Source organism: Aulostomus chinensis, chromosome 1 (genome assembly GCF_037954235.1).
Source record: "Aulostomus chinensis isolate RoL2024-O1b breed Wild chromosome 1, RoL_Achi_v1.0, whole genome shotgun sequence".
NCBI classification, from domain to species: Eukaryota; Metazoa; Chordata; class Actinopteri; order Syngnathiformes; family Aulostomidae; genus Aulostomus; species Aulostomus chinensis.
This window is the reverse complement of record NC_141320.1, coordinates 56,030,171-56,102,259: the sequence shown is the minus strand read 5'-3', so window position 1 is coordinate 56,102,259 and position 72,089 is coordinate 56,030,171. Positions and strand designations below refer to the sequence as shown.

Genomic DNA, 72,089 nt, shown 5'->3' with positions numbered 1-72,089 from the left:
TCTGTAAAAAGTTGGACCCAGCAGAGCTGCTAGATTAGGAGTTGATGGAGTTGTTGCAGATACCAGGGTCCAAAGTCCAGCTTGAACCTGGTTTGTACCAGTTCTTTGTCAAGCTAGCAGCCATTCTTTTCACTGCCAAGCTAAAGTGACTTCTGTCAACAAAGGTCAACATACAAAAGGATATTTCTACTGGCAGTTCAAGATTTTGATCAAACTCCTTTTTCAGAGCTGGAACCTTCCTCTTGCGTCAGCTTCCTGTTCCCATCTATATGTTAACGGTCAGTTTTGACCCACGTCTTCAATCAGCTGTCAAATAAACTAAAACAATTTTCTATCCTCCAAGTTGTTTCCATCTCTTGGTGACCTTGTTAGGCTTCCTTATCCATGGAAATATTGATTGATTGATTGATTGATTGTGTGTGTTTAGATGCATGTGTGACACTTCTGTGTGTTCTCTGCAGAAATGTTTCCTGCAGTTGAAGCACAATCCATTTGTCCTGCTGTCCTGACTGCTTGGGCAGTCCTGACCCTCTTTCTTTTGGAATCAGGTCCTGAGTGGGGTTGTGGCTGTGGCTGTTCTGGTTGGTGTTGAGGCAGGGCTGCTGAGGAGGATGCTGTTGCACTCTTGGTGGATGTGGGTCCACAACACAAATGCATTCTATGCAGACACATCAAGGATGGTCTTTGTTTGTTGTGTTGTTGTGCAGGTCGATGGGAGAACGAGGCTGATGGGAGTCCCTGAAGCTCCCATGACTGGGAGAGGAGCTGCTGGCAGTGTTGCTGACAGTGCACTTCTGACTTCAGGTTTGGCTCTGATTGTTGCTTTTTCATCTTATTTTGATAACTGGTCCAGACAGACCCTCACTATTTGATCATTCATTGAAAAACATTTGTTGGTTTTATTTTGTTGAACTAGAGGTTCCTGACAAAGTCAAAAATCCTTGATACAATAAACAAATTGATGTGGTTCTTTGATGCATTTAGAACCTCCAACAGGTCACACAGGAGGAAGGTTAAATCCTGTGACCATCTTCATAACAGCTGCTGACCTTGTTTTAACTATTTGATGGTGCTAAATATTGCCAGCTTGCTAACATGAACTAGCTAATGTTGCTAGCTAGCTAATATTATTTTCTAACTTCAGGCCTAAATTTGGGATTGACTGTTAAAATTGTTCACCTCACCTTTGTAACACCAGGTTTTGTCTTGATGATGTCATTGTAACTGCCTTTCTGATTCTAAAATATAAATGCATCCAAGAATAAAAATGTAAAACTGCCCCTCCATGGAAACATCAAATTTAATATATTGACTTTAATGTCTGTCTTTGATCTCTAAACTCTGACTCTCCTGTCATTGGTGCTGACTGAATTCTACCACCTGACAGACTGGGAAGGCTCATATTAGTGATGGGATCCAGAGAGGAATGAAGGTCTTTTTTCAAAGTAACTTGTTATTTTGTTCTTGGTTGTCATGGTGACTCGTGGTATCAGGGCTACATTGATGATGTCATTTTGTCGTGGTTGTGCACGTGTGCCACTCAAAGTGAACACACTCACAGCTGATTGGACCAACTCAGATCAGCTGTTCTGAACCTGATACTCAGAGTTTCCATCTCAGTGTCAACTCAGGAGTGACTGAGGAGAAGAGTTTCAGAACAGCCACAGTTGGGGGACTTCCATCCAGCAGCCATTTTCTATCCCTGTAAGGGAGTGAAGGGATCTGGAGCTGCTGGGTTCAAGTGGATCCAGAACACAAGATGGAGGTCAGTCAGGACCCCAGAAGGAGACCAGCATCTGGAAGGTGGAGATGCTTTAATCTGACACCGTTGTGTCAACAGTTCTGAAATCTGAACAAAAGTGAACAGTAGTATTTCCACCTGCTACTCCTGCATGTATTCAAGTGAACAGGAACACAGATTCATGCTCAACTTCTCCTGTGTGTTCATCCACAGTCACTAAACAACAACAAACCAAACAAAGGGGTTTGCTAGCGTGGCTGCTGAGGTAGAAAGGCTCTGTACAAATTGAGTCCTTTTACCATTTCTTTCCTGCTTCTAGCAGCGCTGTCGTCACTTCCTGTGACTGTGGGAGGGAAGGAGTCCCCCTGTTACTTCCTCTTCAACATGCCTTTAGCAGACCAACTCGCCGACCAGCACAGTGAGGTAGTGTGGCCGGGTGGTCCAAGGGGCTGGATTAAGGCTCCAGTCTCTGTGGAGGCGTGGGTTCAAATCCCACCACTGCCATCATGTCCCAGGTCACTAGAGAGGTGTGGCAGGTCTCTCTGTGCTGGAGGTGTTGGCTGCTTTTATCACTCTGGGAAGAAAATGTCCTGAACTTGAGGTGTTCTCCTCATCTTGAACTCTCCAAAACAACAATGTGCAGTGACGCTGAGCTGCCTTCAAGCCAACAACATGGGCACAGTGTACCCAGAGCCACAGGCTCCTCCCAGTATATGCAGCACTGCCAGTGACCTCTGCTTCAGTGTAACGGTGACTCTCCAAACGGAACCTGATCCAGGACCAGCTCAGGAGGAGCCATGGAGCAGACAGGCTCTCTGATTTAATGCTGCTGGATATTGAGAGGAACATCCCACTTGACTCCAACAAGGCTGCTGATGTCTTCAAACCCAAGACCAGAAGAAGAACCCTCCTCTGAGTCCACAGACCTGAGCACCGCTGCTCTGACTACCACGTTACCTCCTGGTTATCAAGGTGAAGTCAATAAAATAAATAATAATAATAATAATAGAAATAAATAATACTAAATCAAGGCCTGTTTAATAAATGGTGGAGCAGAGTGGTGCAGAGGCTGTGTGCTGGGCCCAGAACCTAGAGGTTGATGGATCAAAATCATCCTCTGGTAAATGAAAGTCTTTTTTTTTTTTAAATGTGAATCTGTTAAAAGAGGTGGAAATCAGAATTCAAACCATTGTGAGAGTTAATAACATTCTACTTTTCCACTGAAGCAAAAGTAGACTTCAGAAGGTTTTAGTGATTCAACATAGCAGCTAAGTTTCCATTTCTATACTGATTGTCTGCAATGGTTCGTGGGGGTGGAGCCTATCACAGCTGACACCAGGTGATGAGCGGGGTTCACCCTTCATGGGTCGCCAGTCCATCCCAGGACCAACACACACAGACAGACAACCATTCACACTCACAGTCATTTAGAGTGTCCAGGTAACCACTACCCTCTTGATGTCTTTGGACTGTGGAAGGAAGCTGGAGAACCAGAGAGAACCCACACAGGAACAGGAGAACATGCAAACCCAGAACCTTCTTTCTGTGAGGCAACAGCACGAACCATCGCACCATTTTGTCCCCTGGAAATGCCACCAGAGTGTTTGTATTTTCTGTAAAATCAAGTACACATGAACACACTACACTAATCTCAGGGGTAGTGGCACACTGGATAATGTGTCTGACTACAAATCAGAAGCTTCTAGGCTCAACTCCTGGCCAGCTTCATTAAAACTTTACACTGAGAAGCTTTCATTTCCTCTCCTTCTTCCCAGGATGGTTCCACCTCAGTGGAAAGGTTAACAAAATCCTCATCAACTTCTCTGGTCCAATCATATTTATGGTGGCACACAGAGACCAGATCCAGAGTCAGAGCTGAGACTTCAGTCTGACCACCTTAAGATGGAGGAGAAGAAGCCCTGATTTCTGGGTCTCACAGTCTTTTTACTCTCTTGGCTCCACCCACACAGGGCAGGAGAACATCCTCATAGTGAGTCAGTGTTTTTCCATGTTTAACCCAATCAGCTCTAAGTGGTTAAGAACAGGTGAGTTAGTGTGTGTGGTTTGTTCTAATCTGATGTCCAAGCTGCAGGGAACAGCAAAGCCAAACAGTACAGAAGCCTTTCAGCATTCATGCAGACTGGAAAGAGGCTGAAATGCTCCCTGCTTCTGGAAGGAGCAGAGATGGAGCCAGAAAAAACACAGAATTTACCCAGACTCTGATTTGAACTAGCAAGAGACTCAAGCTGGTCATGAAGTATGATTGGCTGCCTCTTCGTGATGTCATTCACACACACCTGTATAATCATGTTGTGAGTTGAGGGGTGGAGATCGATGAGTCCTGGAGACGTTCAATAATGTCCACAACTTTGGCACCAGGAAGACAGCAGGTGATGGCACCTGGGAGTTCAACAGACCTGATGATTGAACCACCAATCACAAGGATTTCAGCCTCCATTGTAAACAGAGAGTTTAGATGAGAGAGAACCTGCTGTCAGCCTCACCAGTCAGGGCAGTGGCAGAGGCAGCAGAGTTGAATGAAGCAGGATCACCTGGCAGGTCTCAGCTGGAGGTGATGACATCACTGGCCTCAGTCCTCACCAGTGCTCTGCCTGGCAACAGGGACGATGGGGAGAAACCAGTAGAAGCACTCTGAGAGTTGGAGACAGCAGGAGGAGAGAGACCACGACAGAGTCACCCATGGGAAACGGTTGGATCCACTCAGGACAAACTGGACAGACACAGATCAAAGACAGAATTGATGATGATGTCATCACGAGGCTTTGATAGTGTATTTATTTGTACCTAGAATACTGTCTTTGATCTCAGGAGGACATGAAAGAAACACAATTGAGGAAAGTAGAGGAGAACATTCAGCTTCAGTCGAAACACTTGAACTGTTCAACAGGAGAATTTGTTTGAAAGTTTACAACACTGAGTGACAGGATTGAAGAGGGAAGTTTCTTTCAGTTTAATTCTAACTTAAAACTGGGGATGAACATTTTTAGTAGTTCATATTCTAACATACAGAGGAAGTCATGTCATTCCCTTTTTAAAAAAAGAAAAAACATGTGAAGCTCCTCCCCCCAGCTCCAGATGGACAGACAGTGTTTAATCAGGATGTGCCACCTGCCTGTAGCCACTGGGTCAGTTTACTCTTCGAGCAGAGCAAAGTAGACACATGAAGGTCGTCTGGAGAGAATTGCGGAAGAAAAATCCGTCTCCCCTTCTCCACAACAGATGAACACAGGAGAGGACGGACATCAAAGGGGCTGAGAGCAACACTGCTGGACTGTGAGGGGCGTCCAGCTGCAGCCAGGAGACAAACAGGGATGCTGCTTGAGGACATCATCCAGGAGGCTCTCCATGGTGTGGAGCTGGGATCTCAGACTGGAAGCTCTGGCTGCTGAGTTGTCCAACCACCCGTCACATCACCTCCTGAGCTCTTAGCCTCCTCTTGACCAGGTTCTGGATGCGGACTCAGCAGGAGACAGGAAAGTAATCAATGTTGAAGGAATTTCAAAGCGCCCATCAACCTGCAGGACAAACTCCTTCACTGTGTGGGAGGTTCAGAGTCCCTGGTTTGATTGCAGCTTTGACCTGAGCAGGTGTTCATCCACATCTCAGTAACAGGGGACACTTTATCACAGCAGTGGACAAACATCAGCATTCATCACCCAGCAGCTCCTCTGATCAACAGAACAAGTTCAAGTATTCTGAGAAGGAGGGCATGGATCCCTCTACCTCTCACATGCTAAGCTAGCACTCTACCATTGGAGCTAAGTCCCTGCTAATGAGCAGCAGATGATGGAGGTTGACCTTCATGCAGGGTTGGATGACCTTCACCAGTTGGAGCTTCTCTGGTTGACCAACATGTGGAATCTCTTTCAATACTCCAGTGGTGGTTTAAGTGGTGACAATATGGGTTAGTGACTGGGAGTGAGTGAGTGTGTGTGTGTGTGTGTGTGTGTGTGTGTGTGTGTGTGTGTGTGTGTGTGTGTGTGTGAGAGAGAGAGAGTGTGTGTGTGTGTGTGTGTGTGTGTGTGTGTGTGTGTGTGTGTGTGTGTGTGTGTGTGAGAGAGAGAGAGTGTGTGTGTGTGTGTGTTTGTTTGTGTGTTTATATGCAGATTTTTCCCTGGAACAACGGTTTTTATTTGAAGCAAGAGCCTCCAGATCAAAGTCAGAATTGATGATGATGTCATCAGGGCTTTTCTTGTTTATTTATTTGTACCTAGAATTCTGTCTTTGATCTCAGGAGGACATGAAAGGAACTCAACTTTAAAAAGTATATGAGAGCATTCAGCTTGGTTAGAAAACATTTTGACTGTTCAACAGTAGAATTTGTTAGAAACAGTTTACAACACTTTGAATTAAATTGAAGATAAAAAAAACCCTTCCACACTTAAATCCTGTCTCTAACTTCAAACTGGGGATGAACATTTTTATAATCAATCTGTGTCGATGTGTTGGCCCTGCCATGGACTGGTGACCTGTCCAGGATAAACCCCGCCCCTCACCTGAAGGCTGCTGGGATAGGCTCCACCCCCATGAACCATTGCAGATCATCAATAACCAAAGCTACTAAGGAGGATTACAGAGTTAAGGAGTCAGTGACTTAATAGAGTCTAACAAAGGGTTGAACCTGAATGAGACAGTCACCCTTCAGTCCTTTTCCCTGTTTGAGGACATCACCATTGTGTATACGGTTCCCCCTATTCCTTAAGATAGCCAACTGAATCCTTCGCTCTTTAGAGCCTTTTAGGAATGCAACTGCTCCAGCCACATCTGGCCCATCTTTATGTTTAGACTCTAAATGACGAGCCATTTTACGGTCAGGTTTTGAACAAAATGCACAATAAAATGTTTTATTGTACAATCTGCTGCCATCGTGTTTTTTTTAAGCATAGGGATGGTATCTCAGGTCCCAGGTGATTTTATGCATTCAGTGTGCTTGGGTGCTGTAAGGAAACTTCTGGACATTTGGCTGAGGGGGCCTCTCAAATTCCCTTTACCTGCCGGCCTTGTCAACCGGATGTCTGACTGTTTGACAGGTTTACGCAATCATACTCCTGTAGAATTTGCCAGGAAACCTGAACACTGAGGGAACTTGATAGGTGGAAAGCAACCGGATTTAGGATGTTTTTACTGAACATTGGGCCTGTCATTCTACCTTCATACCTGGACGCAAACATCTACAAAAATGTCATGCTGCTGTTTTCTGGCATTGCCATTGTAGTCAGCCAACACTCTCTTCATTGCACTGGCAGTATTCTGAGACATTGCAGCAGATGTTTGATACACTGGACCAGAGAGGAAGACCTGCTCAGCCTCCAGCATGGACCAATTCTGCAGCTCAGTGATGACCACTAGGGATTCAGCATTGAGTTCATTTTAAACTTTTTGGAGGAAACAACTGTAAATTAACCAGCAGTTACTGGTGATGCGCTTCACAGTTTCCAAGCTCAAACGGCCTCCTGCTTGTTGGACTCACAATTTCCAAAAAATGTAGACATCAAAAGTCAAATCATGTTTTTGTTTGGTTTTGTGTTGTTTTGTTTTTTACTGGAGGAAAAATTCAAATTGTGATGATGTGTCTGACTTAGAAATTGAACCCCCCAAAAACCAAAAAGTCTCCTTCTTCTTTGCCGTGATCTCTGAGCTGATCATGATTGCTCTCATCAAAAATCCTTGGCAGCCGACCAGTCACACACAGCCCCCCCCCCACACACACTGAGACATGCAGCAGCTCACAGTAACTGCCTCAGTCACACAGCTGATAGACTCCTTTCTATAACAAGATAAGCAGTAGAAAATAGATGGAAGTGATGATGAACTGATGAACAGGTGATTTGTCCAAAAGTCAACATCAGATTCATTTCCAATCTGTGGAAGCAGTTTCATCTTGAGGTTCCAGGTAAGAACAGCCAGCTGTGGGCTGACACACATCTCTTCAGGAGCACTTCTATGCTCCAAACTTGCCAGGTTGAATTGTGTCTGTATTCTGAGGGCAGCAGGAGGACGGAGGAGTGAGGACACACACATTTGGAACTGAGAGCAGCTGTGTGTGGGATTTCCCCTCCAAAGATAAAACCAGCTCCTTCATGCTGGCTATGAAGGCTCACAGTCACACTGACGCAGCTACAAATACTTTGATATGCAACAGACTGGTTTCTCTTCTGGTTGTTTGTTATCAACTGTTGTCACATTTATGGATCAATTTAGCTGATAAGATGAAGGCTCCAAAGGACCAGCTGGAGATGCCAGGGATTGAACCCGGGGCCTCATATATGCAAAGCATGCGCTCTACCACTGAGCTACATCCCCTCTGGTAGAGTCACTGTTTAACTGATGCAGCAAACACAAACACAGACACAACATTTTTATTCTTCATTTTAGGGATAAAAAGGAACTCAGCCTGTGATCTCAAAGGCTCTGTGATCTCAGGAGTTTCACTCTGATGTCAGCCCACACAGCCTTAGACCACAGAGGCAAGTCAGGCTCCAGGAAGCTGCAGCTGCTCCGTTCTCAGTCCAGTCCAGAGTGAAGGTTTCCCTCTCAGAATCTTTACAATCCAGCCCAGATCCTCACTGACTAGCAGGAGTCTTTGACCAGGAAATGAGAATTATATTGAACGTCTGCTCATCCTCAGAATGAAGTAAAAGTATTTGTGTTCCTAAAATAATGTCCAGATGCAAAGATCAATTATTAAAATTGATTGGCTCTAAACGGACCCATCATCACTATACAGTTGCAAACTGAGGACTGGAATATTTAGAAATCCACAGACGCTCATAACAACTGGTAGTACAAGTACACAGTAGAGACGACTGTAGGAAGTAGCAGTTGTGAGCCTTGAAGAAAATGCCCCCATCACATTGTCAGTGTTTCAGTGACTGGCATTGTGAAGAGACTGAGACAAAGTCACGTTATGAATGGAGGGCTGAGTTGGAGCAGAGGGGGGCAGGATCCTGGGGGTGGACTGTCTTTAGGAGGCTGAGGTGTCTGGTGGTCTTGGTGGACCCTCTGTATCTCAAGCTGAGACAACAGAGTCCTGTGTTCTTGAGTCATTGTCTATAGTCTCTGTTGTTGGAGAGCTCAGTGTGGTCCCTGATGGTCTAGTGGCTAGGATTCGGCGCTCTCACCGCCGCGGCCCGGGTTCGATTCCTGGTTAGGGAATGAGTTTCTCATTCAGGTTCAACCCTTTGTTAGACTCTATTAAGTCACTTACTCCTGCAAGGACAAACTCTGTAAAATATATCCATGGTGAGGCCTCCCTCAGGAACTAGAACACCAAAGATGAACTGCACTTCATCCGTGAAGCTCAGTTGTGTTGGTGTTCTATGAAGTACTGCCTTCAGAAAGGCACCAAGGATGTCCTGTTGGTCCTCACTGTCCAGGTAGACAGTCTCAGGAAGAGGATCACACATCTAAAATACAGTACAAATACATCCATCCATAGTCTTCCGCTTGTTCCTACACATTAAGGGTCACTGGGGGGTGGACCTATCCCAGCGTCAACGGGCGAGAGGCGGGGTTCACCCTGGACAGGTCGCCAGTCCATCGCAGGGCCAACACATAGAGACAGACAACCATTCACACTCACAGTCACACCTACTGTCAATTTAGAGTAGTCAAAGTACAAATACATATTTATTTTTAAGAATCAATGTATTACAAGTACTTTCAGGAAAAAACTAACCAAAATGTTCTTAAAAAAACAAAACAAAAATGTTCTTAGCAAAAACCTCTTCACCGTGTGTGTACCGCACATCTGTAAAGTGAGTGTGTGAGAGTGTGTGAGCGTAAGTGTGTAACAGTCAGTGAGCGTGACAAGAACTCCTGAAACGCTTCATCAAAGTGCTTTCAAATCTTGTTCAACTGCAACATTCATCCATTCAAACCTGACCTCATCGGTTTGGCATTGTGAAGTTTGTCACTTCAAATCTTCATTCAAGACAATTTCACCTTTAATGCGTGGACTTTGGGGGACAGTTGAAGTCCATCCAGATCCAAGAGAAGTTTTTGAAACACTTCAGAAGTGTAGCACAGTCATGGGGGACATGCAAGGTTGAGGGCACCCATCAGTCCCATTAGCAGTGTACGGACCTGGGCAGCATTCCTGCATGTAGGCAAAGTCAGAGTAGTCAAAATAGTACATCCAACTCTGTAGCGCCACCTAAGTAGAATACCAATGTTTGAGATCCTGCTTGTTCAGCATGAATGTTCCAGCAGTGGTCACCTACCTGTGTACTTTCCAACAGTCACCAGTCACTCTTGGTGCCACCCCTGCTTGCGCCAGTGTCTCCAACAGTGTCTCCAACAGTGTCTCAGCAGCGCCCGTGATCTTAGCAGGACTGATGAGCCTGTGGTTCAGGAACAGGTCCTTTCTAATTGTGCAGATGAGTTTTCTGTTCCAAAGCCTGGATCGTATGTTTTCATGATCTCTTTCAAAATAGTCATCAGGTATTTCCTCCCCACGTGTGGTTGCTCTCACATGAATGCTTCATCACCAGTCATCAGTCCACTGTGTGTTCATGGCAGCATTGAGCAGCAGTCAGACAACAGTTCTTAGACGCTCCATGAGTTTGGCTGAAAGTTCCCGATCCATGAACCCGTCTTCATGATCCAGGTATGGTCCTGCACACCCTGAAGCTTCCTCTGGTGGAGATTCCAGCTGCCTGGCCTCCATCTCTGAATACACTCGCTGGCCCTCAGCTTGTTTTGTTCCATACAGTCAAAAAGAAGCAGAAATAACATCACCATTAAACAGAGGTCAAACAGCCAGAGCAGCTCAAAGGCAGGGATGGGGTTCCTCACCCCTCCTCCCCTAAAACAAAAGGCACGTGGTCAATATGGGTGTTTGAAAGCAAAGGTCATGGGCTAGAAGTTTTAGTGGTTTACTCAATCAAATATTTATTTTTTAATGATATGATCATACAGAGAGGCTCACCGGACTTTTCCTCAACAAAAAAAGGTTTCAAATGTTGAAAAGCACACCAGTAATTTATCATTGCATCAGTTAAAGACAACAATACATAAAGAAATTGCTTACCGTTGCAATCGGCCATTTTCCAAAAAACAAAGACTTCTCTCCTGGTGAAAAGAAATGAAGAGTCGTACGGTCCTCTGAGGTCCTGTTGTGTCTTTTGGTCAGAGACAAACAAAGTGTGTGCCAAGTCGGCTGTGATGAATCTCCCAGTAAACCAGGGGTTGGGTTCCCCACACCTTCCTCCCCTCAAACAGAAGGCCAGACGTGTGACTTGGAACACCAAACAGGACCAATGGTCTGTTTGAGGCTTGAGGGAGGACATGTCTGTCTTCTTGCAGTAGTTACTTTCCCTGGTGAGTAGTTACTTTCAGAGTGGAGGAACTCAGGTACTATCTCAGTTACATTTTGGCAGAAGTAACTAGTAACTATAACTACCTACTTTTGCAAAGTCCCGTGCCAGACACTGAACATGAGACACTTGCGGTCTCTTGGTGTGACAATCAGCCGCTCTGTGACAGCAGTGGAGACACCAGCAGACAGGGCGGAACCAACTGGAGCAGAGGAGGAGGAAGTAGCCCCACTAGAGCCCTCCCTCCCTCTCAATCTTTCTCTCTCTCTCTCTCTCTCTCTTTTGTCTTTTCTTCTATTTATTTGCCTTCTGCTGTCTGTCCTTTCCTGCTCTCGTTTAAAAACCAGCCGCAGCAGACGTCCGTTCCCATGATGAAAATGATTGTAAAAGATAGATTTGTTTTCCTCTTTAAGTTTCGAAGCATTTTCAGATTCATGAAAAGATCATCAATCAGTGTCGTATTTCAGACAGACTTCTGGTCCGTGAGGACGAGGAATCCAGCACAGATCCACAGAACTCCAACTGCCATCTTTGATGATTCCGTCTCAGTCTGTAGGGTGGAGAGATCCTCCTGAGTCAACGAGCCCTTTTAGGATCCACCTCCATTTATGGATGGAATTTATACAGCATCCACTCACCAGTGGCGTCTGATATTCAACAATAAAGATTCCCAAGTCACCGTCCAACACTGGCTGGAGCAGCAGAGCTGGCAAAATGTCATCTTTTCTGTCATTGTTTCAAAATGTCCTCACTAAGATGGTTATTAATTCCTCATTCTCAGCTGCTGCAGCCTTTAAAGAAAACCTTTGACTGGTGGCTCTAACAAAGATCAGATGTTGTCTCCTCTAGAACATCAAAACGATAATAATAAAGATAAGAATAAAGATAATTTGGTGAATTTCAGTCTCCTACAAATGTGTGTGTGTGAATGTGGTTGTTGTGGCCGAGTGGTGAAGGCGATGGACTTGAAATCCATTGGGGTCTCCCTGCGTAGGTTGGAGTCCTGCCAACAATGTTCAACTGTTGATGGTCCATATCAGACCTCTTCCCCTACTTTGTGCTCCAGTTGTCTCCTCATCAGGCACCACAGGATCCAGGAGTCAAAGCAAATCATTAGTGACTTTAAAAATGGCCATCAAACACAAAATAAAGCTTGGAATAAGTTTCGAATTTAATTTTATGTTGACATGTTTCATCCATTTCACCACTGTCCTTCATCACAGCATTTAACATCAGGACTGCTCCCAGATCAGCTCCATGATCAGAGATCAAAGACTGAAGCAGGAGATCAAAGACTGAATTCAGAGATCAAACACAGAATTCAGAGATCAAACACAGAATTCAGAGTTCAAACACAGAATTCAGAGATCAAAGACATAACCTTGGAGGCTAAACCCCCCCAACAGTTTCCATTTCAGTCAAATCAGTTTTATTTTTTTAGCGCCAAATCACAACAAAAGTGATCACATGACACTCTACAAGTAGAGCAGGTCCAGCACCTCAGTCCTACCATCAGTTAACACCCAACAATTCTTCATCAGCAAGCACATCCTGCAACAGTAGTGACTAAAACCTTCTTTTTAACAGGCAGGAACATTGATCAGATCCAGGATCAGTGGGAACTGATGTCTGCTTTGACCCCCTGGTGAAAGAATATGTCCTGTCTTGTCTCCTGTCTTCCTCCATTATCCCCCCCCCAGGGGATATACAGAAGGGAAAAGAGGGAAGAGGTAAAGAAGGAGAGAAAGAGGAAGATAATGATAGACAGAGGAGGACATGAACAGGTGATGCTGAGGCTGGCAGCTGGAGCCTCTTCAGGTCTATAGCCTCCTCCAGCAGCAGCAGCAATCAGGGATCTGGGAGGTGGGGAAGCACAAAGGCTCCAGAGAAGAAGATGAGTTAGTAAAACGAATGAGTCTAGGAAGAAAGAGGAGGAGAGAGAGGCCAAGTGCATCATAGAACATCCCCCAGCAGTCCAAGCCTATAGCAGCATATGTAAGGGCCAGCCTACGCCAGCTCTGACAAGCTGAAGGCTTTGGTTCCAATTCTAGTTTTAGAAATTCTAGGGACCACAAGTGAACCTGCATCCTGGGAACGAAGGGTTCTAGCTGGGTAAGAGGAGAGTAGGAGTTCTGATATGAAGGAGCCTGATTGTTGAGGTCTTTGTATGGTCGAATAATTTTGCATTCTGTTCTGAATTTGACAGGGAGCAAAGAGAGAGAAGCTAATCCAGGAGAGACATGGTCTCTGTCATTACCATTACTTGTTGCACTTTGTAGTTTGGCCTTGGTGTCTCGCAGTCTCTCTGTGTTTCCACAGATCCACCAGAGCTCCAACCGCCACCTGCATCGCCCCCCCACCCCCCTTATTCCCTACTGTTACACCGGCCTGCGCTCCCCTCCCATGAACCAGTCTGCCATCCAGTCCCCCATCAAGCTGGCTTGCCCTCCCTGCCTCCCCTTCCATGAACCAGTCTGCCATCCAGTCCCCCATCAAGCTGGCTTGCTCTCCCTGCCTCCCCTACCAGAAGCTTCCTTCTTCAACTGTTATTAACATTTCCATGTTTCCCACATTCTGCATTGTAAACTGGTTTCTTGTCTGTAACAGCATCTACTGCACGTCTGTCCGTCCTGGGTGAGGGATCTTCCTCTGTTGCTCACCCTGAGGTTTCTCAGATTTTTCCCTGTTAAAAGGGTTTTCTAGGGAGTTTTTCCTCAGTCGATGTGAGGGTCTAAGGGCAGAGGATGTTGTTATGATGCCATGAAGCCCTTTGAGACAAACTGTTTGTGAAAACGGGCTCTACAAATAAAATTGCCTTGCCTTATTTTGAGGTTCGTAGCAACTCTTACTACATGACTGTCAGCATCACTTTGAGGTTAAGAGTTGCTACGAACCTAAAAATGATGCTAACAGTAATGCAGTGATAGTTGCTAATCAACTCAGTGATGCTTACAGTAATGTAGTCAGTGTTTCGAACAACCTCAAAGTGATGCTGAGAGTCATGAAGTAAGAGTTGCTACTAACCTCCAAATAATGCAACAGTAATGTAGTAAAAGTTGCTACGAACCTCCAAATAATGCGACAGTGATGTCGTATGAATTGCTAATGAACTCAAAACGATGCTAACAGTAATGTAGTGATAGTTGCTAATGAACTCAAAATGATGCTAACAGTAATGGAGTGAAAGTTTCGAATAATAATAATAATAATAATAATACATTTTATTTATAAGGCGCCTTTCAAGGCACTCAAGGTCGCCGTACAACAGTTTAAAATAGATAAATGAATAAAAAAAAAACATGCACGATTTAAAAGAACAACAACAGAAGTCCCTAGGAGAGCACAAGAGAGGGCATTCAGCCATATGCCTGTCTAAAAAGGTGAGTTTTAAGATGATTTTTGAAGGTGTCAATGGAGTCAATGTTTTTGATGTCAGGAGGGAGGGAGTTCCAGAGGCGAGGGGCAGAGCAACTGAAGGCTCTAGCCCCCATGGAGGTTAGACGGAAGAAGGGGACATTGAGGCTGATGGAGGAGGAAGACCTGAGAGACCGGGTGGGAATGTTGGTGTGGAGAAGGTCTGACAGGTATGAAGGCGCGAGGTTATGGATGGTTTTGAATGTATGGAGGAGGATCTTGTAGTCAATGCGGTGTTTTATGGGAAGCCAGTGGAGTTGATGTAGAACGGGGGTGATGTGACTGATGACAGGCGTTCTGGTGATGATTCGGGCAGCTGCGTTCTGGACCAATTGAAGCTGATGGAGGAGTTTGTGTGGGAGACCAAAAAGAAGTGAGTTACAATAATCCAGACGGGAGGTGATGAGAGAGTGGACCAGGATTGCAGCGCTGTTGGGAGTGAGAGATGGGGGGTGGGGGACAAATGGAGGTGGACAGCTGGACGTGGGAGGGGTCAGTTGCTGGTGGATGGTGGCTATTTTTGTATTGAAGAAAGACATCAAGGAGTTGCAGTGGTCGGTGGAGTAGAAGTGAGGGGGGAAGGAGTCAGGGGGGCGGAGTGAATTGTTGACCAGTGAAAACAAGGCCCTGGTGTTCCCCGCACCAGCAGTGACTTGTTGTGTGAAATATTGGGATTTGGCGGAGGAGAGTGCGTTTTTATACTGAAGAATGTGGTCATGGAACATCTGTTTGTGGATAGTGAGTCCAGTTTTTATAGAAAGCCGCTCCAGCTGACGTCCTTTGGCTTTCAGTTGACGTAGATGAGGAGAGAACCAGGGGGCGGAGTGGGGAAAGGAAACGGTCCGGATCTTGAGGGGGGCGAGTGTGTTGAGCAGAGTCGGTAGACCATCATTGAAAAGAGAAACCAGTTGATCCGGGGTGGATGGGGGGGTGATGATGGAGAAACTGTCAATGCCTGATTTGAAGTCTGCTATATTAATGTTTTTAATGTTACGGAAGGATATGATACGTGACTGTTTGGTTTTGGAAAGTGTCAGGCTCAGGTTGACTGAGATAAGCATGTGGTCAGACATGCTAGAGCCGAAGGCAACAACAGAGCAGTTGGAAGCAGTGACACCAGAGCAGCACACTAGATCTAAAATATGGCCTTTAGTAGGGGTGGGGAAATCAATGTATTGTTGAAGTCCAAAACTGTCCAGGCAAGAAGTGAAATCTTTAGTGAGAGGGTGATCTGTGTTGTCCATGTGAACATTGAAATCACCTCACAGAATTCTGTTGGGTGAGAGTGAACAGATTTGGGTGAGGAATGTAGTGAAGTCATCAATGAAGACCTTATTTGGTTTAGGTGGGCGGTAGATGTTCACAAGCACAGCGGGGGTGGGTCCATTCAGCTGTAGTGCCACAGACTCGAATGACTGAGAGACAGGCACTGAAACAGACGAGACTTTCCAAGTCTCGCGGTGTATTATCGCGAGACCTCCACCTCTGCCGGTGAGACGGAGTTGACAGGTGTAAACAAACCCATGAGGAGTAGACTTGCAATAGGTCTTGCAATAGTTGTCCCTTGCCAGTGAGGGAACGGATGTTGAATAATCCCAGTTTGACGTCGCAGAGCTGGTTGGAGAAGGCGACGTTAGCCGACCTGGCTAGGCTGGCTAACGCGCTGTGGTCCACCTTCCTACGGGTGTATCTCGGAGGATGGCGGCGGGTGGAGGACCAGATGGAGTTTATGGCGCTGGAGTCATCAACGCTGGCTCCGCGGTGGATGTACCTCCGGTGAGAACGGCGATAGATGTCCGGGAAGTGATGCAGTACAGGTGGAGGAGCAGTTCGGTGGTGTCGGAGTTGGAGGAGCTCCGCGCTCATGTATTGGATCAGGGTTGAAGCAGGGGATATCACGACGGACAGGACAGTCCACCAGAACACAAAGCTCATAGCCAGATTGTAGATCCACATGATGCACGGGCAGATGTCGACAACGTTCACCGAACCACAGTAGCAGAGACCAGGTGAGTGTCACACGTGGACATCCTAAACACGGTATTAACAAACCGATCGAATTGACAGTGGGCCCAGTGTAGAGACCAGCAGTACCGCGTTCGCCCAGATTATGCGATCTGCTACAAACAGTGTGGAAAATCATAACAAATATTAAGAAACAACAACCGGAGAGCAGCGGCAGCTAATCGCGCCAGCGTTCACTCTAACATCCGGGTCCATCCATCCGCCAATCTGCTTCTAGAAGATGGTGCTGACAATGAAACCATGCTCAGGTAGCAGGTTTAGATCTGATACAGGTGCTTCAAGAAGTCCTGAACCTCTGCTCTCAGAGGACAAACTGGTTTGAGGACTCACCTGGTGGTCCAGAGCTTGAGATGAAGCTGCAGCTGCTTCACTAGAGGAACACAGAACATGAAAAAGAAACCAGGATGAGCTTTGAGAAGTTGGTCACACGCAGCGAGGGAGGGGTCTTCCTGAGATGGGAGGAGCTGCTCATCCACCCAGATGGAGAAGCAGTTGATCCTGCTCTTCTGACGCCAGAAGGAAGAGAGTGAGGTGAGCTGACCCTGCTGTCATGGCAACGTGGAAACATTCCACTCCATCAGCGGTGCCTCCATCAGATGCACTCGTCTGTCGGAAGACAGAAGTGAAGACAAAATAATAGAATAAAACAATAAAGTCTACATGAATGGAGTGATGAAATGATCACATGACATCAGCTGAATGTATGATGTCATGCTGCGTCTGTGGTGAGGTCACTGCCAGGAGAGAGAACAAACGACTGATGAGATGGAGAAAACCGACACATGAAACAGGAAATGATGTCACTCACATCAGGCTTTGAGAAATCTGAGTAGTAGAAGTCAGTTTTCTATGGAACGTTTCCAGACAAGAAAAATATCCAACATTCATGGAATCATCTGCTGTTCTCCATTGGGTCACTAGGGGGCAGCACCTACCTGCAACTCCTGTGAGCCCTCAGTCTCACCTCATTTTCAGGCTCCAACTAAAATGAAGCTTCAACTCTTCTGAATCCTCTCCACCTGTCAGATCTGTTTGAAACTTCCAGGTTTGATCAACATCCCAGTCTGAACACATCTGCAGGTCAGCAGTGACCACAGCGCCACCTACTGGCAACAGGAAATGACAGATTTGACACTGAGATGTCCTCATTTAGCCTGTTCATGGTGTCCTGCTCAGATGTGGTCAGACCCACCCTGAGAGTTTGGGGAGAACCCTTGAAGCCTGGGACTTCAGGTCAAACGCTGAGACCACGGCATGATGGAGAGTTCTGATGATTCATCAGCACAATCAGACTCTGAGAACTCCTCCCTCCCTGGTTGATCTGAGTCAAAGTTCCCATGTCTGATCAACTTCCTGTCCTGATGACATCACTACTGCAGGTGAACAGTTAGCATTGCTCTGTTTGATGAAGCTGCGTTCAGGGAATGAGGAAGTTTCCCTTTGTGTCACTGCTTCTCTACTAATCTGATCTCTGATCAGTTCACCAAGAAGAGTCTGAGGTCAGGGGCTTGATGAGTAGAGCTGTTTAGTCAGGAGGAGGCTGCTCTGATTGGTTCCTGACACTGAAACAAGACCTTCATAGATTTATGATGACATCACCAATAGGAGCCTTCCCAGTCTGTCAGGGGGTAGAATTAAGTCAGCACCAATGACATCAGAGTCAGAGTTTAGACATCAGAGACAGACATCAAAGCCTCTCCTATAAAACAAGAAAATAGTGGAATATCTTGGAAACTCTACTGCAATTAATGGTGGGAATCTTTGGACACCTCACGATTCGATTATTAAAATTCAGGGGCTACGATTCAATCACAAAATGATTATTGATGCATCTTTAATTTGTTTATTCATGCACTTTTTCACATTTTTGCAACAAAAATTTTCAAAAAACAATATATTTGGAATAAAAACAAGAGTTGAACTCATTTCTATTGTATTTTATTTTGCTGTTGAAAAAAAACACATTGGTACCTTTTGGGAAGCCTGGAAATGAGAGGAAAACGTAGCTCATTCCCACCTCACCCGTCAAGAGGGTCCCCAGAGACGGAGAGGTGGAGAACTACAGTACTTCTTAACTTCTTCCTGAGCCCTGGCACAGGCAGACCTGCTGGGCTGTTGCACTTGAGCATTAGTAAAGTTCTGCCCCAGCAGGCTCTCCAGCCGAGATGACGACAAAGTCCTTCTTTTGGGAGCTCGGTGGTCCTCCTCCCTCACAGCAGGGTTTGTTCCTGGTCCTCTTGCTCATCTTGCTGTGGGTAACTACACAATGAGAGGAATTGTAGTTCTTTATGATCAGGCTGCACTGACAAGTGGTGAAAGACTCTGCAGCTGCTCCAGGATGCAGCTGCACACATATTGACAGGAAATAGGAAGAGAGACCATATCACCCAGTCTTAGCTTCGCTGCACCGGCTTCCAATAAAATCCATCTTTTCTAGCTCTTAAAGGAAAATTCAGGCACAAAATGAACCTTAGGTGTGTTCTTGTATCATTATTATTATTATTATTGTTATTATTATTGACAATTGCAGGGATTTGGTTATACAGCAAACTGGTTTTCGGTGCATACCGCTAATTATCTCCTAATGCAGGTTGTGGGGGCAGCAGATAAACAGACAAATTAACAATAACATACACTTAAAGCAGCATAAAGCCTCAGTGGTGATAAAGTAGAGCCTTGATGTGGAAACAAAATCACTGAGAACTTTAAGTGTACAGAACGTTTAATACAAGACAAGTCTATAAAAAACAGTTAAAAGGAGTGTGGATGGCTGTTTACACTTTAATTCAGCTGTAGAAGAAGAAGAAGAACTTCACTGTGAAAATTCATCCTGTATGTTACAGCCGGCCCTCCCGGACATCGGAAGTCCAACTAGTCCGTTGCATAGCAACCGTGTATTTGCTTCAGTGGTGCCCAGCAGCAGGCCTGAGCAGGACCACTCTGTCTGTGTAGGAGCAGGCATGGGCAGAATGGGCAAAGAAGTTTTTCCATTGTGTCGTCTCAAGTTTCCTGATCTGAGGAGCTGTAGCAACTAACTCAGCAAAATTAATGTCTCTAAAATGTGTGTTTTCATGTGTGTTCTCATAATTATTTGCTGTGTAAACACATTGTCTACACAGACCATAATCCACTCACTTTCCTTCAGGGTTCAGTGCCAGGGCGTGACAAATGGTTTCTCTCCAGTGTGCAATTTCATGTGTCTTTTCAGATTTCCTTTTTCTGAGAATCTTTTGTCACAAAATGAGCAGGGGAATGGTTTCTCTCCAGTGTGCAATCTCATGTGTTTTTTCAGACTTCCCTGAACAGGGAATCTTTTCCCACAAACTGAGCAGGGGAATGGTTTCTCCCCAATATGTGTTCTCAGGTGTCTTTTCAGACATCCCTTTTCTGAAAATTTTGTGCCACAAACTGAGCAGGGGAATGGTTTCTCTGCAGTATGTGTTCTCATGTGTCTTTTCAGACATCCCTTGTCTGAGAGTCCTTTGCCACAAACCGAGCAGGGGAATGGTTTCTCTCCAGTGTGCATTCTCATGTGTCTTTTCCGATGTCGCTTTTCTGAGAATCTTGTGCCACAAACTGAGCAGGGGAACGGTTTCTCCCCAGTGTGTGTTCTAATGTGTAGAACCAAACTCTTTCTGTAATTAAAACCTTTACTGCATGTTGAGCACCTAAAGGGACGCTCATCCTTACTGACTTCTGTCTGAGATTCAGAAGGACCAAAGTTCACGTTCCTGATGATTTCTGATTCTCTTTCAGTCTTGCTGGCTGGTTCTGGTTCTGGTCCTCCACTCTCTTCTCCATCAGCTTCTGTTTTCAGAGGATGAACTGGGCTGCTGCTCAGAGACTCTTCTTTCAAGTTCTCCTCAGTTAGACTCTGGTGAAGCTGTGGGAACTGAGGTTTCTCTTCGTCCCCTTCACTCTTCACAGGGACCAGAGTGAAGGGGAACGTGGTGATATCAGCCTCCTGCTGCCCTTGAAGCTGCCCTCCCTCCTCACTGGTCCAGAGCTCCTCCCACTCCTCTTTAATGTGGGGGGGCTCTGGGTCCTGCAGCTCAGGGGGAACCTCTTCTTTAATCACCAGCAGCTGCTCCACATCTGCAGGACACAAACAGCAACATCAGAAATCTCTTCATTTGACTCTGAAACAGTGGAGCAACAGACAGAAACAGAAATCAACTAAGATCTGTTATCACGTAACTTCAAACTGAACATACTTGAATGACTGCAGATGTGTATGATGGTGTCTCATTGACTAATAAAAGTAGGGCTGCATTTCAAAATAAGAGCATATTAATATAGCTGTGCATGTTCAAATCAAGTGCTCCATTTCAGAAAAATAACACAAAGGAGCCAAAGCTTGAGTTTCTCTTGTCCTGTCTCACATCTTGACTCAGTCTCAATCTCACAGAGAGGAAATCCCTCAACAGGTGAACCCTTGACTTCCTTCCCCTCTTGTGTTCTGCTCCTCCACTTCTTTGCTCACTGAGAGAATTGAGCTGACAGGATTTTAAACCTGGGCCTGAATGGAGTGGAGGGGCTCATTAGTGAGCCTGGAACGATCCTTAGTTTGATGAAGAGGAGGAGAAACCTGCCTGCAGTGGTTATGAGGAGCCAAACAGGACCAAACACAAAGATACTGGCTGACTCAACTGGACCGGAGACACTTGCTGGCTGGCATTGGCACGATTCTACACTGGATCATCACTTGATAGCCAACCTGGCGAGTCCAAACTCAAAGGAGCAGTTTTTTGAGGCGGTGGCATAAACAGACAGACATCGCCATCGGTCGATGCTGCTGGGAGCGACACAACACCGGTTCTCCTGGTCAGTGTGGGGGGACTCACCTGCTCTGTCCAGCCTGACTCGGGGCTTCAGCACGGCATCGAGCAGCAACCTCTGCCGGCGGTTCTCCCGCTCGTACTCCGCCACGGTTTCCTCCAGCAGAGCCACGATCTGCTCCGCGGCCGCCGCCAGCCGCTCGGTGAGCAGCGCTCTCAGCACCGGGACTCCAGCCGCTGAGTCTCCTTCTCCCAGCTGCAGCAGGAAGTCTTCAGCGGCGGCGAGGATCCGCTCCTGGACCGACACCCGCAGCAGCTGCGCGGCGCACATGTTGAGGTTCTACCGGCGCCACTCAGCCTTCCGGAGACAAAGACCGAGGCCTTCCGCTTCTTTTCTTCTTCTTCTTCTTCAAAACGAGCAGAGTCCAAGCTCTGTTCTCTGTGCCACTCCACACTCGCTAACGTTTCCTTAACTCGCTAACCTGGTAGCAGCGGTAGTGATGAGTCGAGTGATCCAGGACTTCGTTTTGAAAAACGCGTATTGATGACGTACTTAGTGACGTCCAAAGCCTCGCCGACCGGCAGTGACCACGTGACTGACTCAAGACCTGGTTTTCTGGCTTGGCGTGAGATTCCAAACCACTAAAGTCTTATTTATGCTTCTGCGTCGCGTCGACGCGTGGTGACGTCAACGACGAGGACTGTGATTGGTCCGCTCAAAACATCATTTCCGGTTCAGTCGCAGCACAACAACACCGCCATTTTCACAGTTTCTGTGGTGAAAGCTCCAAGAAAAAATGGACCAAGCCGAAGAAAGGAGTATTCTTGGCACTACAAAGACTGACAAATGGCCAACAATTGTTGTCTGTGACCGGAAGAAAACCAAGGAATCCGACAAGAGCCCCTTAAACAATACAAAGACAAAGCCACACCCCCTAGCGGCTTGGCGGTGAATAGCAGAGCAACGCGTTCCCTCGACGCAGAATAAACCAGGCTTTCCAGTCGCAGCTGTCTTACGCCCCCGTGCCAGATAAGGACCCCCATCGGGCTGTGCCACTCTGGAGGGAGCGCGTCTCACAGTCAGTCAGCGGAACCATGCGGATCCGGGCCGGAGCTGTGGGAAGGAGCGCCAATTGTATCGGGTTGTTGTTTTCTGGACTGCAGCAGAACAGGAGCAGCCGGGACTGGAATGTAGAAGTAGGTTATCTTGAAGTTGACTCAGTTATGGTGAACGATATTGTGGTTCAACACTTTCATGAGCTTTAAGGCAAACATATTTCATGAGGAAACAACGCCGGAACTGGACGGATTTCAGCGGCACACAACAACGTATCCGATACACCTCATTGGAAACCTGGTGGTCTCAGACTAAGAAACACCAGTCACCATGAAGAAAGGAACTTTTAGCTGAGCACTCATGTTCTTTTCTGCAGGTTGAATGTGGCATTTGTTGGACAGAAGCGTCTCACCTCAACAAAAGCACCTCTTCAGTGCTGAGGCATGATGGGGCCAGGCATGAGAATGAAGTCCCAGATCCACCAGGATGAACTCAGGTATACAGCCACTCTCCAACTGACTCACAGGTGCTTCATTGATCATTAATTCCTATTCATTTCTTCTCTACTTCATCTTTAACCATCCAGCTTCCAGGAAGCAGATGCTGGATGAGGCTCTGCTGAATTTCATCCTGAAGGACTGCCAGCCCCTCAGCACTGTTGAGAGGGAAGGGTTCAGGGAACTGGTTCAGGTCCTTGAGCCTCATATGTTTGCCAACCAGAAAGGTTTGTGTGGAAATGATCTAAAGCAGTAGTTGATATCTCCAGTTTATTTCATCATGAATTTCAATGTCTTGATTTACTCTGGGCGTCATTTTCAGACCATCAAACAAACGGTGGCCAAAAAGTACCAGGAGGAACGGGAAGGAGTGAAAAAGGAAGTCCAGCTGCCATGTGGACATCTGTGGACATGGAGGCTCCCTTGGCTCTGACCTGTCACTGCATTAGTGAGAATGAATGTGTTGGGAGAGCAAGACTTTCCACAAAGTCACCCTGCTGACAGTTTGGCCCCAGTCCAAAGAGGCATGATGGAGGACTGGGCCATCACCAACAAAGTCAAGTGTCTTGTGAGCGACGCAGCACCAAACATGACAGCATCCACTAGACAGCTCCAAATTCACCACTCAGTCTGCACTGCACATCGTCTGAATCTAGGAGTCAGAAAATCCTGTGATCAGATCCCCACTTCCATCATCAGACACAAAGCCAGGAACACTGTCACATCCTTCAGATCAGCACTACAGCCAAGGAGAAGCTGGCTCAGGTGCAGCAACAGATGGGAGGGCCAACCCTGAAACTCATCAGTGAGGTGCCAACACGCTGGAACAGCACACACAGCTGTCAGGGCTGCATGATGAGAGTGAACCAGTGTGGGAACCTCTGGCCTCTCTAAGACAGATTTGACTCCACTGACAGCTGAGGAGTTCACCACCATAGGAGAAGCACTTCTAGTAAACAGAGGTCATTCTAGTAGCCTGGTCCCTCTGTGGTTGAGCTATAATTGTAGGAAATATGGTCATTATTCAATGGTGACATCTCTCTGCTGAATAATGTAGAACTGAACGGATCCACTGGACCTTCTTTTTACAAACAGCAGCATGCAGCAGCTGTCCTGAGTGGAAAACTGCACATTTCTGTTGGTGAGAGTTCATCAAGTGATGGACTTTGTCTCTCAACAGAAGCTGTGTGGAAAAACCCTGCAGCTACGAGCGCTTCAGATTCTGAGAGTGATTCTTACGCCATTGGCTGGTTTAACCTGGCGTCTGACCGTGGAGGTGGCCGAGAGGAGCGTGACATGGCTGCACAGGTAAATCAACTAAAGCAGTGTTAGTCTTTGGCAGCAGGCCAGGCCGACAAATGCTAATGTCTCTGACTGACTGACTGATGAAGTTGGACCATTGGTCAGCAACAATGATGCATGACCCCAAATAGTGGCCTGGGTCTTGATAGGCTCACGTTAGTGTTAGCATCATTTTGAGTTCATGAGCAACTCTCCCTACATCACTGTAGCATTATTTTGAGGTTTTTAGCAACTCTCACTACATCACTGGAGCATCATTTTGATGTCATGAGCAACTCTGACTACATCACTGTAGCATCATTTTGATGTCATGAGCAACTCTGACTACATCACTGTCAGCATCATTTTGAGGTTTTTAGCAACTCTCACTACATCACTGGAGCATCATTTTGAAATTAGCATTAACTTTCATGACATCACTTTAGCATCATTTTGAGATTAGTAGCAACTCTCATGACATCACTTTTGCATCAGTTTGAGGTTTTAAGCAACCCTCTCTCCATCATTTTGCATCATTTTTAGGTTCGTAGCAACTCTCAATGCATTACTGTCAGCATCATTGTGAGGTTCGTAGCAACTCTCACTACATTTCTGTAGCTTCATTTCTTAGGTTAGCAGCAACTCTCACTACATTTCTGTAGCATAATTTCTTAGGTTAGTAGCAATTCTTACTACATCACTGTAGCATCATTTTGAGGTTCGTAGCAACTCTCACTACATTACTGTAGCATCATTTTGAGGTTTTTACCAACTCTCACTACATCACTGGAGCATCATTTATAGATTAGTAGCAACTCTCACTACATTACTGTAGCAACATTTTGAGGTTTTTACCAACTCTCACTACATCACTGGAGCATCATTTATAGATTAGTAGCAACTCTCACTACATTTCTGTAGCATCATTTCTCAGGTTAGTAGCAATTCTTAATACATCACTAGCATCATTTTGAGGTTTTTAGCAACTCCCACGACATCATTGTAGCATCATTTTGAGGTTTTTGGAAACTCTCATTACATTATTTTAGCATCATTTTTTGATTCGTAGCAACTCAAACTACATCAATATCAGCATCGTTTTGAGGTAAGCAGAAACTCTCACTACATCACTGTTGCATCATTTCTTAGGTTAGTAGCAATTCTTATTACATCACTTTAGCATTATTTTGAGGTGAGTAGCAACTCTCACTACATTGCTTACCATCACTTTTAGGTTTGTAGCAACTCTAACCACATCACTTTAGCATCATTTCTTAGGTTAGTCGCAACTCTCACTACATCACTGTAGCATCGTTTTGAGGATAGGAGCAACTCTCACTGCATCACTAGCTTTATTCTGTGGATAGTTGCAACTCTCACGACATCACTGTAGCATCATTTTGAGGTTTTTAGCAACTCTAACCACATCACTGTAGCATCATTTTGAGGTTTTTAGCAACTCTCACCACATCACTGTAGCATCATTTTGAGGTTTTTAGCAACTCTCACCACATCACTGTAGCATCATTTTGGGATGAGTAGCAAGTCTCACTCCATCACTGTAGCATCATTTTGAGGTTTAAAGCCACTCTCACTACATTACTGTCAGCATCCTTTTGACATTAGTAGAAACTCTCACTACATCACTGTAGCATCATTTTGAGGTTTAAAGCCACTCTCACTACATTACTGTCAGCATCCTTTTGACTTTAGTAGAAACTCTCACTACATCACTGTAGCATCATTTTGAGTTTCGTAGCAACTCTCACAACATCAATATCAGCATCGTTTTGAGGTAAGCAGAAACTCTCACCACATCACGGGAGCATCATTTCTTAGGTTAGTAGCAATTCTTATTACATCACTTTAGCACTATTTTGAGGAAAGTAGCAACTCTCACTACATCACTGGAGCGTCATTTCTTAGTTTAGTAGAAACTAATTACATCACTGTAGCATCATTTTGAGGTTAGTAGCAACTCTCACTACATTACTGTCAGCATCATTTTGAGGTAAGGAGCAACTGTCACTACATCACTGAAGCATCATTTTGAGAGTTTTAGCAAATCTTACTGCATTCCTGTCAACATCATTTTGAGGTAAGGAGCAACTGTCACTACATTACTATAGCATTATTTTAAGGTTTTTAGCAACTCTCATTACATACTGTTAGCATTATTTTGAGGATGGTAGCAACTCTCACCTACATTACTGTCAGCATCATTTTGAGGTTTTTAGCAACTCTCACCACATCACTGTTGCATCATTTCTTAGGTTAGTAGCAACTCTCACCACATCACTGTTGCATCATTTCTTAGGTTAGTAGCAACACTCACCACATCACTGTAAAATAATTTCTGAGGTTAGTAGCAACTCTCATTACATCACTTTAGCATCATTTTGAGTACAGTAGCAACTCTCACTACATTACTGACAGCATCATTTTCAGGTTTTTAGCAACTCTCACAACATCACTGTAGCATAATTTTGAAATTAGTAGCAACTCTCATTACATCACTGTAGTATCTTTTCTTAGGTTCGTAGCAACACTCACCACATCACTTTAGCATCATTTTTAGATGAGTAGCAACTCTCACTACATCACTGTAGCATCATTTCTTAGGTTAGTAGCAACTCTCACACATCACTGTAGCATCATTTCTTAGGTTAGTAGCAACTCTCACCACATCACTGTAGCATCATTTCTTAGGTTAGTAGCAACTCTCACTACATTACTTTAGCATCATTTTTAGATGAGTAGCAACTCTCACAACATCACCTTCGCATCATTTCTTAGGTTAGTAGCAACTCTCACCACATCACTGTAGCATCATTTTGAGATGAGTAGCAACTCTCACCACATCTCTGTTGCATCATTTCTTAGGTTAGTAGCAACTCTCACCACATCACTGTTGCATCATTTCTTAGGTTAGTAGCAACTCTCATTACATCACTTTAGCATCATTTTGAGTAGAGTAGCAACTCTCACTACATTACAGACAGCATCATTTTCAGGTTTTTAGCAACTCTCACTACATCGCTGTAGCATCATTTTGAAATTAGTAGCAACTCTCATTACATCACTGTAGTATCTTTTCTTAGGTTAGAAGCAACTCTCATTGTATCACTTTAGCATCATTTCTTAGGTTAGTAGCAACTCTCATTACATCACTTTAGCATCATTTCTTAGGTTAGTAGCAACTCTCACCACATCACTGTAGCATCATTTTGAGATGAGTAGCAACTCTCACGTACATTACTGACAGCGTCATTTTGAGGTTTTTAGCAACTCTCACTCCATCACTGTAGCATGATTTCTTAGATGAGTAGCAACTCTCACCACATCACTGTAGCATCATTTCTTAGGTTAGTAGCAACGCTCACCACATCACTGTAGCATGATTTCTTAGATTAGTAACAACTCTAATTACATCACTGTAGCATCATTTTGAGGTTTAAATCTCACTACATTTCTGTCAGCACCATTTAAAAGTTTTTCGCAACTCTCACCACATCACTGTAGCATCATTTCTTAGGTTAGTAGCAACTCTCACCACATCACTGTAGCATCATTTCTTAGGTTAGTAGCAACTCTTACTACATCACTGCAGCATCATTTTTAGGTTTTTAGCAAAGCTCACTACATGACTGTCAGGATCATTTTGAGATGAGTAGAAACTATTACTACCTTTCTGTAGCATCAGTTTGAGGTTTTTAGCAACTCACTAGATCACTTCAGGATCATTTTGAGGTTTTTAGCAACTCTCATTGTATCACTTTAGCATCATTTTGAGATTAGTAGCAACTCTCACTACATCACTGTCGCATTGTTTTGAGGATAGTAGCCACTCTCACTTCATTACTGTAGCGTCATTTTGAGGTTTTTAGCAACTCTAACCATATCACTGTAGCATCATTTTGAGGTTTTTAGCAATTCTCACTACATGACTGTCAGCATAATTTAAAATGAGTAGAAAGTATCACTACATAACTGCAGCATTAGTTTGAGGTTTTCAGCAACTCTCACTACATCACGGTAGCATCATTTTGAGGTTTTTAGCAACTCTCATTACATCACTGTAGCATCATTTTGAGATAAGGAGCAACTGTCACTACATCAGTGAAGCATCATTTTGAGAGTTTTAGCAAATCTTACTGCATTTCCTGTCAGCATCATTTTGAGGTAAGGAGCAACTGTCACTACATTACTATAGCATTATTGTAAGGTTTTTAGCAACTCTCATTACATCACTGTTAGCATCATTTTGAGGTTAGTAGCAACTCACTACATCACTGGAGCATCATTTTGAGGTTTTTAGCAACTCTCATCATATCACTGTAGCATCATTTTTAGATTAGTAGCAACTCTCACTACATCACTGTAGCATCATTTTGAGGTCAGTAGCAACTCTCACTACATTACTGTCAGCATCATTTTGAGGTAAGGAGCAACTGTCACTCCACTGAAGCATCATTTTGAGAGTTTTAGCAAATCTTACTGCATTCCTGTCAGCATCATTTTGAGGTAAGGAGCAACTGTCACTACATTACTATAGCATTATTTTAACGTTTTTAGCAACTCTCATTACATACTGTTAGCATTATTTTGAGGATAGTAGCAACTCTCACCTACATTACTGACAGCATCATTTTCAGGTTTTTAGCAACTCTCACTACATCACTGTCGCAAAATTTTGAAATTAGTAGCAACTCTCATTACATCACTGTAGTATCTTTTCTTAGGTTCGTAGCAACTCTCACCACATCACTTTAGCATCATTTTTAGATGAGTAGCAACTCTCACTACATCACTGTAGCATCATTTCTTAGGTTAGTAGCAACTCTCACCACATCTCTGTAGCATCATTTTGAGGTAAGGAGCAACTGTCACTACATCACTGAAGCATCATTTTGAGAGTTTTCGCAAATCTTACTGCATTCCTGTCAGCATCATTTTGAGGTAAGGAGCAACTGTCACTACATTACTATAGCATTATTGTAAGGTTTTTAGCAACTCTCATTACATACTGTTAGCATTATTTTGAGGATAGTAACTCTCACTACATCATTGTATCATCATTTAGAGGTTTTTAGCAACTCACTACATCACTTCAGGATCATTTTTTTAGGTTTTTAGCAACTCTTATGGTATCACTTTAGCATCATTTTGAGGTTAGTAGCAACTCTCACTACATCACTGTTGCATTATTTTGAGGATAGTTGCAACTGTCACTTACATTACTGTCAGCATCATTTTGAGGTTTTTAGCAACCTTAACCACATTACTGTAGCATCATTTCTTAGGTTAGTAGAAACTCTTATTACATCACTGTCAGCATCATTTTGAGGATAGTAGCAATTCTCATTACATCACTGTTAGCATCATTTTGAAGTTAGTAGCAACTCACTACATCACTGGAGCATCATTTTGAGGTTTTTCGCAACTCTCATCATATCACTTTCGCATCATTTTTAGATTAGTAGCAACTCTCACTACATCACTGTAGCATCATTTTGAGGTTAGTAGCAACTCACTACATTACCGTCAGCACCATTTATAGGTAAGGAGCAACTGTCACTACATCACTGAAGCATCATTTTGAGAGTTTTAGCAAATCTTACTGCATTCCTGTCAGCATCATTTTGAGGTAAGGAGCAACTGTCACTATATTACTATAGCATTATTTTAAGGTTTTTTGCAACTCTCATTACATACTGTTCGCATTATTTTGAGGATAGTAGCAACTCTCACGTACATTACTGACGGCATCATTTTGAGGTTTTTAGCAACTCTCACTACATCACTGTAGCATGATTTCTTTGATTAGTAGCAACTCTCACCACATCACTGCAGCATCATTTCTTAGTTTAGTAGCAACTCTCACCACATCACTGTAGCATGATTTCTTAGGTTAGTAGCAACTCTTACTACATCACTGTATTATCATTTTTAGGTTTTTAGCAACGCTCACTACATGACTGTCAGGATCATTTTGAGATGAGTAGAAACTATCACTACCTTTCTGTAGCATCAGTTTGAGGTTTTTAGCAACTCACTAGATCACTTCAGGATCATTTTGGGGTTTTTAGCAACTCTCATTGTATCACTTTAGCATCATTTTGAGATTAGTAGCAACTCTCACTACATCACTGTGGCATTGTTTTGAGGATAGTAGCCACTCTCACTTCATTACTGGAGCGTCATTTTGAGGTTTTTAGCAACTCTAACCACATTACTGTAGCATCATTTCTTAGGTTAGGAGCAACTCTATTTACATCACTGTCAGCATCATTTTGAGGATAGTAGCAACTGTCATTACATCACTGTTAGCATCATTTTGAGGTTAGTAGCAACTCACTACATCACTGGAGCATCATTTTGAGATTAGTAGCAACTCTCACCACATCACTGTTGCATCATTTCTTAGGTTCGTAGCAACTGTCACCACATCACTGTTGCATCATTTCTTAAGTTCGCAGCAACTCTCATTATATCACTGTAGCATCATTTTGAGTTCATGAGCAGTTCTTATGACATCACTGTAGCATTGTTTTGAGGATAGTAGCAACTCTCACTTACATTACTGTCAGCATCATTTTGAGGTTTTTAAGCAACTCTAACCACATCATTGTAGCATCATTTCTTAGGTTAGTAGCAACTCTCATTACATCACTGTTAGCATCATTTTGAGGATAGGAGCAACTCTAACTACATCACTCCAGCATCATTTTGAGGTTTTAAGGAACTCTAACCACATCATTGTAGCATTATTTTTAGTTTCGCAGCAACTCTCACTACATCACTGGAGCATCATTTCTTAGGTTAGTAGCAACTCTCATTTCATCACTGTGGCATCATTTTGAAATGAGTGGCAACTCTCCCTACATCACTGTAGCATCATTTTGATATGAGTAGCAACTCTTACTACATCACTGTAGCATCATTTCTTAGGTTAGTAGCAACTGTCATTACATCACTGTGAGCATCATTTTGAGATTAATAGCAACTCTCATGACATCACTTTAGCATCATTTTTAGATTAGCACCAACTCGAACCACATCACTGGAGCATCATTGCTTAGGTTCGTAGCAACTCTCATGACATCACTTTAGCATCATTTCTTAGATTAGTAGCAACTCCCATTCCTTCACTTTCGCATCATTTTGAGGTTTGTAGCAACTCTCACGACATCACTTTAGCATCATTTTGAGGTTCGTAGCAACTCTCACGACATCACTGGAGCATCATTGTGAGGTTTTATGCAACTCTCACGACATCACTGTAGCATCATTTTGAGCATCGTAGCAACTCTCACCACATCATTGTAGCATCATTTTGAGCATCGTAGCAACTCTCACCACATCACTGTAGCATCATTTCTTTGGTTAGTAGAAACTCTCATTACATCACTGTCAGCATCATTTTGAGGTTTTTAGCAACTCTCACCACATCACTGGAGCATCATTTTTAGATTTTTAGCAACTCTTACTACATCACTGTAGCATCATTTTCAGATTAGTTGAAACTCTCACTACATCACTGTAGCATCATTTCTTAGATTAGTAGCAACTCTCACTACATCACTGGCCATCATTTCTTAGATTAGTAGCAATTCTTATTACATCACTGTAGCATCATTTTGAGGTTTTTCGCAACTCTCACCACATCACTGTTGCATCATTTGATAGGTTAGTAGTAACTCACACTACATTACTGACAGCATCTTATTGGGGTTTTTAGCAACTATTACTACATCACGTAGCCTCATTTTAGGTTAGTCGCAACTCTCTCTACATTCCTGACAATATCATTGTGGGGTTTTTTAGCAACTCTTATTACATCACTGCAGCATCATTTAAGGTTTGTAGCAACTCTCACTACATCACTGTAGCATCATTTTGACGTTTGTAGCAACTCTTACTACATCACTGTCGCATCATTTTATCCTTGAGATTGGGGACCAATAATTTTTATGTCCATTTTGGGGACATGTAATGTACACAGACACACAGATTTATGAAAGTCACTTTCAGGTGCCTGAAATTCCTTTGGGGACTAAAGTCTAGAAAAGTAATTTGAACATTTGTGTGTACTTTGTTTTGTGATGATAAGATTTACACCGACCAAGTCAGCCATATTGGCACCACAATCCAATTGGCATGTCAATAAGCATCACCCAATAAACCAGGTCTTCTGTCTAAATGTATGTCACTGAAACATACTGTATTGTATTGCCTCACACTTACAGCATACAAGGATGCATGGCGTGGGTGGAACTGCCTGAATCTCTTCTGTAATGGAAGTTTGGTCAACCGTGTGGAACATTCCTGCACGATCCCCTTTGAGTGTGAAAGTAGCATCAACACAGCACCACGTGGTCCACCAGCAGCTTGGATTTCTGCTCCTTGTCTTGTAGTTCCACTTGACTTCTCCAAGGGAAGAGACTGCAAATAGTCAAGAACTCTGGGAAATTTGGTGGCTGTGGCCTCCTCAAATTCCACATTGATGTGGACACCAGTTCAAAGTTTGAAGTGCAGTTATCAACTCTGCACTGAAGTTGTTTCGTTAAAGGATAAATGATTTCCATTGTCCAATGATTTTTTTACATTCCAATCCTCTAAAGTGATGGACTGATACTGTAAATATGCAGAAATTCTCTATTGTTCAAAGTACAGATTCTGTGTTTATACATTGTCATAGTTTTTGTACTTGGAGAAACCAGAATCTAACAGGAAATCACTGTAGAAAGTTGGCTCAGTTTCATAAAGTAACAACTAAATAGCTTCAATTGACAGTGATTGACCTTAAACTTGGCTTTTTTGATGGACTATGCTTGCTTTTCCACTGTCAAATGAACTTTTTTAATGGGAAATTCCTGCTCATAGACTGGTTTGTTTCATAAATGAACCAGTAAGAGCCCTGAACTTAGAGAAGAACCTGAAAGGTCCTTGTTCTTCATGTTTTTTTACGTGATGGGCCTGTTTTCCTGCAGTTGAATGCACATTTATCAACACTAAATGGACTGTACTTTCATCAGTTTGGACTGTGAAACCTTCTGTGTATTTTTACAGTTTATTCCATGTAATTTTTTGGAACAGTTAATTACTGTAATTTGACAGTGTTCGTCTGGAAACTCTGCTGTCAGACTTTTTACTGTTTTTTTTACAGTTTTTTTTCTTGACAGTGTTCACAGAGGTCTGGTGGTTGAGCCGGGGCATTTTTACAAGCTGCTACCCAAAATGAACGCATTTCTTCATTCAAAAGACAAAATGGTCCCAGAGCTGATTGACCCAGAATGGAAATGGCACCTCGCATTTTGTGTCTGTGTCCCACAACATTGTGTGTGATTGACAGGTCAACTGTCTGCCAGACAGAGTCCCGCCCCCACACAGCTGAGAAACGCAGCTCTCAGCAGCTGCCTCAGTCACACAGAAGATAGACGCGTTTCCTGGTTGGCGAGTGCAGACACAACTTCTCTGAGTGCAGGATTCACTTCTCTCATTGCTGTTTGTTCACTCTTGAGGTTTTATTCCTCCACCAACCTGCTTCTGTCTGGAAAGAAACAAATAACTGGAGTGCTGCACATCAACAGACTTGGAGTTTGGACACGGACGAATGAAGTTTGGCTTTTTGTTTCTTCCATCAGATCAGAGCTGATTGGAAAAAACAATCAGGTGGTTTATTAAACCAGCAGTGAGCTGGACTTCAGCCCAGGTCCACAGTCCCACTGTCAGTTCACTTCAACATGAAAGAACAAAATCCAACCCTCACATGGCCTGGAAATAAATAGCAATTACATTACAACCCCTTTATTTCTCTCCTGTTCAGGTCCAGTTGGACTCATTCATCTCTATTTGGTAGGATTTCACTTCATGAGTTCAGAAGCATCTTCACATGAGACGCTGGTTCCTCACATTGATTGATCGTTGAATTCTGTCTTTGATCTCTGCATTCTGTGTTTGATGTCTGAATTCAGTCTCTGATCTCTGGGTTCTGAGCATTGATCTCTGACTGATTCTAAACTCATCAAAGGATCACATCAGCATCTTGGTCCAGACTCCAGATGGTGATTTTACCAAGTTCACCACAGTCCTTGTTGCTGTCTGCTGTTGGGTCACAGCAAAGTAAGGAAACAGCCTGACGGTCCTCAGGAGGAAATTCAACAGCCTCCAAAGATGGAGGTGAATCTAGACCTGCTCATGTTTGCTGTCCTTGATGAACTTGGGCGGTACTCTGGTGCTGGGATGAGGTCATGGAGCTGATCTGGGAGCAGTCCTGATGTTAAATGCTGTGATGAAGTACAGTGTGGAGGCAAAATGGACAAAATGGGTCAACATCAAATAAAGTTGTAAACCTGTTTGAAGTCTTATTTTGTGTCTGATGGACATTTTTGAAATCACTAATGATTTTTTGACTGAACGTCCTGGATCCTGTGGTGTCTGATGAGGAGACAACTTGAGTACAGAGTTGGAGAAGAGGGTTTTTGGAGGGGAGATGATTTTTGCAGTGCTACAAGTCAATAAAATGTCATCATGTTTCAAAATGTCCTCACTAAGATGGTTATTAGTCCCTCATTCTCAGCTGCTACAGCCTAAAAAGAAGACCTTTGACTGGTGGATCTAACAAAGATCAGATGTTGTCTCCTCTCGAACATTAACAGCTTAATGTTGTGGGCAGGACTCCTACCTGAGCAGGGAGACCCCAATGGATTTCTAGTCCTGATAGGGAGAGGGAGCCTCTGGGTGGGGAACCTGATAGGGAGTGGGACGATCCGCCCATTGTGGGTGATTGACAGAGCAGGTTTGATCTATGTTTTCATTTCAAAAGTAATTTTGAATATCTGTGGAAAGTTCGCCCACCTTGAACATGTAGAAGATGTCTTCTGATAGTTAATCGACTGTTGTCACATTTAAGGATCACTTTAGCAGATAAGATGAAGGCTACACAGGACCAGCTGGAGATGCCGGGGATTGAACCCAGGGCCGCATACATGCTCAGCATGCGCTCTACCACTGAGCTACATCCCCTCTGGTAGAGTCACTGTTTAACTGATGCAGCAACACAAACACAGACACAACATTCATTTTCTTCATTTTAGGGAGTAAAGGATCTCAGCCTGTGATCTCAAAGGCTCTGTGATCTCTGTCATTTCACTGTGATGTCAGCCCACACAGCCTTAAGGCATGTTCACATCAATCGTGACACAAATTTTTCGTGCAACAAGTTCACATGTAAAGTCCATGTAGAGAGCTGAACCCGTGTGTGTGTACTCGCCGGGAACGTGAGTGACGCGTATTCATGCATTTGAAAATATTCAACTTTTGTGACAAATTCTCAGGACAATGAGTCCAGAGAGCCGGTCAGTGTTGAGATTCCCCTGGCGTAGGGGAAGTCATGTCAACGGTCCTGGAGCCTGGAGTTGGTGTCGGTCCTTGATATTCTGGCACCGATCCTCACAAACAGGTCATCGAACAGGAACCTCGTCAGCCAGAAGTACCGCTGGAAACGGCCGTCGTCCAGGCGCAGTTCTTGGAGAAAGTGAGTTAAGAAGTTTAGAGGTCCAAGAAGCTTCTTCAGTTCAAAACTTGCCTTTAACCTTCAGTCTAGCGCTGTTCCAGCATTGGATGAAAGAGACTGGTGCTCTCATCTTCTTCAACATTGACTTGTTCTATCAGGACAAGAGAATCTGAGCTTGGATGTCATTTAGAAGTCAAAGGCTTGTTCAACTGGTAAACATCAGCTGGTGTTCACTCTGATGATGTAGCGATGGTCTGGATTCTTCCTTCTGGAGCACCAAGCTGCTGGGAAGAAGCCTGATGATGTCAGAGTTGTGTTCAGTGGCTCCTGCTGGGTCCATTTCTGACAACTGGGCTCCAAAGAGTTCAGCTGTTTAAAAGGCTCAGAAAAAGCAGCACCTCATGGTGGTCAGGAGACGAGGTGGCCGAGTGGTTAAGGTGATGGACTGCTGATCCATTGAGTTCTGCAGGTGTGGGTTCCAATCCCATCCTCGTCGTAGGAGACTTTAGTTTCTGCTCCTTGATTCTGGAACGACTCTGAACTGTGAGGCTTTCCAAGAGGAGATTCCTGCAGCACCAGAGAGCTGCAGTTCCCTACAACACCACCTGTTGAGTTGGGTGGGAGCAAAATACTTTCTAACTATAGTATTCAAGGTTTATTATGATTCCACCAGAATACTTTCTAATTTATAGTTTTAAAGGTTCGTTCCACCAAAATACTTTCTAATTTATAGTTTTAACGGTTCATTCCACCAAAGTACTGCTTCCTGTCCAACTTCTCAGTTTTAAAGGTTCATTCAGTTGAGGGCTCCTGGTTCTGTGTGAGGGGTTGAGGGTCGATATGGGATGATGAGGAAGATTTCATGTCACGATGGTCCTGCTAAAGTAACTGAGTCACGATATCAAACAATGTCATCAAAATATGCTTGAACTCTTAAAATGGCAATAAAATCTACGGAATCGTTTTTCCACAAACACTTTTATTGTGTTTTTGTGAGCATCATTTTTCAAACATGATAACATAAACTTTAAAAAGGGTCCATTCACTAACACTCTTACTTGAAGGTAGTCACTGATATCAGTAAATAGCAGATAAAGATTTGTGTTCATGTTTTAATTCTCTACTCTGACCTGTGCTGAGACACTGGACCAGAGAGGAAGACCTGCTCAGCCTCCTGCATGGACCAATTCTGCAGCTCAGTCAGGCCGTCCATGATGGCCTTCCAAAAGAGAGTAGTTCCTTCAAAATATATCATTTAAATATACCATTCTACTACTACAGAACAGCAAGCCATTCTACACAGGTCCATACACCAGTAGCACCATGGTAGGCATGCTGTTTCTATAGGCTTTGAAAGTCCAGGAACTGGGACACACCAAAATATATCCATGGTGAGGCCTGCCTCAGGAACTAGAACACCAAAGATGAACTGCACTCATCCGTGAAGCTCAGTTGTGTTGGTGTTCTATGAAGTCCTGCCTTCAGAAAGGCACCAAGGATGTCCTGTTGGTCCTCACTGTCCAGGTAGACAGGCTCAGGAAGAGGACTTGGGACAGAACCACTTAGGCTACCTGTTGAGTGAACCCTGACCCTACGGGCCAACCAAGGGACAGAAACACTTACTTTGTGCCCCATGGTATTAGTCTCACTTTAACCAATGTCTCACAATACCCCACTCTCCCCTACACAAACACACACACACACACACACACACACACACACACATACATATATAAATCACACAACTAAAATACTGTACAAATACATATTTATTTTTAAGAATCAATGTATTACAAGTACTTTCAGTAAAAAACTAACCAAAATGTTCTTAAAAAAACAAAACAAAAATGTTCTTAGCAAAAACCTCTTCACCGTGTGTGTACCGCACATCTGTAAAGTGAGTGTGTGAGAGTGTGTGAGCGTAAGTGTGTAACAGTCAGTGAGCGTGACAAGAACTCCTGAAACGCTTCATCAAAGTGCTTTCAAATCTTGTTCAACTGCAACATTCATCCATTCAAACCTGACCTCATCGGTTTGGCATTGTGAAGTTTGTCACTTCAAATCTTCATTCAAGACAATTTCACCTTTAATGCATGGACTTTGGGGGACAGTTGAAGTCCATCCAGATCCAAGAGAAGTTTTTGAAACACTTCAGAAGTGTAGCACAGTCGTGGGGGACATGCGAGGTTGAGGGCACCCATCAGTCCCATTAGCAGTGTACGGACCTGGGCAGCATTCCTGCATGTAGGCAAAGTCAGAGTAGTCAAAATAGTACATCCAACTCTGTAGCGCCACCTAAGTAGAATACCAATGTTTGAGATCCTGCTTGTTCAGCATGAATGTTCCAGCAGTGGTCACCTACCTGTGTACTTTCCAACAGTCACCAGTCGCTCTTGGTGCCACCCCTGCTTGCGCCAGTGTCTCCAACAGTGTCTCCAACAGTGTCTCAGCAGCGCCCGTGATCTTAGCAGGACTGATGAGCCTGTGGTTCAGGAACAGGTCCTTTCTAATTGTGCAGATGAGGTTTCTGTTCCAAAGCCTGGATCGTATGTTTTCATGATCTCTTTCAAAATAGTCATCAGGTATTTCCTCCCCACGTGTGGTTGCTCTCACATGAATGCTTCATCACCAGTCATCAGTCCACTGTGTGTTCATGGCAGCATTGAGCAGCAGTCAGACAACAGTTCTTAGACGCTCCATGAGTTTGGCTGAAAGTTCCCGATCCATGAACCCGTCTTCATGATCCAGGTATGGTCCTGCACACCCTGAAGCTTCCTCTGGTGGAGATTCCAGCTGCCTGGCCTCCATCTCTGAATACACTCGCTGGCCCTCAGCTTGTTTTGTTCCATACAGTCAAAAAGAAGCAGAAATAACATCACCATTAAACAGAGGTCAAACAGCCAGAGCAGCTCAAAGGCAGGGTTGGGGTTCCTCACCCCTCCTCCCCTAAAACAAAAGGCACGTGGTCAATCTGGGTGTTTGAAAGCAAAGGTCATGGGCTAGAAGTTTTAGTGGTTTACTCAATCAAATATTTATTTGTTAATGATATGATCATACAGAGAGGCTCACCGGACTTTTCCTCAACAAAAAAAGGTTTCAAATGTTGAAAAGCACACTCGTAATTTATCATTGCATCAGTTAAAGACAACAATACATAAAGAAATTGCTTACCGTTGCAATCGGCCATTTTCCAAAAAACAAAGACTTCTCTCCTGGTGAAAAGAAATGAAGAGTCGTACGGTCCTCTGAGGTCCTGTTGTGTCTTTTGGTCAGAGACAAACAAAGTGTGTGCCAAGTCGGCTGTGATGAATCTCCCAGTAAACCAGGGTTTGGGTTCCCCACACCTTCCTCCCCTCAAACAGAAGGCCAGACGTGTGACTTGGAACACCAAACAGGACCAATGGTCTGTTTGAGGCTTGAGGGAGGACATGTCTGTCTTCTTGCAGTAGTTACTTTCCCTGGTGAGTAGTTACTTTCAGAGTGGAGTAACTCAGGTACTATCTCAGTTACATTTTGGCAGAGGTAACTAGTAACTATAACTACCTACTTTTGCAAAGTCCCGTGCCAGACACTGAACATGAGACACTTGCGGTCTCTTGGTGTGACAATCAGCCGCTCTGTGACAGCAGTGGAGACACCAGCAGACAGGGCGGAACCAACTGGAGCAGAGGAGGAGGAAGTAGCCCCACTAGAGCCCTCCCTCCCTCTCAATCTTTCTCTCTCTCTCTCTCTCTCTTTTGTCTTTTCTTCTATTTATTTGCCTTCTGCTGTCTGTCCTTTCCTGCTCTCGTTTAAAAACCAGCCGCAGCAGACGTCCGTTCCCATGATGAAAATGATTGTAAAAGATAGATTTGTTTTCCTCTTTAAGTTTCGAAGCATTTTCAGATTCATGAAAAGATCATCAATCAGTGTCGTATTTCAGACAGACTTCTGGTCCGTGAGGACGAGGAATCCAGCACAGATCCACAGAACTCCAACTCCCATCTTTGATGATTCCTTCTCAGTCTGTAGGGTGGAGAGATCCTCCTGAGTCAACGAGCCCTTTTAGGATCCACCTCCATTTATGGATGGAATTTATACAGCATCCACTCACCAGTAGAGTCTGATATTCAACAATACAGATTCCCAAGTCACCGTCCAACACTGGCTGGAGCAGCAGAGCTGGCAAAATGTCATCTTTTCTGTCATTGTTTCAAAATGTCCTCACTAAGATGGTTATTAATTCCTCATTCTCAGCTGCTGCAGCCTTTAAAGAAAACCTTTGACTGGTGGCTCTAACAAAGATCAGATGTTGTCTCCTCTAGAACATCAAAACGATAATAATAAAGATAAGAATAAAGATAATTTGGTGAATTTCAGTCTCCTAAAAATGTGTGTGAATGTGGTTGTTGTGGCCGAGTGGTGAAGGCGATGGACTTGAAATCCATTGGGGTCTCCCTGCGTAGGTTCCAGTCCTGCCAACAACGTTCAACTGTTGATGGTCCATATCAGACCTCTGCAATTCACCGCCAAGCCGCTAGGGGGTTTGTCTTTGTATTGTTTACGGGGCTCTTGTCGGATTCCTTGGTTTTCTTCCGGTCACAGACAACAATTGTTGGCCATTTGTCAGTCTTTGTAGTGCCAAGAATAATCCTTTCTTCGGCTTGGTCCATTTTTTTCTTGGAGCCATAACCACAGAAACTGTGAAAATGGCGGTGTTGTTGTGCTGCGACTGAACCGGAAATGACGTTTTGAGCGGACCAATCACAGTCCTCGACGTTGACGTCACCACGCGTCGACGCGACACGGAGGCAGGATTTTGTTGGGGTTTGCGTCGACGCGACGCAGAAGCATAAATCAGGCTTTAGTGGTTTCGAATCTCACGCCAAGCCAGGGAACCAGGGCTTGAATCTGTCACGTGGTCACTGCCGGTCGGCGAGGCTTTGGACGTCACTAAGTACGGCATCAATACGCGTTTTTCGAAACGAAATCCTGGATCACTCGACTCATCACTACCGCTGCTACCAGGTTAGCGAGTTAAGGAAACGTTAGCAAGTCTGGAGTGGCACAGAGAACAGAGCTTGGACTCTGCTCGTTTTGAAGAAGAAGAAGAAGAAAAGAAGCGGAAGGCCTCGGTCTTTGTCTCCTGAAGGCTGAGTGGCGCCGGTAGAACCTCAACATGTGCGCCGCGCAGCTGCTGCGGGTGTCGGTCCAGGAGCGGATCCTCGCCGCCGCTGAAGACTTCCTGCTGCAGCTGGGAGAAGGAGACTCAGCGGCTGGAGTCCCGGTGCTGAGAGCGCTGCTCACCGAGCGGCTGGCGGCGGCCGCGGAGCAGATCGTGGCTCTGCTGGAGGAAACCGTGGCGGAGTACGAGCGGGAGAACCGCCGGCAGAGGTTGCTGCTCGATGCCGTGCTGAAGCCCCGAGTCAGGCTGGACAGAGCAGGTGAGTCCCCCAGGGACCTGCTGGGCCCCTCATTCAGCCAGGAAGTGGAGCTGCAGCAGGGCCGGTTCTAGATGGCATTTGTAAGGGGGCACATGGTGGCGACTGAGGCGGGAAAGGGTGTGATGGTGTTGGGGGGGGGGGGGTAAGTGGGTCTCTGGATCACTGTTGTTGTCATGTAATTGGATTGCACTTTGTCAGACCTTCACCCTCAGACCGGTCCAACCTGGTCCCACATGAAGGCTAAAGCCCAGTTCACTCCAAGATTTTAGGCGTCAGTGACTTCCCTCCCCCAATCAGGCTGAGGCATTCATGACCACCACACTACAGTAATGAGGGTGAACAGATCCAAGACAGTGGACTGGGAGGTCACATGTGATGTGGGCCAAAAAAAAGGACACCCAGCACTGCTGGATATCAGGACTTGTGGCAGTGACTCAAACGGAGCTGCAGCCAATGACAGCAGACATGGGAGCTCTGGCAGTGGGGGAGTGACGCAGAGCCAACAACAACAATGAGGAGGGGCATGGATTCTATGAAGGGTTCACCACATCCTTGGACACAGGATTTTTGGCTCCATGGTAGCGCACTAAGGACCTGGAGGGCTGCGTTCTGCTCCGCCTCCATGTTTACAATGAAAGGGGCGTGCGCTGCATCCAAGACTTTCCTGGCCAGCTGTGCAGTTGGCCACGCCTCCTGACGGGGAAAATCCTGTAGTCTGAACACTCCTGTGCGCCAACAAATCTTGTTGTGTGAACAGCAGCCTGATTGAGCGTCGATGGTGTGAACAGCAGGGCCTGTCGCTAACAAAAAGTAGCGTAGTTTGAACAGGGTTTTAGCTTCTGCTGGTGGAACTCTGAGGGTCCCTGAGGTCCCAAACCCCTGACCAGGAGGAGGTGGCAGTCCCTCGGGGCCAAATGAAAAAGAAAACTAAAAATATATCTCTCATCAGATGACAACAACTAAGTCTTGACATCTGCCTTCATTGGATGGCCTGCATCAAATATATTCAAACCAACAAGAACACTCGTCACTGTTGCCAATAGCAACAAAACTAAAAAGGGTCGGCCAGGTTCTTAAAGAGAAATCCCTTCACCAAGTCTTGAAAACCAAAACTGATCACTAGAAAGTAAATCAATAACATAGAACATCCATCCAGATCTTGAGAACCAACAACAGAAATGATCTTAACTGGACGGTCCAATTCTGAGATCAACTTACAAAATAAAGTCAGAATTATAAGAGCTCTCAATATAGCCGATATTTACCAAACTGAAGGGTTGGCGTTGTGTTAAACCTCTTTTTTGCAGAGCCGGAAAACCTGGAGAGAACCCACGTAGGAACAGGGAGAACATGCAGACTCACACAGAAAGATCCTGTGCCTGAGCAGGGGCTAGAACCCAGAACCTTGTTGCTGTGAGGCGACAGGCTGAACCACTGCACCACCGTTCCTCCTATAATGGAAACTATACAGGCCTATTAAAAAAATCTTTTTGTTCACTGCCCAGCTGGCCTGGGCTGGACCGGCCATCAAGAATTGTCCCACTTTTCCCAGTGGAGAGGACATCCCTGGATCCCACACACTGACCGGGACACTGGGAGGCGGTACTCCTGCTAATGCTAGCCAGCAAGTGTCTCCGGTCTTGTTGTGTCCATAATCTGGGTCCTTGTGTTCTGACTGAGCAGGAGTGGAACAACATGGAAGTGTTTAATAGTGTTTTTAGAACCGTGAAACCTCACCAGGCTCAGGACCTGCTGGGTGCCATCTTGGCTGCTTCCTAATCAACATGTAGGTGGCGCCGTCAGGTTTCTGGGATGCATCCCTGTCGCCGCCATCTTGCTGAGACCCTTGAACCTGTTCACTGGATTGCTACTGCTTTTGGGTATTTGTGTGGAAGAGAAACACCAATACTAAGTAACAGGGGTGGAATCTTTGACTCTCTCACGATTCGATTCTGATTTTTGTCCAGTTTGCTGACTGGTCGTCAGTAGCAGGACGTCTCTTTTCATTGAGTTGATTTCTGTTTCTGTCTGTTGCTCCACTGTTTCAGAGTCAAATGAAGAGATTTCTGATGTTGCTGTTTGTGTCCTGCAGATGTGGAGCAGCTGCTGGTGATTAAAGAAGAGGTTCCCCCTGAGCTGCAGGACCCAGAGCCCCCCCACATTAAAGAGGAGTGGGAGGAGCTCTGGACCAGTGAGGAGGGAGGGCAGCTTCAAGGGCAGGAGGAGGCTGATATCACCACGTTCCCCTTCACTCTGGTCCCTGTGAAGAGTGAAGAGGACGAAGAGAAACCTCAGTTCCCACAGCTTCATCAGAGTCTAACTGAGGAGAACTTGAAAGAAGAGTCTCTGAGCAGCAGCCCAGTTCATCCTCTGAAAACAGAAGCTGATGGAGAAGAGTGTGGAGGACCAGAACCAGAACCAGCCAGCAAGGTAGATCCAGATCCACTTGTACAACCCCAGACTGAAGACCAGATGTCAGACTCTTCTGAAGCTGAGACTGAAATCAGTGAGGATGATTGGGTCAGACCTGATAACACGGCCTCCTCTAAACACAAGGAACCCTTTGGCTCAAGGAGGAATTTGCTTCAGAAATTGAGCCCAGGACAGGAAGGGACTCATTGCAGTTCAAAAGATCAAAAAGTACAGACTGAAAGAGAATCAGAAATCATCAGGAACGTGACCTTTGGTCCTTCTGAATCTGAGACAGAAGTCAGTGAGGATGAGCATCCTTTTAGGTGCTCAACATGCAGTAAAGTTTTTAGATTTAGAAGTGGTTTAGGTACACACATGAGAACACACAGTGGGGAGAAACCATTCCCCTGCTCAGTTTGTGGCAAAAGATTCACAGTCAAGGGACATCTGAAAAAACACATGAGAACACACACAGGGGAGAAACCGTTCCGTTGCTCAGTTTGTGACAAAAGATTCTCAGTTAGTGAACGTCTGAAAACACACATGAGGACACATACTGGGGAGAAACCATTCCACTGCTCAGTGTGTGGCAAAAGTTTTTCAGTTAGGGAACGTCTGAAAACACACGAGGACACATACTGGGGAGAAACCATTCCCCTGCTCAGTTTGTAGCAAAAGATTCTCTGTAAAGGGACATCTGAAATCACACATGAGAACACACACTGGTGAGAAACCATTCTCCTGCTCAGTTTGTGGAAAAAGATGTTCACAAAAGGGAAATCTAGCATCTCACATGAGAATGCACACTGGGGAGAAACCATTCTCCTGCTCAATTTGCAGCAAAAAATATACAGACAATGGAAATCTCAAAAGACACATGAGAACACACAATGGGGAGAAACCATTAGCCCCGCCCTGTCTCTAAAGTTGATCAAGAGTATCCAGATAATGTCTCTAGCATGTCTTTGGGTTGTGGGAGGCAGCCTGCTGAAAATGACACTGCAGGAGCCTTTGGTGAAGTACCTTTTTGTAGTAGTACACATGCAGTATATGCTAAGTACAGGCACCCACACAGACACAGTGGTCCGGCTCAGGCAGAATGCGTTGCCGCTGGGCACTAGTGAAACAAATATGCGGTTGCTATGTGACGGATTGGTTGGATTTCTGATGTATCAGGACCAGGACTGACGTTAGTCCCTGACCACCCGGGAGTAACACACAGGATTAATTTTTTTACAGTGAAGGTCTTCTTCTTCTACAGGTGAATTAAAGTGTAACAGCTGTCCACACACCTTATAACTGTCCTTATAACTCCGTCATGTAATAAACTTTCTGTACTCTTTCAAAGTTCTCAGTGCTTTTGTTGACATGTAGAGGCCCTACTTGATCACCACAGAGGTGTTCTGCTATTTTGAGTGGATGTTATTGTTATGATTTTTCTGCTTATCTGCTGCCCCCACGACCTGCGTTGGGAGCTAATTAGTAGTATGCACCACAACTGGGTTCCATTTGCAGTCGTTTGAAATAATAAAAACACAAGAACACACCTGAGGTTCCTTTTTAGCTGGAATTTTCCTTTAGGAGCTTTAAGAGTGAGGAGAAGGATTTTGAACTCTGTTCTGGATTGGTGATGTGGTCTCTCCTCCTAGTTCCTGTCCATGCACATGCAGCTGCATTCTGGAGCAGCTGCAGTCTTGAAGGGGAGGTTCACTTTTTTGGACCTTTGGCCTTCCCAGCTCACCCAGGGTGCTACCAGCAACTGGAGACAGTTTTGGACCCATTGGGTCTGGTCCTGCTGACGTTATCTGCAATTCTAGTGCTGGCGTGAGTTGTTGATAGAATCATTATGGATCAAAAACTTTTCCTAAGTCGCGTTTCTTTTTGTGGGTCAAACCTCAGATCACAGGCGTAATTTTACCTCTCCTCTAGTCAATAGTAGTGGACTGAAGTTACAGCTTACACACAAATATCCAGTCATTTCTACCAGTGCTGTCTCTGTGCTGGGCTGGGCTCTAAAACCAGACTAAAACCCTCAAATCAACTCTTGTTATGGAGGAAGTCACTCAGCTGATTAGCAGCTGCTTTCTCCAGGATTTTAGAGAGGAGGGGAGGTTAGCTGTCAGTCCATAGTTGGCTAGAACCTCAGGGTCTAGAGGAGGCTTCTGAAGCAGTGGTTTCATGACAGCTCCTTTCAAGGACTGTGGTTCATGTCCTGTTACTACAGACAGAGGAATCAGATTTACTAAAGATAGACAGATAGATTGATACTTTATTAATCCCCAAGGGGAAATTCCACTTCCACACTCAAATGCCTGATACAGCGATCACAACAGTCACAATTATTACAGGTCAATCGTAATAATGGTACACTTCAGAATTAACGACAGCACATATACATTTGTTGTGTATGAACGCTAAACTTGAACAGTCCGTTGTCCCAATGGAGGCAAGTGAGAGTGAGGCCTGCAGCCAGACTACAAGGTCGGCGCTGCCACCCCAAGGGAGGTGGAGAGGGCAGAGGCAGGGGTCAGGAAATCACGGGGGAGGGGAGGATAGTACGCGCCATTTACGTCACCAAGGCAGAAGGAGTTCTCCTGGAGGATAAACAATGGGGCAGCCGATAAGGAAGCTGTGGGTTTGGGCAGACGAGCAAACATTCCAATCTGTCTTCTCTTTCAGTCCAATCCAAATTGTAAAGTCACATTTCTGGTCTTCAACATCACTCTCCTCTTCGCAGAGCGGCCAACTGCTCCGAGATGGTTTCCATCTTGGGTTTCAGTTCAAGAGTCTGTTGTTGCCCCGCTCTGCCAACCTCAGTCATTGCGTTGTTAATGACTGAGGTTGTGTGAGCTGCACATCACATCAAGTGTTGATGCCCACCAAGGGTGTCTTTTTAAAAAGAGGAATATTACGCCTCCATTTCACACAGACAAGACGGCAAATTCCCGCCTCTACCAGGCCGCAAATTTGGCACATTTTCTGTCTAAAAAGGGCTGGAGAGAGATGGAGGTGAGGGAGGAGAGGAGACAGAGAGGTGGGGAAGAGAAGAGAGAGAGACCAGACATTATGTTTGCTGCTCCATTTTGATTGTTGCTCTCCAGCTTCAGCTCAATAAAAACCTCTTCATCACATCAGTCCCATGTGGAGCTGCGTTGTTCCAACAACACTGAGCTCTCAGCTCATAGCAGTTCTACAATAAAGGTTCCAACACAACGTTCCATTGATCCATGAACAAAGCAGGCAGTGAGACCATGATGATGTCACATCTGTCCACTGTCCAGATGTCAGAGCTGAAAATCAGACGATGCCATGTTCCCTTCAACAACAGTCCAGCAGAAAGCCACCATGAAGACCTGAGGAGAAGCAAGGCAGCTCACCACAGTCAGGAACTCCCAGTCACCTCAACAAGGTTTCTGTCCACTCACGTTCAACCAGACCAGCAGATCACCTGCATCCCCACTGCCTCACCACCAGAGGGCAGTAGAACATCAACCATAGAGGCTCCCACTGAGGAATGAACACCACCACCAGCAGACGGCTCTCCCTCCCTGACAGCATTTAAAGGAGATGAATGATGGATCATCAAACTCCACCATTCACTGTGACTCAGGGCCGCTCCCTCTGCTCTGACTCTCTTTGATTGTTTGTCTTTGTTTTATTCAATCAAGTTGTTCCTCCTCTCTCCCTTCTTGCTGCTCTACAGTGCAGTAACATCATGAGTTGTGTCAAACCATCTCTGTCAGCTCTGCGAGTGTCTGGAGTGACATCTCCAAGGACACTTGCTGCCAGGACTACAGAGTAAACAACATCTGTTTGCATCTGGCTTCAACTGTACTTTTCCTCTAGGTTCAACTTTGCTAGGTTACAGTGACTTGTGTACAGAGTAGTGACTTGATCAGCTGGTGGTGATGATGTAGCTTTAGGATGCTAACACAGTTGTTACTCAGGGCACCGCTGGTTGTAATTTAGAGTCCAATGAGAAACGCTCAGTCTCAGGTTCCAGCTTATCAGTGAGTTCTTTGAGGGTCAGAGGCTTACATACAAATATAAAAACCAGTTGAAACACTTCCTGGAATTTTAAGAGGATTGAATACAAACAAGGAAGCACGTAAGACAGAGTAATAATACCAGTAAAGCAATGAAGGCACATGGAGGATCAGACATGAATCATAAGATTTATCTGAGACTCAAGTGGACGGCAAAGGTAGCAGGTGAGAAGGTGTTCAGGATGAAGGGTCAGTGACCTCCAAACAAAGTAAACTCCTGAATGGAGGTTGAGCAGAGTCTGAGGAGTCAGGTGGAGCTGGCAGTGAGACAGGAGTTGAGGCCTGAACAGACGCAGCACTGGTCTTTGTTACTGTGACAGCACAACAACCAACAGGACCTGCTTACTTTCTCAGCTGGATTGTTCTCATCAATGTACGGAACCTCTCCAACGACCTGGTGGGGGGACGGCCTACCAAGCCTCCACCTCAACGACTGTGGCTCCCACTGGGATTCGCGATGCTCTTCTCAAGCACAAGGTGGCTTCTGTCTGCTGGTCAGGATGGAGATTCAAGGCTCACGGGAGGTCAACAGTATTGTGACCGTGAAAAGGGGGAGAGGAGAAGTTCTGTTTAAAGTTAAAGAACAAAGAAACAAAAAAGTAAGCAGAAGAGAAAGAAAAGAGGAGAGACGGACCAGCAGCTCTAGGAGCTCACGGAAAAATAAGAAGCGCTGAAGAGCCTGAACCCAACCCAACTGTAACGGATGGTGTCGTGACTATTATAATAAACTGGTCCGCCGTGAGGGGTGACCTTTGACCTGTGTGGGGCTGCTGGCCAATCAGCACCCTTTGCCGTCCTCAGTACTTCTCAGATATTCCTGTATTAAACAGGTCAACAGAGGGCAGTCATGCATCCCTCAGATCCTCCAGAGCAGGGGTTTTCAGTTAAAATTCTCCTGGGTCCAGTTTTCAAACCTCTTCAAGCTTGGGTCTGGAGGCCTAGCACAGTTTTTCATGACTGCTGATTTCAGTGATGGGCCCACGCCTGCATGTTAGCCAGCAGTCGAGCTGTGCTTTATGATCCAGGGGCATCTTTAGCCGATGGAGGTAGACTTTAAGCCTGTTGTATCAGTGTCTGTTTGGTCAACAATGAACTTTCAGATCGAATGAAGTCGCCGACATTTCAATAATAGTCGTATTTATTGTCTGCTTTTTTTCCACATTAACCTTAAACCTATTGTCCAGCAGGGGGCAACATAAAGAGAAGAGTGAAATGAAAATGGATTCAAAAATACTCAGAATTTACTGGCATTTGACTGCATGTATATGACTATGTGAGTGTGTGTGTGTGTTTGTGAGTGTGTGAGTGTGTGTGTGTGTGTGTGTGAGTGTGTGTGTGAGTGTGTGTGTGTGTGTGAGTGTGTGTGTGAGTGTGTGTGTGAGTGTGTGTGTGTGTGTGAGTGTGTGTGTGTGTGTGTGTGTGTGTGTGAGTGTGTGTGTGTTTGTGTGTGAGTGTGTGTGTGTGTGTGAGTGTGTGTGAGTGTGTGTGTGTGAGTGTGTGTGAGAGTGTGTGTGTGAGTGTGTGTGTGTGTGTTTGTGAGTGTGTGTGTGTTTGTGAGAGTGGGTGTGTGTGTGAGTGTGTGTGTGAGTGTGAGAGTGTGTGTGTGTGTGTGTGTGTGTGAGTGTGTGTGTGTGTTTGTGTGTGTGTGAGAGTGTGTGTGTGAGTGTGTGTGTGTGTGTTTGTGTGTGTGAGTGTGTGTGTGTGTGTGTGTGTGAGTGTGTGTTTGTGAGTGTGTGTGTGTGTTTGTGAGAGTGTGTGTGTGTGTGAGTGTGTGTGTGTGTTTGTGAGAGTGTGTGTGTGTGTTTGAGTGTGTGTGTGTGTGTGTGTTTGTGAGAGTGTGTGTGTGTGTGTTTTGAAGACGACTTCTTCACTCCATTTTTGTTGTCACTCTTCTCTTAATGTTCAGTTTCACTCATTAAAATGAAGCAGCTTTGACGTGTTTACTTCTCTTGTACGTCAACAACTTTGGTCTTTAAGCTCCTGACAAACACACCACACGCCACTCACTCTATAGATTAAATCTGCTGATAACACAAAACACGTGACCCTGTGACCCTGCATGACGTTTTGCTCCAACTTTCCAGAACTAATAGGAGGAACAGCATGGATCGTTCTGAGCAAGAACTCTGACATCACCATCGTCATGAACAAGAAGGCAGTAGGACTCAACTTCAACAAATCTGAAATGTCCCCTTAAGCTCCTGCTACTTTGAACTGATGCCTAAACCTTCAGTTTCCATGCATCACTCAGAACCTCTCACAACCCCAGAAGAACAAGCAAAGGTTTGGAGCAGTAAAGCCTTCAATAATGACATCATCATGTTTGAGGGTTTTCTTCCCTCAAACTGTTTCTACCAACACGACAGAATCCTGGAAATATTTCAGGTGTTGACCTCCCAGCAGCCTGAAGGTCAAGCTGCATTATCTGTTATGTTGCTGAGCAGAGGAGGGAGCTCAATGGTAGAGCGCTAGCTTAGCATGTGAGAGGTGGTGGGATCGGTGCCCTCGTTCTCCAGAAGACTTCAGCTTGTTCTGTTGTTGAGCTCTGATGAAACCACTGACTTTGAACCACACACAAAGTGAAGGAGAGACTTAAGATTGATGGCACCTGAGGAACTTCTAGGTTTCCTAAAATCAACTGGAAATTCATTCACCAGTTAAACAGTGACTCTACCACAGGGGGTGTAGCTCAGTGGTAGAGCGCATGCTGAGCATGTATGAGGCCCTGGGTTCAATCCCCGGTATCTCCAGCTGGTCCTGTGTAGCCTTCATCTTACCTGCTACAGTGATCCTTAAATGTGACAACAGTCGATTCACTATCAGAAGACATCTTCTACATGTTCAAGGTGGGCGAACTTTCCACAAATATTCAAAATTACTTTTGAAAATGAAAACATAGATCAAACCTGCCCTGTCAATCACCCACAATGGGCGGATCGTCCCACTCCCTATCAGGTTCCCCACTCCGTGACCCAGGAGGCTCCCTCTCCCTATCAGGACTAGAAATCCATTGGGGTCTCCCTGCTCAGGTAGGAGTCCTGCCCACTACATTAAACTGTTGATGTTCTAGAGGAGACAACATCTGATCTTTGTTAGATCCACCAGTCAAAGGGTTTCTTTAAAGGCTGTAGCAGCTGAGAATGAGGGAGAGACAGAATTAATAACCATCTTAGTGAGGACATTTTGAAACATGATGACATTTTGCCACAGTTATTATTGACTTGCAGCACTGCAAAAATCATCTCCCCTCCAAAAACCCTCTTCTCCAACTCTGTACTCAAGTTGTCTCCTCATCAGGCACCACAGGATCCAGGATGTTCAGTCAAAAAATCATTAGTGATTTCAAAAATGTCCATCAGACACAAAATAAGGCTTCAAGCAGGTTTACAACTTTATTTCATGTTGACCCATTTTGTCCATTTTGCCTCCACACTGTCCTTCATCACAGCATTTAACATCAGGACTGCTCCCAGATCAGCTCCATGACCTCATCCCAGCACCACAGTACCGCCCAAGTTCATCAAGGATGGCCAACATGAGCAGGTCTAGATTCACCTCCATCTTTGGAGGCTGTTGAATTTCCTCCTGAGGACCGTCAGGCTGTTTCCTTACTTTGCTGTGACCCAACAGCAGACAGCAACAAGGACTGTGGTGAACTTGGTAAAACCACCATCTGGAGTCTGGACCAAGATGCTGATGTGATCCTTTGATGAGTTTAGAATCAGTCAGAGATCAAAGACTGAAGCAGGAGATCAATGCTCAGAACCCAGAGATCAAAGACTGAATTCAGACATCAAACACAGAATGCAGAGATCAAAGACAGAATTCAACGATCAATCAATGTGAGGAACCAGCATCTCATGTGAAGATGCTTCTGAACTCATGAAGTGAAATCCTACCAAATAGAGATGAATGAGTCCAACTGGACCTGAACAGGAGAGAAATAAAGGGGTTGTAATGTAATTGCTATTTATTTCCAGGCCATGTGAGGGTTGGATTTTGTTCTTTCATGTTGAAGTGAACTGACAGTGGGACTGTGGACCTGGGCTGAAGTCCAGCTCACTGCTGGTTTAATAAACCACCTGATTGTTTTTTCCAATCAGCTCTGATCTGATGGAAGAAACAAAAAGCCAAACTTCATTCGTCCGTGTCCAAACTCCAAGTCTGTTGATGTGCAGCACTCCAGTTATTTGTTTCTTTCCAGACAGAAGCAGGTTGGTGGAGGAATAAAACCTCAAGAGTGAACAAACAGCAATGAGAGAAGTGAATCCTGCACTCAGAGAAGTTGTGTCTGCACTCGCCAACCAGGAAACGCGTCTATCTTCTGTGTGACTGAGGCAGCTGCTGAGAGCTGCGTTTCTCAGCTGTGTGGGGGCGGGACTCTGTGTGTGATTGACAGGTCAACTGTCTGCCAGACAATGTTGTGGGACACAGACACAAAATGCGAGGTGCCATTTCCATTCTGGGTCAATCAGCTCTGGGACCGTTTTGTCTTTTGAATGAAGAAATGCGTTCATTTTGGGTAGCAGCTTGTAAAAATGCCCCGGCTCAACCACCAGACCTCTGTGTACACTGGCAAGAAAAAAAACTGAAAAAAAACAGTAAAAAGTCTGACAGCAGAGTTTCCAGATGAACACCGTCAAATTACAGTAATGAACTGTTCCACAAAATTACATGGAATAAACTGTAAAAATACACAGAAGGTTTCACAGTCCAAACTCATTAAATTACAGTCCATTTAGTGTTGATAAATGTGCATTCAACTGCAGGAAAACAGGCCCATCACGTAAAAAAACATGAAGAACAAGGACCTTTCAGGTTCTTCTCTAAGTTCAGGGCTCTTACTGGTTCATTTATGAAACAAACCAGTCTATGAGCAGGAATTTCCCATTAAAAAAGTTCATTTGACAGTGGAAAAGCAAGCATAGTCCATCAAAATAGCCAAGTTTAAGGTCAATCACTGTCAATTGAAGCTATTTAGTTGTTACTTTATGAAACTGAGCCAACTTTCTACAGTGATTTCCTGTTAGATTCTGGTTTCTCCAAGTACAAAAACTATGACAATGTATAAACACAGAATCTGTACTTTGAACAATAGAGAATTTCTGCATATTTACAGTATCAGTCCATCACTTAAGAGGATTGGAATGGTAACAAATCATTGGACAATGGAAATCATTTATCCTTTAACGAAACAACTTCAGTGCAGAGTTGATAACTGCACTTCAAACTTTGAACTGGTGTCCACATCAATGTGGAATTTGAGGAGGCCACAGCCACCAAATTTCCCAGAGTTCTTGACTATTTGCAGTCTCTTCCCTTGGAGAAGTCAAGTGGAACTACAAGACAAGGAGCAGAAATCCAAGCTGCTGGTGGACCACGTGGTGCTGTGTTGATGCTACTTTCACACTCAAAGGGGATCGTGCAGGAATGTTCCACACGGTTGACCAAACTTCCATTGCAGAAGAGATTCAGGCAGTTCCACCCACGCCATGCATCCTTGTATGCTGTAAGTGTGAGGCAATACAATACAGTATGTTTCAGTGACATATATTTAGACAGAAGACCTTGGTTTATTGGGTGATGTTTATTGACATGCCAATTGGATTGTGGTGCCAATATGGCTGACTTGGTCGGTGGAAATCTTATCATCACAAAACAAAGTACACACAAATGTTCAAATTACTTTTCTAGACTTTAGTCCCCAAAGGAATTTCAGGCACCTGAAAGTGACTTTCATAAATCTGTGTGTCTGTGTACAGTACATGTCCCCAAAATGGACATTAAAATTATTGGTCCCCAATCTCAAGGATAAAATGATGCCACAGTGATGTAGTAAGAGTTTCTACTATCCTCAAAATGATGCTAAAGTGATGTAGTGAGAATTGCTACTAACCTCAAAATGATGCTAAAGTGATGTAGTGAGAGTTGCTACTAATCTAAAAATTAAGCGACAGTAATATTTTAAGAGTAGCTACAACCCTCAAAATGATACTGACAGTCATATAGTAAGATTTGCTAAGAACCTCAAAATGATGCTACAGTGATGTAGTGAGAGTTGCTTAAAACCTCAAACTGATGCTACAGTAATGTAGTGAGAGTTGCTACGAACCTCAAAATGATGCTGACAGTGATGTAATAAGAATTGCTATTAACCTAAGAAATGATTCTACAGTGATGTCGTGAGAGTTGCTACTAATCTCAAAATGATGCTAAAGTGATGTAATGAAAGTTAATGCTAATTTCAAAATGATGCTGACAGTGATGTAGTCAGAGTTGCTAATAACCTCAAAATAATGCTACAGTGATGTAGTGAGAGTTGCTCATGACATCAAAATGAAGCTAAAACTAACGTGAGCTTCATCAAGACCCAGGCCACTATTTGGGGTCATGCATCATTGTTGCTGACCAATGGTCCAACTTCATCAGTCAGTCAGTCAGAGACATTAGCATTTGTCGGCCTGGCCTGCTGCCAAAGACTAACACTGCTTTAGTTGATTTACCTGTGCAGCCATGTCACGCTCCTCTCGCCCACCTCCACGGTCAGACGCCAGGTTAAACCAGCCAATGGCGTAAGAATCACTCTCAGAATCTGAAGCGCTCGTAGCTGCAGGGTTTTTCCACACAGCTTCTGTTGAGAGACAAAGTCCATCACTTGATGAACTCTCACCAACAGAAATGTGCAGTTTTCCACTCAGGACAGCTGCTGCATGCTGCTGTTTGGAAAAAGAAGGTCCAGTGGATCCGTTCAGTTCTACATTATTCAGCAGAGAGATGTCACCATTGAATAATGACCATATTTCCTAAAATTATAGCTCAACCACAGAGGGACCAGGCTACTAGAATGACCTCTGTTGACTAGAAGTGCTTCTCCTATGGTGGTGAACTCCTCAGCTGTCAGTGGAGTCAAATCTGTCTTAGAGAGGCCAGAGGTTCCCACACTGGTTCCCTCTCATCATGCAGCCCTGACAGCTGTGTGTGCTGTTCCAGCGTGTTGGCACCTCACTGATGAGTTTCAGGGTTGGCCCTCCCATCTGTTGCTGCACCTGAGCCAGCTTCTCCTTGGCTGTAGTGCTGATCTGAAGGATGTGACAGTGTTCCTGGCTTTGTGTCTGATGATGGAAGTGGGGATCTGATCACAGGATTTTCTGACTCCTAGATTCAGACGATGTGCAGTGCAGACTGAGTGGTGAATTTGGAGCTGTCTAGTGGATGCTGTCATGTTTGGTGCTGCGTCGCTCACAAGACACTTGACTTTGTTGGTGATGGCCCAGTCCTCCATCAGGCCTCTTTGGACTGGGGCCAAACTGTCAGCAGGGTGACTTTGTGGAAAGCCTTGCACTCCCAACACATTCATTCTCACGAATGCAGTGACAGGTCAGAGCCAAGGGAGCCTCCATGTCCACAGATGTCCACATGGCAGCTGGACTTCCTTTTTCACTCCTTCCCGTTCCTCCTGGTACTTTTTGGCCACCGTTTGTTTGATGGTCTGAAAATGACACCCAGAGTAAATCAATACATTGAAATTAGAGATGAAATAAACTGGAGATATCAACTACTGCTTTAGATCATTTCCACACAAACCTTTCTGGTTGGCAAACATATGAGGCTCAAGGACCTGAACCAGTTCCCTGAACCCTTCCCTCTCAACAGTGCTGAGGGGCTGGCAGTCCTTCAGGATGAAATTCAGCAGAGCCTCATCCAGCATCTGCTTCCTGGAAGCTGGATGGTTAAAGATGAAGTAGAGAAGAAATGAAGAGGAATTAATGATCAATGAAGCACCTGTGAGTCAGTTGGAGAGTGGCTGTATACCTGAGTTCATCCTGGTGGATCTGGGACTTCATTCTCATGCCTGGCCCCATCATGCCTCAGCACTGAAGAGGTGCTTTTGTTGAGATGAGACGCTTCTGTCCAACAAATGCGACATTCAACCTGCAGAAAAGAACATGAGTGCTCAGCTAAAAGTTCCTTTCTTCATGGTGACTGGTGTTTCTTAGTCTTAGACCACCAGGTTTCCAATGAGGTGTATCGGATACGTTGTTGTGTGCCGCTGAAATCCGTCCAATTCCGGCGTTGTTTCCTCATGAAATATGTTTGCCTTAAAGCTCATGAAAGTGTTGAACCACAATATCGTTCACCATAACTGAGTCAACTTCAAGATAACCTACTTCTACATTCCAGTCCCGGCTGCTCCTGTTCTGCTGCAGTCCAGAAAACAACAACCCGATACAATTGGCGCTCCTTCCCACAGCTCCGGCCCGGATCCGCATGGTTCCGCTGACTGACTGTGAGACGCGCTCCCTCCAGAGTGGCACAGCCCGATGGGGGTCCTTGTCTGGCACGGGGGCGTAAGACAGGTGTGACTGGAAAGCCTGGTTTATTCTGCGTCGAGGGAACGCGTTGCTCTGCTCTTCACCGCCAAGCCGCTAGGGGGTGTGGCTTTGTCTTTGTATTGTTTAAGGGGCTCTTGTCGGATTCCTTGGTTTTCTTCCGGTCACAGACAACAATTGTTGGCCATTTGTCAGTCTTTGTAGTGCCGCGAATAATCCTTTCTTCGGCTTGGTCCATTTCTCTTGAAGCCTTCACCACAGAAACTTTGAAAATGGCGGTGTTGTTGGGCTGCGACTGAACCGGAAATGACGTTTTGAGCGGACCAATCACAGTCCTCGACGTTGACGTCACCACGCGTCGACGCGACGGAGAAGCATAAATCAGGCTTTAGTGGTTTCGAATCTCACGCCAAGCCAGAGAACCAGGTCCTGAATCTGTCACGTGGTCACTGCCGGTCGGCGAGGCTTTGGACGTCACTAAGTACGTCATCAATACGCGTTTTTCGAAACGAAGTCCTGGATCACTCGACTCATCACTACCGCTGCTACCAGGTTAGCGAGTTAAGGAAACGTTAGCGAGTCTGGAGTGGCACAGAGAACAGAACTTGGACTCTGCTCGTTTTGAAGAAGAAGAAGAAGAAAAGAAGCGGAAGGCCTCGGTCTTTGTCTCCTGAAGGCTGAGTGGCGCCGGTAGAACCTCAACATGTGCGCCGCGCAGCTGCTGCGGGTGTCGGTCCAGGAGCGGATCCTCGCCGCCGCTGAAGACTTCCTGCTGCAGCTGGGAGAAGGAGACTCAGCGGCTGGAGTCCCGGTGCTGAGAGCGCTGCTCACCGAGCGGCTGGCGGCGGCCGCGGAGCAGATCGTGGCTCTGCTGGAGGAAACCGTGGCGGAGTACGAGCGGGAGAACCGCCGGCAGAGGTTGCTGCTCGATGCCGTGCTGAAGCCCCGAGTCAGGCTGGACAGAGCAGGTGAGTCCCCCCACACTGACCAGGAGAACCGGTGTTGTGTCGCTCCCAGCAGCATCGACCGATAGCGATGTCTGTCTTTTTATTCCAGCGCCTCAAAAAACTGCTCCTTTGAGTTTGGACTCGCCAGGTTGGCTATCAAGTGATGCTCCAGTGTAGAATCGTGCCAATGCCAGCCAGCAAGTGTCTCCGGTCCAGTTGAGTCAGCCAGTATCTTTGTGTTTGGTCCTGTTTGGCTCCTCATAACCACTGCAGGCAGGTTTCTCCTCCTCTTCATCAAACTAAGGATCGTTCCAGGCTCACTAATGAGCCCCTCCACTCCATTCAGGCCCAGGTTTAAAATCCTGTCAGCTCAATTCTCTCAGTGAGCAAAGAAGTGGAGGAGCAGAACACAAGAGGGGAAGGAAGTCAAGGGTTCACCTGTTGAGGGATTTCCTCTCTGTGAGATTGAGACTGAGTCAAGATGTGAGACAGGACAAGAGAAACTCAAGCTTTGGCTCCTTTGTGTTATTTTTCTGAAATGGAGCACTTGATTTGAACATGCACAGTTTTATTAATATTCTCTTATTTTGAAATGCAGCCCTACTTTTATTAGTCAATGAGACACCATCATACACATCTGCAGTCATTCAAGTATGTTCAGTTTGAAGTTACGTGATAACAGATCTTAGTTGATTTCTGTTTCTGTCTGTTGCTCCGCTGTTTCAGAGTCAAATGAAGAGATTTCTGATGTTGCTGTTTGTGTCCTGCAGATGTGGAGCAGCTGCTGGTGATTAAAGAAGAGGTTCCCCCTGAGCTGCAGGACCCAGAGCCCCCCCACATTAAAGAGGAGTGGGAGGAGCTCTGGACCAGTGAGGAGGGAGCGCAGCTTCAAGGGCAGGAGGAGGCTGATATCACCACGTTCCCCTTCACTCTGGTCCCTGTGAAGAGTGAAGGGGACGAAGAGAAACCTCAGTTCCCACGGCTTCATCAGAGTCTAACTGAGGAGAACTTGAAAGAAGAGTCTCTGAGCAGCAGCCCAGTTCATCCTCTGAAAACAGAAGCTGATGGAGAAGAGAGTGGAGGACCAGAACCAGAACCAGCCAGCAAGGTAGATCCAGATCCACTTGTACAACCCCAGACTGAAGACCAGATGTCAGACTCTTCTGAAGCTGAGACTGAAGTCAGTAAGGATGAGCGTCCCTTTAGGTGCTCAACATGCACTCAAGGTTATAGTTACAAAAGTAGGTTGGATAAACACATGAGAACACACACTGGGGAGAAACCGTTCTCATGCTCAGTTTGTGGCAAAAGATTTTCAGAAAAGGCATATCTGAAAAGTCACATGAGAACACATACTGGGGAGAAACCATTTTCCTGTTGTATCTGTGGCAAAACATTCTCACTTAGGGGACATCTGAAAACACACATGTACATTCACACTGGGGAGAAACCAGTCCCCTGCCCTGTCTGTGGCAAAAGGTTCTCAGAAAATGAACAACTAACAAGACACATGAGAACGCACACAGGGGAGAAACCATACCCCTCCTCAGTTTGTGGCACAAGATTTACCAAAAAGGGGGATCTGAAAAGACACATGAGAACACACACAGGGGAGAAACCATTCCCCTGCTCGGTATGTGGCAGAAGATTCTTAGATAAGAGACACCTGAAAACACACATGAAAACACACCCTTGAAATAAGCCATTTGTCACAATGTCGCTCTGAAGCCGTAACCAGAGTGAGAGTTGCATGTTGAAGTCCAACTAAAGAATTCATTTCACAAAAAATGCAAAAATAACTGAAATTGAACTAAGAGAAAAATGGGATGTGATCATTAGTAGAGTGTGTGTGTGTGTGTGTGTGTGTGTGTGTGTGTGTGTGTGTGTGCGTGCGTGCGCGTGCACGAGTTTTTAGAGGTGAAAGGAAGAGATGTTGGCTGCTGAAAATCAAAGTGACGATGGATGAGGAGGAAGCAGTGGCCAGTAATGGGGTGTCAGTGAAGAGAGCTCTGGACTCAGGAGCTTCCAACTCAGAGGAATGAACAGCTCCCTGTCCTCCAGATGAGTTATCAAGAAAAGAGCTCATGAAAATATATGACACTCAGGATTTGTGGAGCTGAAGATGACCTGTTGGTTTCTATGTTTCTCTGCAAACGTCAGGCAGAATGTGGAAGAGCGTCACAGCTGAGACGGTTAAAACCTTAGAGAATGTTTGCTCATGTTGTAAAAGTGCTATTCATGCAGAATCGGATGCTTATTCATGGACGTTACAATATATTTGGGTCAAACCACAGGAGCTGAAGTGTGTACCCTCATGCTCCAGGTTTCAAAGTTGTAAACTTACTTTGTGGTTGGCAGATTGATGTTTGCGTATGTTAATTTTAATAATCTGAACTATTTGACCTCAACCTGGGCGCCTGTTTTGAGATTTTGAGAATTCTTGGATGTGACATGACTCTACCTCCAATCTGTATGTCCCCTCCCCACGGTGGTAAATAGCTGACTGTTCCTCAGAAACATCAGAGAACTTCTGATGCTCTATGAGTGCTGTAACTTCTCTCTCATGCATGAATAAAGTTTGTAAGGTTTGAGAAAGAGACCACCGCCTCCTTTCTGTTCACTGCTCCGCCGGACGACCCCCCCACGCTGGGCCACTTGACCACAATTAATGGCGACGAGGATGGGATCCTAAACACCTGAGGTTACAGACTCGATGCAACGACTCCACTGATCATATAGACTGGTAGGAGAACACCTTTTACCAGTTACAGCAGCAGACTCCCAATAGCAAACCTACTCAGTCCTCCACCTCTGCTTGAGCAGCTGCTGCTGCCAATGATGATCTCCAAAGTCCTGTTCTGTCACTTAGTGAACTGTCTAAGCTTCCTAAAAGAGAGCAGAACTTGTCTGCCTCACTCTCTCCCTCTGCTCAATGGAGCCCTGCATTTAGAAGAAGAACTAGAACCTGGAAACCTGGGATACCAGGACAAAAATGTGTGTTAAATGATGAAGGAGAAGAAGTGATTAATGAAGAGGATTGTATCCTAGAAGAGGTAGAGGGTTTGAAGGCCAAGACCAACAGGAAGAGGAAACTGGCACCCCAGACCTCAGACTCAACGGGGCCCCAGACCAGGACCGTCTCTGAACCCGTGGCATCCCCTTCAACAATAGGACAGCACTTCAGTGTCTTCCAGTGTGTGCAACAATGAAAATGAAAAACAGAAATTTGTAACTGAATGCTCTCGAATAACTCTAACTGCTGAACCTTAAGTTGAATTATCAGTAGATGGAAAATCTGCTGAACTCTTAGGGGACACAGGTGCAACAGTTTCCACCATTAATAAGTCAGATGCTAACCGTGTAGGATTAGTTCCTACTTCTGAAAATATAAAAACAGTAGCAATTGCTGGAGTAACTATGCAAAGTCCTTTGGAGCACCAGCCAAAGTTCAATTTGGACCCATTTCATGAGAGCATCCATTTGTAATCACTGATAACTCACCAAGTAATCTATTGGGTCAGGATTTGTTAACCAAGTGGCGTGCAACTATTCATTGTTCTCCTGAAGGCGTTCATACCACAGTCCCTGACCATGATTCTAAATGCTTCTTCAACATGCTACAGGCGGTAAATACAGGATGCTATTATTCTCTCATGTACTCCTTTTCAATCAGATGCTGACGGTGTCCTGGATTCAGACGGATGATTTCTTAGCAGGAAAAGAAGACCTGCCAGATCATTCCAGGTTAACGGGTTTAAAAGACCTCCATGTAACTCTACATGTTGATATGACAGGAACGGATGTTGCCTACTTCAAACTGTTAGACCCAAATATGGGATCACAATTCTCTGTGTTCTCAGATACTTTGGCAAGAACCCCAAAAGGTGTTTTCTATTTACCAAACGTTGGAGGTTTGGCTTTGTCATTGTTTCAGGTTGATAAAACCTCGCCCCATATTTCCGTGGCTGTTGTAGAAGGAATAGAACCACAACGACTCGGCCCTATAGCACATTACATGACTCACAATTCCCTGCAGGAAGGGTTTTTATGATGACATCATGTTCAGCCATTACAAAGGTGTAGGTTGGACTGTGACTGTAAATGCTAATTGGTATGATGATTCATTCTTTCCTGTTTGCACTGTTGCACCACTGCCCCCTACAGTGGCAGTTCCTCAGTTGTTTCAACTTACTTCGCACCCATTGTTACAGGGTATTCCTTCTAAACTCTGGTCTTCCCACTCTAATGAGTGTGGACTAATTAAATCAGTAGCTCCTGTATTTCTTGATGTAAGACCTCATGTTCCTCCTCCTAGGAAACCACAGGATCCAATTTCCAAAGAAGCTATAGAAGGTATCAGAGCAGTAGTGCATTCATTATTGGAACAGGGAACAATAGTCCCATGTCAGAGTCCATGCAACACTCCCATTTTACTGATAAAAAACCTAACAAAGTTCATACATGGCGTTTTGTGCAAGATTTGAGAAGTGTCAATGATTATGTGGCTCCTTTTTTCCCTGTGGTCCCAAATCCACACACTATTTTAACTTCTATACCACCCAACTCTGAATATTATACAGTAGAAGACCTGTGTTCAGCATTCTTTAGTATTTCAGTGCATCCTCAAAGTCAGTATTTGTTTGCATTGACTTATGAGGGACAACAATATAATTTTACGCGTTTGCCTCAGGGATTCGTACACTCACCTACCCTCTACGCTAAGGCACTTCAAGATGACTTAGAAGACATCATTCTGCCTGGTGGTAGCACACTGGTGCAGTATGTTGATGCTTTGCTCATAGCTAGCCCCAGCAAAGAAGCATGTGACATTGATACAAAGGCACTGTTAACTGCTCTTGCAGTGAAAGGACCCAAAGCTAGCTTGGACAAGCTACAGCTAGTACAAACAAAGGAGGACTATTTGGGACATGTGCTGAATAAAGGGAATGGTGGCAAAAAGGCAGCTACCTCTCCTGGTCTTGCTGTTACCTCATTACCAATGATTACTGCTCCTGAAGTTTCTCCTTCCACCCGTGATGTCGCTGCCCTACAAACAGCCGCTGATAACCTGGACAGAGTTCATTGGGAAACTCATCGTGTTCTTGTAAATAATGTTTATTATTCAGTGGACGGACGTCCTGCTTGTCCTAAAGCATTGCTCCCTTATTTACTTCCAATTGTTCACGGTAAGTCACACGTGAACAAAAGGGGAATGGTAAGAACTTTAAAGTCCTCATGGTACATTAGTGGAATAGATAAAGCATGCGAGGAAACAAAACAAGGTGCTCATCCTGCTCCTTATGGTCCTTTTGTTAACTTACAAATAGATTTTGTACAAATGCCAGAACACGGCAGATACCAGTGGCTAAATCACTGCTTAGAGATTTGATCCTGCGGTTTGGTGTCCCTCACTCAATAAATAGTGACAGGGGAACACATTTCACAGGGCACGTGATAAAAGAAATAACAGATGCGTTGGGGATAAACCATAAACTGCACACGCCGTACCATCCACAGAGTGCAGGCATGGTGGAAACATTTAACCAAACTTTAAAACAAAAACTCACAAAAATATGTGCTGACACAAGTTTGAGCTGGCCTGGCGCTCTGCCGATCGCGTTAATGTGCATGTGATCCACAACAAGCAGAAAAATGGGTTTATCTCCCTATGAAGTGATAACAGGAAGAGCCATGAGCACACCTGAGCAAGTAGGAAAGTTTGTAGTTCCTCCTGAAACGACGTTGAGAGATGTGTGCTGGGCTGAGAGCCTCGGTTTGGTTTTCTTTCTTTTGCTGCCTCAAATAAATGGCAGGCCAGCCTTGGTACTTCCTTATTTACTTCCAGGCTCATTCTGCATCTTTTGGGTTGTAATAAGCACCAAAGGGAAACCACCTTGGAGGGTTTCAGTGACTTTTATCAAAGGTCCCACTTCAGTAGGAAGTTCCAACCAAGCTGGCCAGGAGTTGAACCTAGAATCTTCTGATCCGAAGTCAGACGCGTTCTCCTTTACGCCACCAGCCCTACAGGAAAGGTTTGTCTGAATAGAAGAAAGTCAACATGTTCATTTGTACTTGATTTGACAGGAAGTTTAAATGATAGGGTGGCATTTTCTGGTTTTGTGCTGCCAGATTGTCTAAATATCAAGTTTAGATCATCAAGTTATCACTGGAACACGAGGAAAAAATACAGTAATAAAAACATGATCATTTTAAAAAATATATCATACATGAATTATTTTACATGAAATTATTCACTTTTTTAAGAAGAAAATAAGAAAGACAACCTAAACGACCAGGGCTCTGCACACGACGTGTAGCGACCAGCGGGACGGCTTTGGCCCTCTTAATGACTGCTAAGTGTCACTGACAGAAACTGACGTCTCAAATGGAGACGTGAGGCCAACAAGAAAACCCTTCAGCAGCTTCCTGAACACCGTCTCTCCCTGGAATTGCAGATTATTCACAACACAGTAAAGTGTTGAAGGAGGAACTGTTGCCTCTCCTTCTGCCCAGGATGGTTCCACCTCAGGGGAGCGGTTCACTAAATACTCATTCGCTTCTCTGGTCCAAGAATATTGATGTTGGCTCACAGAGACCAGATCCAGAGTCAGAGCTGAGACTTCAGTCCAACCACCTTAAGATGGAGGAGAAGAAGCCCTGATTTCTGGGTCTCACAGTCTTTTGGCTCCACCCACACAGGGGGCGGATCTATCATCAGCCACATCTGGAGCATCCCAGCATCCCTGGATATGTGGAAAGGGTTTTTCGAGAATGGCCACCAAATGGAGATGACAGCAGGAACAGGATCTCCATGGAGCTCAAAGGAGGGATCCCTCTCAGCTTGGAGCAGTCCTGGGGCCTCATGTATCAATGAGGTTTATGCAAGAAAAACTTGCGTACGCCGGGATCAACGCTCACGTTCAGGTGTATCAACACGAAAAGTTCGGCGATTCTTGCGTTGTTTCACTCCAACTCTGGAGGTGCCGTAGAAGTTGGCAGAAAACCGATTCTTGCGTTAACTGCACTTTGGTCAGTTGGCGACACCCTGTGGCGGTGTTTGGTAACTGACATTTTTTGATTACCGCACATACATCGGGTCCAAAAAGCCTTCCAGCGGGAGATGGCGGACCATTCCGGGGTGAGTCAGTCGACCCTCAGCCGGGCCATGCCCTGGGTGGTGGACCTGATCATTGAACGGGCCAATATTTATTTGCAGCAACAGCCGGATTCTCTAATGTCTAATTCTCTAATGACTGCACTCATGTTGCCAGAAAAACGCCATCCCATGAGGAACACGCTTACGTTCATCGTAAGGGTTTCCACTCCATCTATGCACAGAGGCTGGAGGGATGGACGTCGATCCAGGCCGGGCAGCCGTCCTCGCACGCCAGAATTTCATTTCCACAGTGTGAAAGGGTAAGAAGCTACCACATGATTCATGAAGCCAGATTAATTTATTTTGTCCACTAAACGTTCCAGAACATTTATCAGGCGGTCAAGCTGCTCATTGATCCTCGTTATTCCCAGAATATTGTCCTCTTGCGACTGCAGGACCGCCTGTGTGAGGATTCCTCTGGATCCCTGTGGGCCGGAGGATGTGCCGCTGGGTCCGGGTGGGCTGGAGGACCGTCCGCCGCAAGTCGGCCTGGTGCCGGTGCTGGGGCCGGGAGAGGGGCTGCCCGAATGCCGCTGGTCCTGGCGGATGACTCTGAGCCGGTGGACGGGCTGGCACGGGAGCCGGCAGGGGTGCTGCACGTTGGCGGCATGGCTGACGGATCAATTTCTATTAAACATATTGGTTTATTTAAGTGTCTGATTCTGTGTATTTGTTGTCTTTACATTTGTGGCACAGCAGGTGGAAACGTTGCTAAGAAAAGGAGTTGCCACTTCTCCTCCAGGCTCTTGGAGTCAGCGTGGGTGGTGGCGACAATCCCCCCCACAGAGGTGCTGCCCATGACTGCTGCCACCCACTGCTCAAACTCCATCAGGTGCCCCTCTCCCTGACCCCCACCTGTCTGGCTGGCACTCCTCCGGAGGGCAGCTGTACGCCGCTTGACCTCCACCTTGACGTCCTCTTAGTGCCATTTTCCACATTGTTATTTAAATTTAGATTGAAGCTAATTGATTATTGTAGTTCTTCATTTAGTGATTGCGCAGTGTTGAACTTCAGCCAATAACAGGTCCCACCACTTTGTTTTCATCTCCGTGGGGGTGTGTTGGTCTGAACCCACCTCGTTCACCCTCTCACTTCTTATCCATTCACAACCTTCATTGTTTATCCTGACACCACTGGACAGGCTGACCAACAGAATCTGCTGTCTCTCCTCCACCTCTCCTACCAGCACCTCCAGCTCCACGCCGTGAACCTCTTCTTCTTTGACATTATTTTGTGAGTGCGGACAGCGGAGACCCTATTTAAATGAATTTGTGTATTTCTAGGTGGGCGTAACGGGGGCGGGCCGGGTCGCTCCAACATCTGCGCTCAATTCCTTGCTGATTGGGATGTATCAAGGAAACGTGCATGGATTCCGGCGTCCGCACATATTGACACATCCGGATCTTTTGGTGCGTAGGCAACTTTGCATTCTTGCGACCGCAAGTTTTTCGTATGAGATCCACGCAAGTATTGATACATGAGGCCCCTGCTCTCTTCCCCCCAACCGGTCAAAGCAGATGTCTGTTCCCACTGATCCTGGATCTGCTCAAAGTTCCCACCTTTTAAAAGGAAGGTTTTACTCACATCTGCACAGTGGTGGAGTGGTTAGCAAGTTTGCATGTTCTCCCCATTCTCTCTGGGTCCTCCAGCTTCTTCCCACCATCCAAAGACATACAATTGGGACAAGGCTGACTGATACTCTAAACTGACCGTAGGTGTCTATCTGCCTATCTTCTTTTCCTTAAAAAAAATCTACTGTGCTTCAATGAAGATAAATTGTTGAATATCAATCCTCTACTAATGTTCATGGGAGTGTAGTTGTTGTGGCCGAGTGGTTAAGGCGATGGACTAGAAATCCATTGGGGTCTCCCCGCGCAGGTTCGAGTCCTGCCAACAACGTTAAACTGCTGTTCCAGAGAAGACAACATCTTATTGTGACATTAGGATTGAGTCTGCCAGTGCTTGGTGACTGTACAGGAGGTCTGTGGACCGCAGGGCCACCACAAGCCCATTTCCTCAACTCTGCATTTAGTCCAGAGGTCCCCCAAGTCTGGACCAGTGAGGAGAAATGTGATAGTGGAGAAGTCCTTTTGTTCTTCAACTGGTCCACCTTGATGGTGAGTCTCCTTTTATCAAGGATTACTGAATGCTTGTGTTATTTATGGCATTGTTAACACTTTCGAAAGCCTTCATTCAGAGCTGGGAAGAACCTTTAACCTGATGTCCCAGACATCAAAGTGGGCCACTAACTGGCCAGATGAAGCTATGCTAGGCTGCTGTATTCTGAAGAGCTAAAGTAGCAGCTTCTGAGAGGGATGCTAACCTGGATGTGTTCATCTCCTACTTTAATATCGGCAGCCCAACTTGGAGCTCTGACAGCCTCAAGCTTTTTGTTCCTGTTTCTGCTTCAGTCAGCAGGGAACTCCAACCTGCAATAGAATCTTCAACAACAATGGAATAGAAAAGTGAGGAAGAAAAACTAGAATAAACTTACAAAGCTGAGAAATGTTCATGAAGAAGAAATGCACACGTTATGATTGAGGCCAGAAACTAAAACTCCACACCAAATGTACGTTGACTTGTAGGATAATGAACTTGAATGTGTTGAAACAGCAGATAAATAAATCCACTACCACACAACAAGATGATGACCCACTACCACAAGATGGCGTCGCAGATCCAGACGCTCTGTGCAGGAAACACCAAGCAAAACATTACTAAAACGCTCCTGTGGTTCCCTACAGGAAAAACTGTGGCTCTGATGAGAAGAAGGATCCCAGCGTCCTCTGAGGATCCATGGCCACACCATTGGGTAGAAGGACGATGGGGTCGGCACCAGGAGGAACCCTGGTGTCTCCGATGCAGGGAAGATGGAGCACTGAAGAGGCCACATTGTTGCGTCCTAAAGAGGACATTTGGTGGAGCCTGAGACAGCAAACATCCCGCCCCCTTCATCAGAAAAACCACAGCACCAGAAGAAAGAATCCTGGCAGTGACGACAGGGAGTATCAGGATGACCTCCTCACCTCCACCTTTGAACCTTCAAATGAACTTTAAAAAGCTTTAGAGTGGAGAAGGATTTTTTTAAACATTTTATTGTTTTTTCGTTTCATTTTCATTTGTGCAATTGTCTGATTTATTAGAAATAAACACTGTCTGCTGGGTTTACATTGACTGTGATTCTCTTTTTGCATGCAAGTTGAAAGTTCTGCCAGTAAAAACACAAGTATTTGAAGACCAAAGGAAGAACCCCAAAAGTCAGGACCCTGAGATCAAAGTGAGCGCTCTGATCTCTGAGGTCTGGGATATTTCACATCCCATGGCCCTTCAAATAAGAGCCCTGTGTCACTGTCTCAAAGTTTTCAACCGTATTTGTTTGTTAAATTAAAACCAGACGACCACTGTGGTCCTTTTTACACGGTAAGTAAAGCACAGATGCCCTGGTGGACCTGTTGGCACCCTGGACTTTGAAACCAGTGACCTGAGTCCAAGTCTCCGTTCCAGCAGGTTTCCTGCAGCCTTCAGCAGAGCTGCCATGTTTCTCTGTAGAGAACTAAGTGATGCTCTCAGCAGGTTGAGGGCACCACCAACAAGTGAGGTATGAACCTCTGACTTCCTTCTTGTCAAACAGGAAACTCCTAATAAGTCATTTGAGTAAAGTATCTCATATTCCTGACATCCAAGTAGTAGTGAAGTGGAGGAAGAAGGTAGGAGATCTCCAACAGGATCCTTCTTCCCTCTGTCCTCCTTGATCTCATGGATCATCACAGTCAAGGGGAGACCCAAGCTCCCGGATGGATCTGACACTCAGGAACTGCTGAGTTTTCCAGTGGACTTTGTTCCATCCATGGTTCAGGAACAGGACTCCTCCTGGTTAACCTGGTATCTTTCCACCCCAACTGTGGGTTTTTGGAGAATTTTTCATGTCATGTCAAGAAATCAGGCTGGTGGGTTTTTCAATGAGAGAAATTCTGGTAACTTAATTAAGTGGCATGTTTGTTGAAGCAGTAATTAACTGATAAATTAAGGAAGGCCTGGCCAGTCTTTGCTCCCAGGTCATACGATGGAGTTAGAAAGTCCTGAATATATCTGGAGTTCCTTGATTTCCTTGTGGTTCATGTTCCTTTTGGCAATGTCGTCTGGAACAAGAGCAAGATGAACCTCTGAATAGCAACAGGTTGATTGCAGGTGATGTCAAGTGGTATTTAGAGGATCCTCCGCCTTGTGTTTGCTTCCATGGTGGAATGGTGAGCACTCTGAACTCTGGATCCAGTGATCCCAGTTCAAGTCTTGGTGGGACCTTCCTGTGTGGAACATGTCCCATGTAACAAACTGATCAAAAGATGTTAAGTGGTTCTAATGTTCTGGTTCATTTCTTGTCCTTAAGAAAAATGAAATTCATTTCTTACTGCCATGAATTCAGACTGTGTTTAATGTTAACAATTAAAAAATTCTACTTTGTCAGTGAATGAATTAATTTAATATTGCAGTCTGCAGCTTTCAATGTCTGTCAGGATGGCTGAGCGGTCTAAGGCACTGCGTTCAGGTCGCAATCTCTCCTGGAGGCATGGGTTCAAATCCCACTTCTGACAAAGGACATTTTCTCCACATTCCTATGCATCCACAGTGGTAAATTCCAAACCCAGTTGAAGCTGCTCTCCACTGAGGGGAGTGAGTGGTTGAACTGGCAGCAGAAGAGGCAAAGGAGCTTCCCTGTGATGTTCAAACATCGCCTGGTTTCCTCCAACATGGAGCAGCCACCAAAATCTAACTACAAATGTTGGTTCAAAGTCTGCTGAAGGAATGTGTTTTCTTTCAATTCACATTTTGTCCATTAACTTCATAATCATATCTTCAGAGTTGCCATCTCATCACATGACTAAAGTTTGGGTTCTGTATTGGGGGTAAAATATCCTTCCATGCCCCTCACTAGTTTGCACACAGAAAAGCATATTTTACTGGTTTCAAATCTCATCATGGGATTGATTTACAATATAAATATGGACAGAGCCATTGGAATCAGATGTCAGGACATTTGAAGGAATGTCAATCTCCTGTTGAAATGTTGCAGTGTGCAGCTGAGGCTCTCTGGCCCAATGGCAGAACCTGGACCCTCCTGGAGGAGAACCACAGGTGAGGGCCTTCTTGGCTCCAGATTGATGGAAATCAAGTGTCTGAGGCTGTTAGCAGCCATTAAGTTGATCTGGTTGGCACTGGTATTTGTTCTTGCTGCAGCTCAGGAGTGATTCAGGAGAAGAGTTTCAGAACAGCCAAGGTTGGGGACTGGAATTTTAAAATTTCACCTGGAACCAGACAACCTTGGGGGGTAAAACCTCCAATCCTAGCCACTCAGATGCAGCAGCAGAGGAAGCTGTCATCCACCCTGACAGTCAGAGCATCAAGTCAAGAAAACATCACCATCTTGGAGTTCCAAACCTCCACTTGTCAGATTCAGCTACTTCTTATTGTGGGACTTTAAACTTGAACACAATGGAATTTGGACAAGGAGTTTTCCTTCCAGTCCAAACATCATCGTCCAGCCTCCAACCAGAGGTCCATCAGTGATCATGGAGCCACAGGTGGAGTCTGGATTCTTTTCTGGAATGAGACGGCAGTGACAGTCCTGCCAAGTGACATCACTGACATCACTGGATGACTCGGGTCATGTGACTGGAGGACACCCAGATAGCAAAGGTCCACTCTTGTGTGTCCTCACTGCTCCACAGGTCTGTCAAATGTTCTGTAAAAAGTTGGACCCAGCAGAGCTGCTAGATTAGGAGTTGATGGAGTCGTTGCAGATACCAGGGTCCAAAGTCCAGCTTGAACCTGGTTTGTGCAGTTCTTTGTCAAGCTAGCAGCCATTCTTTTCACTGCCAAGCTAAAGTGACTTCTGTCAACAAAGGTCAACATACAAAAGGATATTTCTACTGGCAGTTCAAGATTTTGATCAAACTCCTTTTTCAGAGCTGGAACCTTCCTCTTGTGTCAGCTTTCTGTTCCCATCTCTATGTTAACGGTCAGTTCTGACCCACGTCTTCAATCAGCTGGAAAATAAACTAAAACAATTTTCTATCCTCCAAGTTGTTTCCATCTCTTGGTTTCCTTGTCAGGCTTCCTTATCCATGGAAATATTGGTTTGAATATTTAGTTGTGGGCCTCTGGACCTTTTTTTAGTCACTAAACCCTCGATTTATTTGTTTTCAGCAACAGAACTTTAATACAAAGACAAAATGAAAAGCAGAACAAGCCAGAACCCAAAATATGGGTCAACAACTCTGGAGGTCAACAAACAACAACCAGTCAAGCAAATCAAACCAACAGAAACCAGCTACTGGTTCAAAACCAGTAAGAAACAAACACTGAGGAAAAGTCTGTGTGTGTTTGTGTTTGTGTGTGTGTGTGTGTGTGTGTGTGTGTGAGTGTGTGTGTGTGTGTGTGTGTGTGTGTTCAGATGCTTGTGTGACACCTGTGTGTGTTCTCTGCAGAGATGTTCCCTGCAGCTGAAGCACAATCCGTTTGTCCTGCTGTCCTGACTGCTTGGGCAGTCCTGACCCTCTTTCTTCTGGAACCAGGTCCTGAGTGGGGTTGTGGCTGTGGCTGTTCTGGTTGGTGTTGAGGCAGGGCGGCTGAGGCAGGGCTGCTGAGGAGGACGCTGGTGTGGATGCTCTCCGTGTTGCTGATGGCATGGATGGAGTGCTGCTGAGCTCTGCAGCTGTCTGAGCAAGGCTGCAGCGTCTGGGTCTCAGGGCGTCCGTTCCCTTCCCTCAATGTGTGGCTTGACCAGGGAACTTCCCAGCTCCTCCAGAAACATTCCCCTCTTGCTCTTCTTGTTTGAGCTCCACTCCTGGTGGATGTGGGTCCACAACACCAATGTTTCTATGCAGACACATCAAGGATGCTGCAAAACACAAGAATCCACCCCAAGACTTTCTCTTCAACTGTGTTGAGGTCTTCATGGCTGTGATGATGCAGGTTCTCTTTCTTATTTTCTTCTTAAAAAAGTCAGTAGTTTCATGTTAAATAATTAATGTTATATTAAAAAAGTCATCTTTTATTAATTACTGTTTTCTCTTTTGGTGTTCCAGTGTTAATTTGATGATCTAAACCTGATATTTAGAAAATCAGACAGCACAAAAACAGAAAATGCCACCATATCATTGACATTTTCTGTCATACATCTGAATGTTTAGACTCTTTTTGTAGAAGCCCCTCCCATCTGTAGGGCTGGTGGTGCAATGGACAACGCGTCTGACTTTGGATCAGAAGATTCTAGGTTCAATTCCTGGCTCGGCTGAAAGTGAATGTGGAGCAACTTGTCCTGCCGAAGTTGTCCCCTCTTCCATCCTGAATAACACCTGTCCTGACTGGCAATCAAAGTAGGCTGAATGCTGTCAACAATGTTCCCTGAAGCCCCCCCCCCCCCCACTCACCAGTCAGTATGATACAAAGTATGATCAGAGATCCCATTGCAAAATAAGAGTGGGCCTGTGGACCCACACTCATACGTTTAAACACCCATCTAAATAAATACTGCTTCCATGCACCATTAAAGTACACAATGCATATTCATACACAAATATCCACATATTTACAGTACAGAGAACAAACAAGAACAAGTAGAGAGTGAATCCTGGAGAGAAAAGGGGAGGTGCATCAGAAACGAGAGCAGATGTTTGAAAATGCTTGATGATTTGAAGATGAGAAAGGAAGTGAGAGACCCAAGTGAGGAGGAAAGGTTGTTCCAATCTGATGGAGCTTTAAATACAACCGCTCAAAGCAGAAGGCCGTCCCCACTGATCCTGGATCTGCTCGACCTTCCTGCCTGTTAAAAGGAAGGTTTTCATCACCACTGTTGCAGGATGTGCTGCTGGTGGAGAATTGTTGGGTGTAGGTTCATTGAAGCAGTTTGGTGCTGGACCTGCTCTACTAGTAAAGAGTCATGAGAGAACTTTGTTGTGATTTGGTTCAAACAAATAAATTGACTTGACTTGATTTGGTGCCTCAGGAGGAGAAAATTTGGGCACAAAAGTTGGACAAGAGTGTTTGTGGAGGGTGATTTTTTGTTGTTGTTGCAGTGTTGTAAGTCACTGTACCTGCAGCTGAATGATTGAACTTTCTCCAAATCT

General features: G+C 45.1%; 1 long non-coding RNA gene, 6 other non-coding genes and 1 pseudogene across 7 annotated transcripts; 5 read left to right on the top strand and 3 right to left on the bottom strand.

Annotated features, from left to right (window-relative positions):
- Positions 1-7,993: 7,993 nt before the first annotated feature.
- On the bottom strand, positions 7,994-8,065 carry trnaa-ugc (transfer RNA alanine (anticodon UGC)). Its single transcript has one exon. It is a non-coding gene; the product is annotated as a tRNA-Ala (tRNA).
- Positions 8,066-12,012: 3,947 nt separating this feature from the next.
- trnas-uga (transfer RNA serine (anticodon UGA)) lies at positions 12,013-12,094 on the top strand. The gene has a single exon. It is a non-coding gene; the product is annotated as a tRNA-Ser (tRNA).
- Positions 12,095-35,087: 22,993 nt separating this feature from the next.
- Positions 35,088-35,159, bottom strand: trnaa-agc (transfer RNA alanine (anticodon AGC)). Its single transcript has one exon. It is a non-coding gene; the product is annotated as a tRNA-Ala (tRNA).
- Positions 35,160-40,033: 4,874 nt separating this feature from the next.
- trnas-uga (transfer RNA serine (anticodon UGA)) lies at positions 40,034-40,115 on the top strand. Its single transcript has one exon. It is a non-coding gene; the product is annotated as a tRNA-Ser (tRNA).
- Positions 40,116-43,485: 3,370 nt separating this feature from the next.
- Positions 43,486-44,409, top strand: LOC147272299 (uncharacterized; annotated as a pseudogene).
- Positions 44,410-50,208: 5,799 nt separating this feature from the next.
- Positions 50,209-50,280, top strand: trnaa-agc (transfer RNA alanine (anticodon AGC)). The gene has a single exon. It is a non-coding gene; the product is annotated as a tRNA-Ala (tRNA).
- A 2,246-nt stretch (positions 50,281-52,526) lies between these two features.
- LOC147272297 (uncharacterized) lies at positions 52,527-54,633 on the bottom strand. The gene is made up of 3 exons (XR_015117531.1): positions 54,537-54,633; positions 54,034-54,161; positions 52,527-53,037 (listed from the first exon to the last, which is right to left on the bottom strand). It is a non-coding gene; the product is annotated as an uncharacterized LOC147272297 (long non-coding RNA).
- An 11,147-nt stretch (positions 54,634-65,780) lies between these two features.
- trnas-aga (transfer RNA serine (anticodon AGA)) lies at positions 65,781-65,862 on the top strand. The gene has a single exon. It is a non-coding gene; the product is annotated as a tRNA-Ser (tRNA).
- Positions 65,863-72,089: the final 6,227 nt, after the last annotated feature.